Consider the following 51,997-nt stretch of genomic DNA (forward strand, 5'->3'; position numbering starts at 1 on the left):
TTGCCACGTATATGCTCCTGCAGAAATTTGCAAATCAATAGCGTATAAAAGGCAAGTTTGTTGACGCTAACTTGACTAACCACTAGCTATTACTCTATATATAGTAGGCTGCAGTAGTAGTTGAAGACACCAATCCACCCCCATGGTCTCAAAACTATTTTATTCGCATCAGTTAACCAATCTTGAATAACATGCATGTGTTTATAAAACAGCCACTATATAAACCATAAAATTGAAAATCAGTTAGGTGGAAGGTTACATGTATATATATAACATTTCGCATGTAGGAGTGAATTGCAGCTATAGAATAGGCATGTCAACAAAGATGTAGACCCTAAAAGATGTTGTAGTATTATGGTTTTCAAAACCATAAAAATTATTGCATCCAAACATTACATAACGCTCTGAAAATCATACCAAAGTATTTTAGAAAACCAAGGTATCTTTTTAAAAATCTAAAAATGTTTTGCATTCAAACATAGGAAGGTTATTTTTTTTTCTTTTCTTGTATATTGTCTTGTAGTCCATCTATTCTAAATTATAAGTCATTCTAACTTTCTTGTAGAGTCAAAGCATCTTAAGTATGACCAAAATTATAGAGAGAATTACAAAGATTTATGACATCAAATAGATATATTATGAAAATATAATTAATGAAGAATCTAATGAATCATAAATGTTATTATTTTATTTATATAAAATTGGTCAAACTTAAGATGATACTTTGGCTCTTTAAAAAAATTGGAATGACTTATAGTTTTGAATGGATGGAGTAGTAATCAAGACTTCACTTATACACAGAATCTTATCGGGTCAGGTTATCTATAACTCATGGTCTCACACATAGTGGCCGCAAGAGACCGACGACGAGGGACGGTGGTGATTTTTCTTTTGAGGTAATATAGGGCTGATCTTATTTCTGATTCAAATCAATTAAAGTGATTCGAATTATCCAAAGAAGAAAGAGCAAAATTCACCGCCGGTCTTTGAACTTGGCCGGCGGTGTCATCCAGATCCCTGAACTTCTAAAATGATATCTGTGGGCCCCTAAACTTGGCAGATTGTGTCATCCAAGTCTCTGAACTTTCAAAATGATCACCGCAGGTTCCTAAACTTGGTCGACGGTGTCATCTCAACCCCTCAATTTTCAAGGTGGTCACAGCAAGTCCCTAAACTTGCCAAACGGTGTCATCCGTGTCCAAATATAATAATAACCTACCATGTCTGAAAAATGTTGAACCGTGTCTAAAAAATGCTACAACTTACTCTACTGCTAGACACATAGGGAAGAGAGCAGACCTGCAGCTACTTGTGAGGTTGAGACCTCGGGGAAGAAAGCTGCAGAGGGATCTCCAAGCCTCGTGTGGGTCACCGATGCCGACGTCGATCGACGAGCTCGTCCCCATCACACGAGTCGTGTATGTCCGAGCTGCGAGCTGCTATATGCACGAGCCGTGTACGTCCAACCTGCGAGAGCTGCGAGCTGCTATATGCAACGATCCATGTACCTACGAGCTGTGAGATGCACAAGCCATATACGTGACAATACGAGTCCGATCGTAGCCTAAACTGCCAAGCATGCGAGAGATTAGTTTTTTTGACCGACTATGCACCAAGTAATGGGCACAGGATCCCGATCTTCCGTCAGATAGTGATAACTATCGTTGTGGCTGAGAATGACACATCGATCCGGCTTCAGATCGAAAGATCGAACCCTATAATCTTAGCACCACAACTCCTCTGATTATCAACCGAGACACAAATCCGGTTGACCTCGCCAAGAAGACTAACAAAGAACACAAACAAGAACAAGAAAGAAAGCAACCAAATTATAGATGAATGACAATACGTGCGAGAGCTGCAAGCTGCTATATGCACGATCCATGTATCTACGAGCTGCGAGCTGCACAAGCCATATACGTGCTTCCCCTCCTCCTTCCTCGTCGACTCGTTCCGACTTCCATCCACGCCCCCGTCACTCTCGCGCGCCTCGTCGTCCTCCGCCGCCGACGATGCCTCGTAAGGCCTCGTCGACCTCAGGTCCGTGCGTCCAGTCCCCTCTCGAAACCTTTTGAAATCTCTACCGCCGGACCTAACGCTTGCCTCCGCCTCGGTAACCCTAACTCCCAGATTCACGCCTCAAATGGCGCAAGCGGAAGCGCAACGCGGACGCGTCCCCGTCCAAGCCCTCCACCTCGGCCGCCGCCGCTGTGGCCGACCACTCCTCCGACTCCGACTCCGCCGACGAGGACGCCGCCGTCCACGGCGCGGTGGGGGACAGGGCAGCCGGCGACGACGACGATGCTCCCGCGGCGTCCGAAGACCCCGCGCTCGCCCTCCGTGAGGCCGAGGTGCTACCCTCGGCCGAGGCCATCTCTGCGTTCCCCGCCGCCAAGCGTCGCGTGGTCAACCGGCCGCATCCGTCCGTCCTCGCGCTGCTCAAGGCCGAGCGATCCGCTTCTTCCGGCGATGTCCCGACCGTGGCACCGCCGACGCTAGAGAACATCTCGCACGGGCAGCTGCAGGTGCTGTCCGGGGTGCTTCCGGACCACCCGTCCCTTGGTACAGACCCGACAAGCCGTCCTTGTATGTGTGCACGCCGCCTCCCCTCATTGAGGGGCATGGGGTGCCCAAGCAGTTCCAGGGTCGCCTCCATGTGGTGCCCAAGCACTCAGGTTTGTTCTCTACGTAAACACGGATCACTGAGCTGTGCTGGAAAAATGCGCTAATTTAAGTAAACTATGCATTTTGCTTTGTAATTTGTAGATTGGTTCTCCCCGGGGACAGTTCATACACTACCGGAGACGGCTTCTTTGTCGAGTGTCCCAGACTTTGCCGAGTGCTTTTTATGGGTGCTCGGCAAAGAGGCTCATGTCTTCCCATTCCGCCCAGTGATAGAATAAAAAAGACAAACCTTGTTTTTCCAAAAATCCCTAAAAAAAAGAAGAAAGTATCCCTCTTTCTATAAGATTTAATGAAAATTAATAAATCTTTTAATATAATTGCTATGCTTAGTGTGTGACTCGTTAGTTTTTTCTTTAGGGTCAAAAATAAAAAAAAATTGTCTGAACCCTACTAAAAATAGAAAAAAAACGAGTGTCATAAAGAAAGCACTCGGCAAACAAATGACACTCGGCAAAGAGGTGGTTTGCCGAGTGCCGAGCACTCAGCAAACAATAACACTCGGCAAAGACCAGGTTTGCCGAGTGTCCGGCAAAGGACCACCGCCGTTAACGGTCGACAGCCGCCGTTAACCCTTTGCCGAGTGTCTTCTGCTGACACTCGGCAAAGTGATGATTTGCCGAGTGTTATTTTTTGACACTCGGCAAACCATATTTTTTTTACTTTTGACCTCTAAACTTTTTCTGCAGTCCTCATACAATACCTGGTACTACATGTTCCAATGTGGCACATTTCTCAGACTTTTTTCTATATTTCTTTAATTTATTTCATTTAATTGAATTTTCTTGGATAATTCAAATTATAACTGCTAGTTATTCGAATAATGAAAAAAATGAATGGAAAAATGATATTCATGTTATTTAGTATAATGTGAGACCACCAATTTTGAACATCTTGTTCACGAAACATGACCACGAACTCGCGGTCGAGTTGTTTTTAAATTCTATAAAAAGCAAACAAAGTCCGAAAATCATAAAACTTGTCAAGATGTCATGATATCATATGTGGAGGTTGTAATAAAAATTTGAGGAGGTTTTGCGCAATTTGAAGAGACCGCGCCAGCGCCGTCGCTGCCGCCCGCGCTCGCGCCTGCCCGCGCCAGCCCTGCCCCCGCCCGCGCCGCCGCCGCCACCCGCGCCCGCACCGCCGGAGGAGGAGGAGAAAGAGAGGAGGAGGAGGAGAGGAGGAGAGGAGGAAGGAGGAAGAGAAGGAGGAGGAAGAAGGAGGCCGCCGAAGCAACGGCGCCTTCGCCCTCGCGCGCTCCTGCAGTGGCGCCACAGCAACGCCGTCGGGGCACGGCATGGCCCCGCAGCAGCGGCGACCCGCATCCAGCCATCTCGGTCGTGGCAGCGCAGTCCTGCAGCAGCTGCGCTCCCTCGCAGCTTTCTCCGAGCTGAATGGTCACCTTGCTCGTCATGCTCTGCTTCGCCATTCTGCAGTGGTGAGCCCCTATGCCGTCTCCGCCTGATGGATGTGGATGCATATATAGATTAAGATGTCTTGGTTAGGTTTTGTAATTTAGGGATCTAGGGTTAGGGTTACTGTACATTCCTATGCATGTTTGTCTCCTAGAAATAAAGGATAAAAATTAGGGACTTTGATTTCCCTTGTGTATTGAACAATGTATAACTTCCCAAAGGTCACTAAACTAACTCATACATTCTTGCTTATATGTGTTGGGGAAATATTAGACACTACCTCACTCTTTTCAAGATTTCAGTAACATTTGTTACAGTGCTAGGTGTTCCTTCGTGTACATATATTAGTAATGGGATACATATCCTGAATTTGTAATCCCTGATCCTTGCTTATCCTGATTACATTGCTAGGTGTTCCTTACATAATCTTGTGCATGTCGGCCATCGTGCCGTTGGTTTTCTTGCAGGTTTTGGAAACCTCACCGTGCAGGGAAGGTGCTGCCGAAATTTTTTATTGACAGTTTTATGTTTCTTTTTTTTGTAGAGAAGAGCCCGTCGAAGCGGAGCCGGAGTACCTCAGCGACCTTGATCGCCTTCCTCACACGTTTTGTTTATTTTGCATCTCTTTCTAAGTACTTCTTGTTTATCTGTGCATATTAGTTTACTCTTTTTAATTGCAGGTGATTCAACAAAGATGGTGGGCGGTAGGATTAGGAAGCTAACGTCCTTGTATCGAAGAACAACGACCGCTGCACCGGGGGAGAGTAGGAGGAGGAGCAGCCACAGGAGGGAGCAGTCGCCTGCCGCCTCGTCTTGTGAGGAGGGGGGGAGGAGCAGGTGCCCTAGGAGGACACCGAGGAGTCACAGGAGGACGTGCAGGAGGACGAGGAGGAGGCAACAGCATGGGGTTCCGCTTCCTCTAGTTCGTCGAGCGTCTACTTGCGAGGTCCCGCGAGCCTCCCTCAGCGACCGATACCTCATGAGAGACGCCCGCTGATTCGACCCGAGGGGGAAAAGTAAGTAACTTTAGATGTTATCACTACTTTATAAGATATGTTGAAAATCAAAATAGAAACTAATATTTTTTTCTTAATCACTTGGGCAGCAACTGGACGATTGTGGTGAGTGGAGGTGCTCACACATGCCAAGTCAATGGCATCCTCGGTCTTCTATGCAAGGAGCACTTCCCTAGCCTTGTTGAGTACGCCGGAGTGACAGGGCTGGCCTACTCGTTTGACCACTACGCCGCCGCCCCCGATGCTGCAGATCGGACCCGCAGGGTATTCAACAACAAGGCGGAGCGGGTGAAGCAAGAGTTGTGGGTAAGTCTTCCTCGCACTACATTGCTCAATACATCGCATTCATTAGACATTCTTGAAATAATGAATGGATACATCGTGTTTGTATGTAGGATTTCTTTAGATGCTAGGACGGACATGAGGCCAGGGCAGATGCGGTAGCTACCAAATGCTGCAAAAAACTCATCGTGGACATGCATTATGAGGCGCGCATCCAGACCATCGTAACTTACCACGGGACCGTCCTTGGAACAAAGGTCACCAAAAGGGACGCAAGAACCATGACGCTAACCTGGGACCAGTACCGGTAAATACAGAACATTAATACTGATTCCTTTTGAGATTAAGTAGGCTTAATTTCATCTTCTGATATGTCATGTACTTGATGGTTGGTGCCTCCAAAAATTATGGCATGGCTTCAGGGCCCTATAAAGCAAACAGACCCTTAGTTACAAATATTATTAAGTGTCCAATTTTGATGCGAGACTATCTGCTTTTGCTGTGCAGTATAACTCTGTGAACTCCATTGGGTTTGTACCCATCTGAATGTATTATTGTGATTCCTCTGTTTTTATTTTGTGCGACAAACGTTGGCAATAACAAGTATGTTTTAACAGCACTGGCTAATCAAATTTGGAAACGGGTTTCAAATCACACCTGCATTTTGTCGGGGTCATGATACCCCAGGTATCTCAAGGCACCGATTAGTTGGCATGCCAGGGTACGCCAGCCAGTACAAGCCCAAACCATCGAGGCCCAAATATACTGCAAAGGTAAGGCCGAACGCCAGCACCGAGGCCTACCATGACCTCTCCCTCCGCCTTAGCCACGCAACAAGGCAACAGCCATCGACCTCTCCGTCTTTACCTCTGGGAGTCATGAGAAGGGATCGAGTCCCACCAAGCGTGCCCACTCTGACAAGAGCAGGCGCGCCGCACTGATCTCACAAAAACCAAGGAGATAACGGTCACCTCGGTCCGGTCAGACGCCATCCCTACCACGACGCAGAGAAAAGACAACACCGCCCAGTGGTAATGGCCAGTACGGTGATCCATCGTCCACGTACGGCTCAACGGGACACATGAATGTATCCACCCATCACGGGATGGGAACCACAACGGAGAAGGCCATGACCTCAACGCAAGGGATCATGGCCGCCATCTTTACAAAGCAGCAAGGTGAACGATAGCCTAGGAGTGGCTACCAACTCCGGTACGACGACCTCGGGAGATCAGAAGATAATAACGAAGACCACGTTGCACAGGACTGCTAGCGAAACACCATCGTGCCAACAGTGCTGCCATGGACAAGACTATAGGCCATGCCGCACCATGCCGCGATATGGGCACAAGACCATGACGACAGCCATGCCCGAACGTGTGCCTCAAGACAGCGTTACTTGCAAGCCAAGTTAGCTAGGACCTCCTCTGTGTGTGCCCTGGCCCCAAACTCTATATAAGGGCAGCCAGGGCACCCTTCCAAGGTATCTACAGACAATCCTCTACAATCTACACATTCACTCCTCATTCTCCATAGTCGGACTTCTAAAGCTTCCCGTTAGGCAGTTCATCCATAGGCTCTAGTCTCCTACCTCTTTCACTATTCTTGCACCTCCACCACCCCCCCCCCCATTGTAAGAACTTCAGAGCATTCAAGCGAGGAACGTGTACTCGATCATCTCTAAGACTGGACGTAGGGCTCCAGCCTGAACCAGTATAACTCCTCGTGTCATTTGGATGCTACCGTTGTCTTCCTAGAGCAGCGAGACAGTCGTATAAGTTTACTAGCTTGTTTACAAAACACCGACATATTTATTACTATATGGGATGCACCAATTAATTTCAAAAAGAAATGAGGGGGAAAAAGGAGATGAAAGTGCATTTTCCCCGTTGTGGGTTTTGGTGTATTGATGACATCCAAATTAGTGACTAATGAGCATCTATGAGATATACATTGCAGCTTTTGTCCCTTGAAAGATTTAAAGAGATGTTTTGGTTGAAAAGGTGTCCATCAATTCTTGAAGTAAAGCTCTTATGTCCTGCATTTGGAATCTTATAGCCTTAACACTATCAACACGACTCTCCCAACGAGTAGACGACAATGCCTTGAGAGTCAAACCTGATATGTTATCTTTCAAAATTTGCCATCTCTTAGTGGACTTAGCAAATATTGTATAGATACGCTAGATTAAAAAAACTCGGGCTACGAGGGGGCAGACACCCCCGAGCTATTTTGCTTAAGGTAGAGGACTCTCGTCTCGGCCCGAGAAAACCCCCAAACCTCATATCCCACCCGCACACAGGGGCCCGTTACCCGGTGAGTGGGCTGGTCCATTTACCTGTGCTTTGGGAACGTGGAATAGGCGAGGGGATTTTTTTAAACCTCTGACCCCGAGATCGCCCCCGTGGGGGTTCGAACCCAGATCGGCATGGTGGGAGCCGGACATCCTCTCCAACTGGACTAGGAGTCGTTCCCGATGAAAACGGATCAGATACGGACGGATATCACCGATATTACATTTATTTTCATATTTCTGTCCGGATTCGGATTCGAATACGGATAGTGTCAACTATGTCGGATAGGATACGATTGGATATCGACATCATAAATATGCGATTTGAGTATTCGGATATGGATACGGTATCGGATGTTGGATATCCAGACTCGGATACGGACAGATCTCAACCCCTCTAAATGGATTCGGTTTCGAATACGGTCGGAAAATATTCGTACCGTTTTCATCCCTACCTATAGATACGCTGAATTATTCCAAAAAAATCTTTTGCTTTACCACAACTTTTTGACATATCACATAGTGTCAAATTAAGACTCTGACAACCACAAGCAGAATAAAAGGCCCTAGGATTGATATCCAAAAGTTTCTTTTGCACCCTGTTTTCCCCTTTCATAATTGATCCATTATCATATCCTTGTCCTCTCACATTGTCAATATCAAGGTCAAGATCCTTCGGTTCATTCCGTAAAACATCAAACAATCCTTACCCCGTTGTATCATTTATGTCATAAAAACCTAAATGATTCCTCAACGCAGACAGAATCTGAAGAAGTATCAACATATCTAATGATCAAAGACATTTGTTTTTGGTGGCTTATATCTAGAGTACAATCAAGTATGACTGAGAAATACTTTGCTTCCTTTACTTTTCTAATTATGAAATACTTTGCTTCCTTTACTTTTCTAATTATCTCATACCTGATTGCAGCAGCAAGCAGATTGAACTCATTCTGGATGCCGTGACCAAGGAAATGTACATGAGTTTCATCATTTGTTATCCGTTTAACATGCTCCTGGATGACCGGATCAAATTTAGCCATCATTTCAACCATACGGTCCATACCTAAGAAATTCCTATTGCTATCTTGGTACAGCTTGTTATTAGTGCCACGAAATGCTAAGTTATGTTTTGCGAGGAATTTTACAATCAAGATGATTCTGAACAGAACCTCCCTCCAATGATCCTTTTCTTTCTCAAGTTCTCTCAGAGCAACTTTATCAATAGTTTGATTTTTATTAAATCTGAGACGCACTGGTTCAAGCCTTTTTTTTTCTTTTTGCATTTTTTCATGACGGGTTTTTCTTTTTGCGTTTTTCATGACGGGAATCATATTTTCTAATTCTACAAGACATGATATAAAAATAGAGTACCCTATTTCACGAATAAAAATCCAACAAAAAAAAAGACAACATGTGACGGATGTTACTGATCCTATACTTTTATAAAGAAAAATACCAATAGCAATTTATTTGGCCATGTAAAGTGTCCACATCAGTATCTACTAGAACATCCCACTAGCACATGTAACTATCACTCCATGCAAAAATGCCCACTTCAGCATCCACTAACATATCCAACTAACACATGCTATTATATCTTCATTCAAGTTATTGGCAAACCACATTATTTACTAACATATATTAAGTTGTGCACATCAAATGCTAAAAATAATGATATTTATTCATTCATATATTAGTAAATATAAGTAGTATAATTTTACCGGCGATTCCCGCATCAACGCGCGCAGCGTTCTTCTAGTTAACTAAGAAAGTAAAGGGCATGTACCTGGGATGCTGATCGCCTGCTGGATTTTTGAATCGCAGTCTGCATTCGCGAGAAGAACAGGCGGCGGCGGTGCGGCTTCTTGCTTCGATCCCACACTCCCGGCCCTTGTTTAGATTGAAGAAAATTTCAACCCGATGAATAGTAGCACTTTCGTCTTATTTGATAAATATTGTCCAATTGTGGACCAACTAAGCTCAAAAGATTCATCTCGTGATTTCCAACTAAACTGTGTAATTATTTATTTTTTTTTACCTATATTTAATGCTCCATGCAAGCGTCCAAAAATTGATGCGCAAAACTCACGTAAAGCTACCAGGCCGGCGGGCTGCAGCAGGAAAACACGAAAACCAAAAGGCCCATACTAGCCTCTGGAAGCCCAGTCGAAGGGGGGCCTAGTGCTGTCCCCCCACTTGCACTGGGCCAAATATGGGCCCGAGACTATAGGCCCTTTTTCCCAATCAATATAATAATTCCATGATGCCTCGAACTGCGGACTAAGATCAATTCCCAGGCTAGGAGGGCATGCATGTTTTTACCCTGAGGCCTTGTTCAGTTACTTACGATTCCACCAGGAATCAATCCAGATGATTAAAACTTATATAAACTATCAAAGCAAACCGGCTAGGAATGGTTTCAGGCCAGAGTTCCCCTTCAACCGAACGGGCCCCGAAGAAGCCCTTGCCCTTGTTGTCCACGCCGGCAGCGCCCTCCACTGCGCTACGGTCGCACATGTTGCCCGCCCTGAGTCCCGTTTTCTCCGTTCCCTCTCGCTGCCCTGAGCCCTGATCCCCTCGAGGCGGTCACTGCTTCTTGCGACCGGAGCGACGAAAGAGCAATCTGACAGCACCACGGCTCGATCCTCGGTGGAGGTCGACGGCAACGGCACGGCCCAACCAGTAGTACGGCCGGAAGGATGGAGTACTTTAATAAGGGCAAAACAGCACAGTGAGTGATTGCCTCTGTGGACTCACGGGAGGGAATCGCGAATGACGTTGCCGCCTTCGTCATCGAGCTCGTACGGCATTCAGTGTCGTCGGGGTCATCAAGCCCCTCGCCGGCGCGCACTGCAGGCAGCGCCTCCGTGCTGGGCCGCAAGCGATCATTGAACTTGGGCCATGTGCCATCTGAGTCACAGCCCAAAGCGTATGACACAAGGACCATGCCATGCCTAAGATTGATCCGGTCCGAATTTTGGGTTGTGTTTGGCCGGCACAGCATGAAACTAAAATATACTTTTTATATTACTTATCTAATTTTTGAATGGATTATGAAAATCATTTTCGTGAATATGGTACATAATAGATGTGGTTTTTATGTCATGACCGTAGGGGCGAAGCCAGACAAAAGTGGCACCGGATTCAGTCCTATTCACTTTGGGGTCTTTGCCTTTCAAGAACAATGCAGAACAATTATGTTTATTGAATTTTCAAAAATCCATTGGGGTCAGCGGACCCCAACAAGAAAGCATAGCTTCGCCCATTGACCAGACAAAGAAAACTAACAAAAATATTTTGAGGATCGTGTCTGAGCGGGCACGACACGAAGATGAGCTCGCGTGCTATGGTCCGTGCTTGACTTATCGTGTCATACCGGCACACCCAACGTACCTTGCATGCCTAGAGGCCACATCCAAAGCGACATGAAGAACGAGAGGGCCGTCACGTGCTCGCTTTGAAGCACGATAGGGTCGTGCTGTGCTACAAGTCCCGCCTCTACTCGTGCCGCATGAGCATTCTTGTTATATGGATATAATTTGATCTGTCCTTTATTGAACTAGATGATACTTCACGTTTTGCTGCAAAAATTGTATCGCGTTGACTCAAGAATGAAATAATAAAATTATGTAAGAAAATATATTGTTTTTATGAGGTTTTTATTAGTCTTTTCCATCTAGCAAGTGTTGTGCATTAGTCTTTTCCATGCAGCAAGTGCAATGAATTAGTACATGACGTTATACCCATTTAATGTTTACCACGTAGAACTAATTGTTGATGTGACTTATTAGGAATAAAAGAGGAGAGAGAAAAAAACAATGTGCTATATATTGATTTTGGACTTTTCGTAGGACACCGTAATGTTGTGTGATATTACACTTGAGAGGTTATAACAGTGTCATACAAGCACTGAAAAGTTTATTTGATCCCAACTGTATCTGTGTCATACCATGTATGCTACGTGACAGTCTTGGATTTTGGAGTACGACATCATCTATTAGGACTAGCCTGAGCTACAGAGGGCGCCAAGAACCGTCTCCAGTCTTATGACCTCAATGAGTTTTTGGAAAGAAAGTATTTTCTGAGCTGCCAAGTTTAAGGACCTATTTGGTTTTGGGTAAATAAACTTTAGCACCCCACTTTACTCCCTTTTAGACACTTTTTAGCCAAACAACGTGATTAAAAACTGACTAAATGGGTTTAGTCATCTAGTTCCTAAGGAGGTGACTAAAAGGGACTAAAAACCCATTTTGACAGAGGCTGCCCTTCATTATTGCCCTCTGCCCACCCCATGGCCTATATTAGGGGCATTTAATAGGGGTGTTGTGGTCTTTTGTCAACAGCTTTAGTCCCTTTTAGTCACATAAACTAAACATCCTAGGACTAAAGTTTAGCCTCGAAAAACAAAATCCATTTTCGTTTCTCCCAGGCTCGGTTGCCACCATGCTCGTTTGGGCCATTTCAACCCCACGCCGGTTGGCTCTAGTGAGCTCACGCGGCATGGGAAAATAAACCCCCCCCCCCCCCCCCCCCCTCCTCCCCGGTGCGTTAGGGTTTGGCAGCCCTTTGTATTTGGCTGTAGTCTCTTCTCTTTTTCGCTTCCCTCTCACTTCCTCACTCAATCAGCCTCCTCTCTCCCTTCTCTCAAGCAGCAACCGGTCCTTCGTGGTGTTGTGGTTGAAGCAAGTCGTCACCTCCATGGTTGGGGCCTTCTTCGAGCGAGTGGCTTCTTCTTCCCCTTCTCCGAGCTGTTGGTGACTAGAGCACTTGGTCTCTTCGACGCTAGACCTGCTTCCCCATCAGGCTGTCACCAACTTTCGCCTCTTCACTGCCTCCCCGTCCCCCTTCAGCTAAGGCCTTGTTTGGATATACATGTATCTACCTCAATCCACTTCAACACATGTGGATTGAGGCAAATATATGGACATCCAAACAAGCCCTAAAGCAAGGTGAAACAAACCTGCATCCCTCCAGAAACTGCGTTTGGCCTCTAATGTGTAGACATGTTTTAGTAATTTTTGTAAACTCTGTTAGGTGTTAAACATCCTTTGTTCTTCTTCTGTATCTGCATGCACTTATGCTTGAATGAATACTGTTTTGGTGGGAATACACCTGCCAGATCAATGCATTAGCCACCAGGCCCATCTAGAGAAACAAACATGATCTCATATTGATAGTTATGGTAGTTGACACGTGTGCTGCAGCCAAACAAACATGAACTCTGCACAACTAGGGCCAACTGGCCAATGAAACAAACATGCCTCTTTTGCACGAATAAAACCTGGCTCTGGCCACCCTGACGGGCCACAATGGTCCAGGCAACCAAACAGCCACTACAGAGCCACAGTGGTGCACCAATGTGCTGGTATGGTTTGGTCGACAGTTGCTAATTGCTGCATGATCCCACTTGCGTGAAACTTTGGATACAGCAATAGCTCCGCAGAACAAGCCGCTCAAGGCAGTACGATCCTCTTGACCTTGAATGTATTCCAAACAATAGGCTATTTCATCTCAGAATCCTAAAACAGTTGGTCAATGCAACGGAAGACAACATAATAATATTAAAAGGTCTCCTGAGGGCATTCCGAAGATACTTAGTTATTAAGAGTAGCATGCTACAAATAGCTCAGCCTCGACTTAAATGGTTTCTCAGTGCCACTCAAATATGCTTTCTTCCGTGAGATGGCGGCAGGTGTGCACAGGGAAAGAGTCGGCATGCACAGGGAAAGAGTCGGCATGCACAGGTGCGGGCGGCGCTGACGGAGAACCGGTGAATCCGGGCCGTGAACAAGTGGATGAGAAGCATCTGGGAGCCTCCAGGGTCCACATCCAGATAGCCTCCGTTGATTGTTTTTCCTTTTTTTTCTACACAAGTCAGCTTTTTTATTTTCTGTCCCAGCAGGGGCTGCTCAGCCTACGTCGCCCTTTATTTTGAGAATTTTTTTGAAACGCAGACGTGCTGTTATTTCGGGACCGAGGGAGCACCGGCAACAGCTAAGTCTATTACTACTGTTAATACGGAGGCTGTTCCATGAATCTGGACAGCTAACAAGTAAACAACAAATAATTTAGCCTACTCTCTAGCTGGCTGCAAGTGGTGACTGCCTGTGGACAGCCACAAAGACAGCACAAAATATCAGCTCAAATATCTTTATCTTCAACACCAAGGTTCTTTATCTTCAGCACATTGCGATCCCTTCTTGTATAAAATTTGTGAATTGCTGGCCTAGCTTCAGGTGGTGGAATGGGTGGTGGTATAGCTGTAGTTGGTGGGGTTGTATCAAAGCCCTAAGGACAATAAATACACAAGCAGGAACTAGAATCAATCTAGAAACGAAAATATCTAGTACAAATGGTACCATACGGCACAAGATATGGCATTACCTTGAACATCTCCCTTAGCTCAGCTTCCCTAGCTTTCACCTGTAACAGTGGGGGAGAACACGTGTAATTGAAACTGAAGCAACAAAAATGTTGAAAGACTGAAAGGCTTCCCAGGAAATAAATCATCATACATATTTATCATCATCCTCATCCTCATAATCCCTCTTCCACTTTGCAAAGTATCCAAATGGCAAACCCACATTCAAGTGACCAGCACTGTATCCATCAGAACTGTTAGGGTGCTTCATACCAACATCTCCATCTCTGGTGCAACCATAGCAGCGACCTTTATTAACAAAGAAAAAGAGTTAACTGCAAAAGGAACCAACCAAGCACAAACACACAATAATGTTAAAGGTAATAAAAAGTCACTATGCAATAATTGTTGTGCATTAAACAGTTTGACATATTATAAATAATGAAAAGCTCTAGGATAACGAAGGTGGCACACATGGAACAGGGTCAAACAAACAGGTCAACACAGTAAAGATCATATGCTACAGCCAGAGATACATTACAATTACATGCAGATATGTTGAAGGTAGTGCGACCAAATAACTGAATTTGAACAGTACTTAATTTAAGATAAAGAGTATATAATACCATTGTCACTAAGATTAACTGTGCAGAAACAGTTAACCACCTGTTCTTTAAACTTTCCTTGTGTCATACATTTCACTTCCACAAAGAAAAGTTTGTCCATACTACATTCATTAGGACCACCCCCTTTAATCTTTGTAGTGAAATTGAGATGATAGTACAAAGTCAGGTTCTCACAAATTGACTGGTAGTGTAAAACGTCTTTGAGTTCATGTGCAAGATCCTGAAATAAGAAGCATGGTTCAAATCAGCAATTGTTGCATTAACAAGCAATAAGACACAGCGCAACAATGGTAACAAGACACACAATGAGGGCAGAAGGGAGAGCAAACCTCCAAAAGATTATAATCCTCATTATACTTGTCCACTAAAGCTTGAACAAATTGACGCATTTCGGATTTCTCAGTTATAGCTGACGTTGTACGCCTCTTGATTGTGCCATCAGGCCAGTAAAGACATTGTCTTATAGCCTTATCTTGCTCCACACACCTAATTTAGATGAGAACATTCTATCTCATCAGTAGATTGCACTTTCTCAAAAGTGGAGAACACAAAGCAATACCAAGTACTCCCTCCCAGATCCAAAAAAATAAGCAATTCTAGGCTTCTAGCTTTGTCCTAAGTCAAACTCTTAAGTTTGACCAAGTTTATAGAGAAGGGTATCAACATTTATGAAACCAAATAGGTATACCATGAAAAAATATTTCATGATTAATCCAATAGTGCTTACTTGGTATCACAAATATCGGTACTTTTCCATATAAAATGGTCCGACTTAAAATGGTTTGACTTAGGACAAAGCTAGAATGGCATTCTTTTGGGAACAAAGGGAGTTCTAGGTTCACTAGTTTGCAAAGAAGGTTGTTGACTAGGATGTACCTCACATAGCTCATGGTAGCAATTAACAACAGCAACAGCAAAATGATACAAGATTGTTCATATGCAGACATGCCTACAAATGCTCAAGTGCATTATACCTTCTTTTAAGGAAAAAAATGTATCCCACTGCAATTTTCAGATGGCCAACAAAGTGTGCTCTGATCACACTATTTTGACCAGTTAACAGAACATATTGTTTGATCTGTTCACACAATTTTCGTACATGAGGAAACATTGTTGTATGGTACCACCGTTCTTTAGCTGGCTGAAGGTTAAGTACTAATTGTACAGGTTACAATTCAGATAATAGAAATCTACATTTGAACAAAGTTGTATGTGGTACACTGGTACTATAGCATCTATCTTTGCTCTGTCAATTTTAAACAAAGTGGTAGTATGATCTTTTGCACTATTTCAACAGCTTGTCAAATAAAGTTACAAAATGCTCTCGTTAACTTTAGGTGGTTCCAAAAGAGGAATTCTAAGACTAAGAAATATATGCTGATAACTTTCAATCTTAGATTAACTTAGTTTGGCCATAGTTTTTTTTTTTCAAAAAAAAAAAAACTGTGACTATCTTCTGTGACCTGCCATTGAAGAATGTGGCTACATAGCTTTTTTGAACATAATCAACTGCAAGCATGCACACAAATAGGGGAAAATCCAAATCCATAACGCAGGTGAGACAACTTACATCTTTGGATCCCGGCGGTCCTCGAGATAGCGATCAATGGCCTTGTCGGTTTCCTCTAAGTTCTGAAATGGCCCACCCACATCAGGATACGTATGGAAATATCCCTGAAGATCGAGCCTGATATAAAACCGGCGTCCCCAATCACGCCGCAGCCGCTCCCATATGCGTGACACTGGAGGCGAGGAAAGGCAGTGTCCTGATACTGATAGCTGCGACACCTGAGGTAGGCAAGGACGACGACGCCTCTAGCAGCGTTTGTGCAGATGCAAGCTTAGCCTCATGCTCCTTGTCCTCCCGGAACCTGAACACATTATCATCGTGTTCTTGGCAAGTTATAATTGATAGTACAGAAGAAAAAGGCTAATACAGGCCAAAAATCTGACTGAAACATAGTAGTCTATCAAAACGCTGCTATGTGAGGTACATCCTAGTCAACAAGACTCCCTCCCCAAGGATCCATCCAATCCAAGTTAAACAAGAGGAACTATTCGATTTCAATACATACGACGAGCGGGAGCGTTCTTCAGAATCTTCACCAGACTCGTGACCGCGGCGGCGGCGGCGATTGGGAGGCATGGGGGTGCTGGGCAGCGAGAAGGGGGCTAGGCTTTGGCGATTTCTTGGGGACGGGGACGCCGGGAGCCCGGGACGGATCGGGAGAGGCGACCACCTCGGCGCGAGCGGGATCTCCGGCGAGGGAGGCGCGGGGAGCGGGCGCAGACAACCTCCTCCGCTCGGACGCGGACGGCGGACGGGAGCTTCGGCGAGGTAGAGGACTACTCGTGCTCGGCCTGGGATGTGGGTGGCGAACTCGGGTCCGAGTTGCGGGCAGATTGATGAAGGAAAAAAACTAAAATAAAATTTTAATAATAACGTTTATGTTTTTTTTACTGAATCTTTACCTCTATCTATCTATCTATCTACCCCTATAATATACCACTTCAAATTATCCTACAGCCACCAAACAAATCTCACATCTACGGTCACGACCTAAACTACGTCCAACCCACAAAACGCACACAGAAAAAGATCTACCCCTATAATACACCACTTCAAATTATCCTACAGCCACCAAACAAATATCACCTCTACGGTCACGACCTAAACTACGTCCAACCCACAAAACGCACACAGAAAAAGATAACATTAAAAACATGCACACACTACTACAAAAATTTTACTGGAGGCGGGCGTTTTCGGTTTTTCGCGGCGGGCAAAGCCGTCCGCCACGGCCTAGAGGCCACGGTAAATCGTGGCTTAACCGCGGCGGGCGGCCTTGCCCGCCGCGGTTAACCGATTTACCGCGGCGGGCGGTGTAACGTGCCCGCCGCGGTAAATATACTTTTACCACGGCGGGCACGTTACACTGACCGCCTCGGTTCATCATTTGGAAAAAACAAAAAAAACCAAAGCCCACCGGCGAGCCCATTGACTGAGCCCACCGGTGAGCCCAATCCCAAACTGAAACCCTAGCGCCGCCATCGTCATCCCTGGATCTAGCTGCAGCCGCCTCTGCAGCGCCGCTGCCGAAGATGAGGCCGGAAAGGAGGAGGGTGCCGAGCAGCCGCGCATCCGCGTGCGCCGCCACCGCAGCTCCGACGTCCGTGCCGGCTCTAGATCTGGGAAAAGGGAGAGGGCACAGTGAGGGAGACGAAGAGAGAAGAGCGAGGGAGACGAAGAGAGACCTGTACCTGCATTGTGAAAGGATCTAACAATGCCTAGAGGGGGGGTGAATAGGCGTATCTAAAAATTTACTGCAAATGCTAAGTTCAAATCTGTCAGCCACTGTCGGAAGTCCCGACGTTTGGGTCGGAACTCCCGACGTTGTCAGAAGTTCCGGCGCAAACGTCAGCAGTTCCGACGCCTACGTGAACTACAAAAGCAGTGCCAAATTTAACTTTGCAGATAAATAAACTTACAACCTCACTTCCTAGTGGTTTGGTGAAGATGTTGGGTCACTCCCTTGACGCCGTAAAGCCTCCAAACCGTAGATCGAGTCCAAACCCTAAAATGGAGATTTTGGAGACAAGGAGACAAACACATACAAGTAATCTCAAGCAATCACAACAACAACAAGCACGCAGGACACAAGGATTTATCCCGAGGTTCGGCAACCCCACAAAGGAGCTCCTACGTCCTCGTTGTTGAGGTGACCACTAAGGTCGGAGTCTTTTCCACCTCCTTGCCTCTCTCAAAGCGACCACAAAGGTCACTTGAGCTTTCCACTAAGAAATCGAAGGGTGATACAAACTTCCCAAGGCTCTTCCACAAGATGGAAGCTCTAGGGCAACGCCTAGCCGGCTAGGGGCAAAGCCCCAAGAGTAATAGACGCAAAATCAACCGGCTTGACGAAGAAATCAAGTGCTCAAGCTTTCCAAAGTGATGCTCTCACTTAATCCACTCTCCTTTTACTCAAAAACTAAGGGAATCGAAGATTGGAGCAAAGGGGGAAGGAGAGGGGTGCTTTGGTTGCTTGGGAGCTGTTCAGCACGAAGTGAGTCAACTGTGAAATGAGTCCGTAACGGTTAGAAGTGAAGAGAGGAGTATTTATACTCCAAGTGAAAATCCAACCGTTCAGATCTACGTCGGGAGTCCCGACGCAGATCCCGGGACTTCCGACGTTAGCATAAAAACTGTTCCCAAAGGGTCAGAAGTCCACGGGTGAAAGTCAGTGTCGGAACTCCCGGCAAACGTCGGGACTTCCGACGGTCGGAACTCCCGACGATCGTCGGGACTTCCGACGTGCACAGTTAATCAAACAGCCAGCACTGCTGAGGCCGGGACTCCCGGCTTGGGACAGGTCAGTGTCGGAACTCCCGGCGAACGTCGGGACTTCCGACGGTCGGAACTCCCGGAGAACGTCGGGACTTCCGACGTGCACAGATAGCGAGCCAGTCAGAAGCACAGGTGTCGGGACTCCTGGCTTAGGTCGGGACTTCCGACTGTCGGTAGTTCTGACTTACGTCGGGACTTCCGACGTCGACAGTTACAGAAATTTATTCTATGTGCTCGTGAAGTGCTAGAGTGACACATTTTTGATTTTATTTAAATGCTTGAGCACTCTATCTTCCTCAGACCAACTAAACTTGCATCCCTCTTTATAGTGCGGCGGATCCTAAACTCAAAAACAAAATTAAAACCTTTGGAGATCGTTTTGAATTCGTCCGCCTTTACAACTTCAAGAATTGAGGGATACCATTTCATCTTTATCAACTCTTTGAATCTTTCATGGGACTAATAGCTGCAACATATCTCATTAAGATTACATTAGTCCCTAATTTGGATGTCATCAATACACCAAAACCCACATAGGGGGCAAATGCACTTTCAATCTCCCCCTTTTTGGTAATTGATGACAACCAACTTAGGCTTTTATAGGAATGAAAGAATTTAAAGCTTTTTGAACCCCAAAATTTATGGAGAGCTCCCCCTTGATATATGCATGAATTTGAATTTCAATTGGAATCATGTATACATGCTTTGCATACACCAAGACAAAAGCTCCCCCTAAATTTTGTAATCCGTGGGGTGCAACAAGTGTGTGTGAACAAGTATATGGACGTGAAAAGAGATGCAATATGACATGTTATTTCACACAACAAGTAAATATGATGGCCAAGATTTCAAAGTAGAAACTTGAAGCAATACATGGCCATACAAAAACATCCATCATGACAAGTAGAGATAAGCACAAGCAAATAAGATAGATTAAAACATTACTTATCCTACAATCATCCATCACACACATATAAATAGATAGTTGTCCATCACACGGTTGCCACCACACGACAAAGTTCATACACGCTAAAGGTTTTAAAGTTCCCAAACATAAAGCCCAACTAACTTATTACAATAAATCAAAGCCTAACACTCCCCCTTTGTCAACAAGTGCCAAAAGGGGTAGGCCGCATGAGAAATCAACTACTCATCGTCGGAGTCATCATCTTCTCCTTGGTCACTTTCCTCACCATCGTCGTCGTCTTCATCATCTTCTTCCTCTTGATATTCCTCATCCTCTTCAGTTGCTTTCCCCTTGCCATGTGGGCGAGAAGAAGCATCATCTTCGTACGCCGCACAAGCCTCATCATATAAAGCCAACGGATCACGAGGAGGCACAAATGGCGGCGGAGGGGAAGATACAATGCCTGCTTGCTGTTCCAACCGATATAGCCTCTCTTGCATGTCGTTCTCACGCTGAGCACTAGCACAACACTGTCCAAACATGTAGGTCATGAGAAACTTGAACTTGTTGGGCTTCTTTCCGGAGGAGGATGAAGACAGGGGCTCATCGCTGGATGAGCGAGCAGCAGCAGCAGCAGCAGTGGTGGCAGCACCACGGCGAGAGCGAGAAGCCGATGGACCTTTCCCTTTAGCTTGGGCTGCACCAGCTTGTTCTTTGAGTTCTCTAGCGGCAACGATAGAGGTCTTGTTGGATATCTTGAGGAGCTTATGCTGAGAGTCATAGGGAAAACGGATGCCGGATACTTGCTCTATGATATGCATGATGTACGGAGCATAGGGAAGATGTTTTACCGGATCCTCAGTAGCATCATGGATCTTGTTCCAAATGTATCGACTGATGGAGAACTTCTCAAACTCATCTCCAAATCTCTGAAGCACCTTCTGTGAATCATCGCGAAGGAAGGTGGAGTCACCTACCTTCGGATACAATATCTGTCTCAGGATGTTGTTCAGAACATAATAATATGGCTTCAGAAATGTGGTCTGTCCATCAGCCCTGTGGCCCTCAAGATACATGTGTTGATATTCCGCCAAAGCAAGATCCTCATACTCAGTCAACTCATTGGCAGTCCGGTCGCTGTGACCCAAACCTAGAAGGCGAGAGAAATTGACGAAGTCCACCTTATAGTGCTTGCCTTCAGTGGTCCAGTGAATAATGTCCACAGCACCGGTCTGGTCTCTCTCATGATGATAAGAAGCATAAAACTGACAAATCAGCTCGTTGTTCCAATTCTTCCTAAACTGTAGCAGGTAGTACAGCCCCATTGATTTTATATCCCGAACCATCTGCTCCAGCTCGGGTTCCTTGTACTTGCCAAGAGAATATGCATCAATGCACTTCATCTGAAGGACCGGTGGCTCCGTCTTCTTCAAAAACTTCCGATAAAGAATGGAATCATAGAAATCATAATGGAAAGGGTGCCAGAAACGATACTCAAGGCGGAGATCTTTCTCATCCTCTGCATACAGGTTCCTTCCTCTGTTGTACCGGATGTCCCTGACACGGTGCTGATAATCCACTGGAAGGGGAGGAGTCCATCCATCAGCCGGATTTGGAGCCATGGAGGGCTCCCTCATGATCGGCGACACCTCGGTGAATGGAACGAGCTGACAAGTCCCCGACGGACCACGAGACGGGGTGCGAGGCGGTGGAACAGCAAGGGTGCGTCCGGCACGGTCCAGCGCTTCCTCTTCTTCATCAACCATCGGCTCAGCCCCAACAGGAGCAGGAGCAGGAGGGGCAGGAGGAGGAGCGGCAGCCGATGACCCCTGGTCGCCACGGCCACGGCCACGGGAACTACCAGCACCACGCGAGTAAGACGCCTTGGTGCGGCCAGGCGGCTTGGGAACAGCGGCACGATCTTGAGTCTTCTTTGAACGCTTTTCCCGATGGCGCGAGGGACTGCTACCGCCTTCCATGACTGTGAAGAATACAAAGCGGAACTAAGAAACAATACAAGGAGAGGTGAACGAACATCGAGAAGTGAAGAAACAGGAATGGAGTGGTCACCATAGGGTCGGTAGTCCCGGCCAAAGTCGGGACTTCCGACAGCCGGGAGTTCCGGCGGATGTCGGGACTTCCGACGGTCGGAACTCCCGACGGTCACCGGGACTTCCGGCGCACACGGTGACCATCCCATTCATGGGGCTTCAAATCACGACACACATCCAAACAAGGGAGATAGAGGAGTAGAGAGGAAGAAAGAATAGAGGCAAAACAAGAGGTACATTGGAGTTAGGGTTCGACGCCACGGTAGTACCTTTGATCGAGAACGGAGGAGACGCAAAAGAACGAAATCGCAGGCGAGGAACCAATCCACAAGCGCAAACACCTCCACCAAGGGAATCTTCTCCACACCAACTTCAAGTCCACAGCCGATCTGAGGAAACACAAGGGCACAGGGCGGTGGAGAGGGGTAGGGGCGGGTGGAGAGCGGAGCGGGACAGGGGGCGGACGGGACTACCGGCAGGAGGACCGGCAGGGCAGAGCGGGGAGGAGCGAGGGCGATGGAGCGATGGAGCGATGGCGGCGGAGCGAGGAGTGATGGCGGCGGTGAAAGAGGGCGACGGGGTGAATGAGAGGATAAGTGACCGGGCCGGGTAAAAAGGAAACGGGCAACCAACAGGCGTGGTCAAAAACGCAGATCTGCTCGGCGTCGGAACTCCCGGCTTACGTCGGGACTTCCGGAGGTCGGGACTTCCGGAGGTCGGGACTTCCGGCGTTAGCCGGGACTTCCGGCCGTCGGGACTTCCGGCGTATGTCGGGACTTCCGACGCAGGAGAAACAGAAAAACCCTCAGCCTGCACTCACACTGCTATGTGGGGCAAAAATACGATGGACACACACATTTTCATAAGGGACTAGATTTCATTCAACCATCACAAAGCAATAGTCACTTATGAAAATTACAAAAATAGATTTTGAAAATGACACACAATGTTTTCTAAGTCTTTTCGCCTAACTAGATGAAACAAAATGTGTGTGCAAGGAATCAAGCCACGTTACGAGAATCAATGATATTTAGTTCACTCCTCAAAGCACAAAATCTTGACTCATCTAGAGGCTTGGTGAAGATATCGGCTAATTGTTTTTCGGTGCTCACATGATGAATGGCGATATCTCCTTTGGCTTCGTGGTCTCTCAAAAAATGATGACGGATGTCTATGTGCTTTGTTCGAGAGTGGTTTACAGGGTTGTTTGCCAACTTAATGGCACTCTCATTGTCACACAAAAGTGGAATCTTGGTTAACTCACATCCAAAGTCCTTTAGTGTTTGCTTCATCCAAAGTAGTTGGGCACAGCAAGCGCCGGCCGCCACATACTCGGCTTCGGCGGTGGACAAAGCAACGGAATTTTGCTTCTTAGAGCTCCAAGACACCAAGGAACGACCAATAAATTGGCAAGTTCCGGTAGTACTCTTTCGGGTTACTTTGCAACCGGCATAATCCGAATCGGAATAGCCAAGTAACTCAAAAGTGGAGCCCTTAGGATACCACAAGCCAAGATTAGGAGTGTGCACTAAATACCGAAAAATTCTCTTAACGGCCATCAAATGACATTCTTTCGGATTAGCTTGAAATCTTGCACACATGCACACGCTAAGCATAATATCGGGCCTAGATGCACAAAGGTAAAGGAGTGATCCAATCATGGAGCGATATACCTTTTGATCGACGTCCTTTCCTCCTTGATCAAGATCAAGATGTCCATTGGTTGGCATGGGTGTCTTGATGGGCTTGGCCTTGTCCAAGTTAAACTTGTTCAACATGTCATTGGTGTACTTGGTTTGACTTATGAACGTGCCATCCTTGAGTTGCTTGATTTGAAATCCAAGAAAGAACTTCAACTCTCCCATCATGGACATCTCGAACCTATTTGTCATAATCCTACTAAATTCCTCACAAAAAGCCACATTAGTACTACCAAATATTATGTCGTCGACATATATTTGGCAAACAAAGATATCATTATTGACTTTGCGAGTAAACAAAGTAGCATCGGCCTTTCCTATCTCAAAACCTTGTTTGAGTAGGAAATCCTTTAAACAATCATACCAAGCTCTAGGGGCTTGTTTGAGCCCATAGAGCGCCTTGTCGAGCTTGTAGACGTGGTTTGGATACTTGGGGTCTTCAAAGCCCGGTGGTTGCTCTACATACACCAACTCAGATAGGGGGCCATTGAGAAATGCACTCTTCACGTCCATTTGATATAACTTGAAATCATGATGGGCGGCATAGGCAAGTAGAATACGAATTGATTCTAGCCTAGCCACCGGTGCATAGGTCTCCCCAAAATCCAAGCCTTCAATTTGAGTGAATCCTTGAGCCACCAACCTTGCCTTGTTCCTTGTTACCACGCCATGCTCATCTTGCTTGTTGCGGAAAACCCACTTGGTTCCAATCACATTTTGCTTGGGTCTTTCCACCAAGGACCAGACTTCATTCCGAGTGAAGTTATTTAACTCCTCTTGCATGGCTATCATCCAATCCGGATCATCAAGTGCCTCTTCCACCCTACGAGGTTCCAAAGGAGAAACAAACGAGTAATATTCACAAAAACTTGCTAAACGGGAACATGTAGTTACCCCTCGTCGAATGCTCCCCAATATGTTATCAACGGGATGATCCCGTTGAATGGATTGATGCACTCTAGGATGTGGCACTTGAGTTGATCTTTGGATAGGGCCATCATCATCATCAACATCACAGTCATGATTGATTGGTAGATCACAATCATGAGCTTGAGGAGGGTTGACTTCACTTCTTTCTTCATTGTTGAGTTGTGGTTGAGCTCGCTCATTGTTGACACCATCTTTATGAGATTGACCTTGTGCTTCATTTGATTTCCCATCTTGATTATTTCTTGTTGCGGAGGCTTCACCATGTTCATTTGATGAAACATGATGAATGGTTGGATCAAGATCATTACGCACAACATGGTCTTCATCTTCGTCTTCAACGGGCTTCACTTCACCAATGGCAAGCTTCTTGATTGCTTCATGTGGGGCTTCCTCATTACCTACATTCTCAACATTGACTTGCTCTTTTTGAGAGCCGTCGGTTTCATCAAAAGTCACGTCTACCGCAATTTCAATCAAACCGGTGGTTTTATTGAAAACACGATATCCATGTTCGTTAGTACCATAACCAAGCATGAAACCTTCATCAACCTTTGGTGCAAACTTAGAACTTTTGGATTTCTTGTTAAGTATGAAACACTTGGATCCAAAAACTCTAAAGTAGTGCACCTTAGGCTTTTTACCGGTTAGAAGTTCGTAGGCGGTCTTTTCTCTTATCTTGTAAAGATATAAGCGGTTGATGGCATGACATGCCGTGTTGACCGCTTCCGCCCAATAATTGGTTGGAGTCTTGTACTCATCCAACATTGCTCTTGCGGCTTCTATGAGCATTCGGTTCTTCCTCTCCACAACACCATTTTGTTGTGGAGTGTATGGAACCGAAAACTCATGCTTGATTCCTTCTTCATCAAGAAACTCTTCAATGTTGGTGTTCTTGAACTCCGTCCCGTTGTCACTTCTAACTCTTTTGATTTTGACATCAAACTCATTTTGGCCTCTTTTTGCAAACTTCTTGAAGATTCCTTGGACTTCACTCTTTTCACGCAAAAAGAATACCCAAGTGAAACGAGAATAATCATCAACAATTACGAAACCATATTTGTTACCACCAATGCTTATATAAGCGACGGGTCCAAATATGTCCATGTGAAGCAACTCCAATGGCCTTTCGGTTGTCACAACATTCTTGGCGGGATGTTTAGCTCCAACTTGTTTTCCCGCTTGGCATGCGCTACAAATCCTATCTTTCTCAAAAGAAACATTTGTTAGTCCAAGGATGTGTTCGCCTTTTTGAAGTTTGGCCAAGTTCCTCATCCCAACATGGGCAAGTCGGCGATGCCATAACCAACCCATGCTAGATTTTGCCATTAAGCAAGTCTCGGGATTTACTCTATTTGATGAGAAATCAACTAGATAGAGTTTCCCTTTTAAATGACCCGTAAATGCAATAGAGGAATCCTCCCTTCTATAGACTTCCACACCCTTATCCGTAAAGAGACAATTGTAACCCATCTCACAAAGTTGTGAAACGGACAACAAATTGTATCTCAACGAATTCACAAGTAAGACATTGGAAATGGAATTATCATTTGATATTGCAATTTTACCCAAACCGAGTACTTCACCTTTTCCATTGTCACCAAACACAATATTTCCACTTTGATCATGACTTGGTTGGAATGATGTGAACATGTCCTTCTCTCCGGTCATATGATTGGTGCATCCACTATCCAACACCCAACTTGTTCCACCGGAGGAATATTCCTACAAAAACAAATTAAGCTTTTGTTTTAGGTACCCAAAAAGATTTGGGTCCTAGAGGGTTAGTCACATAAAACTTGGGCACCCAAACACTTCTCATAATTTCCTTTCTCTTTTGGGCACCAACATACTTAACCACAATCTTGCCATCCTTGCCCCAACAACACATATAGTCACTAGCATAGCACCGTGGAAGTGGTGCTTGTGGCTTGAGGACAACGGATTGCTTTGTCTTGCTTGTCTTGGTATTTGTAGGTTGGATCTTTGGAATGTATACCTTGTTGTTGGCCTTGCATATAAGCTCATCAAGAGCAACACCCTTGTTGAACTTCACACAAGGCACACCATTTATCATATTCCTTCCATTGGCCTTTCCATCATACCTATTGTAGCCAATGCCTTCCTTGATTGATGGGTGCCTTGATGACTTGTATATAGTCTTGTTAGATTGCTCTTGACACTTACACCCATTTTTCAATATCATCTCCAACCTATGAATCTCCTTGTTTTTCTTCTCTAACTCAACAAGGTTAGTTGCATATGCATTTACATTAATTTTATAGCATCTTTTACAACCATCACTAGTGGAGACATTAGAGACTTCGGTTGCCTTAGGAGAAGTTGAAGTGCTAGCCCAAAGAGTACTATAGTTTAGCTCAAGATTTTGATATTTTTCTTTCAAGCTTGTGAGGCTTTCTTGAGCTATACTCTTTTCATTCTTAAGGCTAGCTATTTGATCATTAACCGAGGAATGTTCCTTAGTCAATTTCCCAATTGAGTCATTGGCTAAAGACAATTCAACGGTTAACTTCTCAACCTTCATCTTTTCCTCGGCGATAGATGCTTCAAGTGCAAGGTTTCTCTCTCTCTCTTGAGTAATTATATCTCCTTGCAACTCTAAGCATCTATCCCTCTTCTCTAGTTTCTTCATTAGCATTTTTATTTTAGTGAAGGCCTTTTTACCAAATTTCTTTATCATGGTTGCTTCAATTTCTTCTATGTTATCATCACAACTATCATACTCATCACTAGAGGAAACGGGTGTAGTATGTACCTTCTCCCCTTTTGCCATGAGACAAGTTGGGGTGTAGTAGTCGTTGTCGATGAGGTTGGAGAAAAGCCTCGGTGGTGAAGATAGGTTGGAGAAGAGTTTTGGTGGTGAAGTTGAGTCGGGGAAGATCATGGTCGGTGAAGAAGAGTGGTGGATGGCGATGTTTGCGGCTCCCTTCTTCTTCTTCTCATCATCACTTGAGTTGCTATCACTTGACTCCCATTCTTCCCCAAGATGAGCTTCACCTCTCTTCTTGCCTTTGTTCTTCTTATCTTCATCCTTGTCATGCTTGTGCTTCTTTTTCTCATTAGGACAATCGGCTATGAAGTGACCAACTTGACCACATCCATAGCAAAATCTCTTTTTGAACCTTCTCTTACCATCACCATAGGTCTTGCGGTTGCTTGTCTTCTTCATAAACTTTCTAAGATTTCTAATCACAAATGCAACCTCCGCATCGGAATCTTCTTCTCCACTTGAGGATTCATCCTTCACTTTCTTCTTCTTTTCTTGACTTGAACCTTCATGTTGTTGGGTTGCTTTAAGGGCGGCACTTTTGTTGAATCCCATTGCATTAGGATTTTGATTGTGAGCATTGATTGCATCTTCATCTAGACACTCATGATGCTTGAGCTTTGAAAGAACTTCTTGAGGTGTCATCTCATCATAACCGGGCCTTTCCATGATCACGGATGCTAGCATGTTGTTCTTGGCTCTATAGGTTCTCAACATCTTTCTAGCAACTTTGTTGTCATCCCATTCGTTGCTACCAAGAGCTCTTATGCGGTTGACCAATGCCATGAGCCTATCAAACATGGATTGTGTTGTTTCATTTTGCAAGAATACAAATCTTTTCAATTCACCATGAAGTAACTCTATGTTGCCTTTTCTCACACTTTTATCTCCTTCAAATGATACTTTCAAAGTATCCCAAATTTGCTTTGCACTTTCCATTCCATTCACTTTTCTAAACTCATCCGGAGCTAGGCTTGACACAAGCAATGCTACGGCTTGTGCATTTTGATGGAGGTTGTGCACTTCTTCCGGAGTTATCTCTCTATCTTCATTGGTAGGAATCATCACACCAACATCCACAACTTCCCAAAGTCTTGCGGCTATTAGATGCATCTTCATCTTGTAAGACCAATCGGTGTATCTTGTTCCATCAAAGTGAGGTGGCTTGCCAATATTGACGGACGGAGTATGTAGTGTTGAACCTTTCATGATTTGTCCATAGTCAAAACTCATGTGTGAATATATTCCTTTTCCATGAGCATGCTCACCGGCTCCAACATCACTAGCGGCATCTTTGTTTGCTTCATTCTTGTCACTAACATCATTCTTGCCACTTATTGCATCATCAACCTTCTTGCTCAATTCGTCCTTCAACTTGCTCATCTCTTCTTGCATCTTTTTCATTTCATCTTGAAAGAGCTTGACTTGAGCACTCATCAACTCTTCAGCTATTTTCTTGGCCATTTCAACGGCAACGTCTTGCATCTTGTCGGTCTCCGACATTGTTTCTTCTCACGTGGTGAAACGCAAAGAGAAGACCTTGCTTTGATACCAATTGAAAGGATCTAACAATGCCTAGAGGGGGGGTGAATAGGCGTATCTAAAAATTTACTGCAAATGCTAAGTTCAAATCTGTCAGCCACTGTCGGAAGTCCCGACGTTTGGGTCGGAACTCCCGACGTTGTCAGAAGTTCCGGCGCAAACGTCAGCAGTTCCGACGCCTACGTGAACTACAAAAGCAGTGCCAAATTTAACTTTGCGGATAAATAAACTTACAACCTCACTTCCTAGTGGTTTGGTGAAGATGTTGGGTCACTCCCTTGATGCCGTAAAGCCTCCAAACCGTAGATCGAGTCCAAACCCTAAAATGGAGATTTTGGAGACAAGGAGACAAACACATACAAGTAATCTCAAGCAATCACAACAACAACAAGCACGCAGGACACAAGGATTTATCCCGAGGTTCGGCAACCCCACAAAGGAGCTCCTACGTCCTCGTTGTTGAGGTGACCACTAAGGTCGGAGTCTTTTCCACCTCCTTGCCTCTCTCAAAGCGACCACAAAGGTCACTTGAGCTTTCCACTAAGAAATCGAAGGGTGATACAAACTTCCCAAGGCTCTTCCACAAGATGGAAGCTCTAGGGCAACGCCTAGCCGGCTAGGGGCAAAGCCCCAAGAGTAATAGACGCAAAATCAACCGGCTTGACGAAGAAATCAAGTGCTCAAGCTTTCCAAAGTGATGCTCTCACTTAATCCACTCTCCTTTTACTCAAAAACTAAGGGAATCGAAGATTGGAGCAAAGGGGGAAGGAGAGGGGTGCTTTGGTTGCTTGGGAGCTGTTCAGCACGAAGTGAGTCAACTGTGAAATGAGTCCGTAACGGTTAGAAGTGAAGAGAGGAGTATTTATACTCCAAGTGAAAATCCAACCGTTCAGATCTACGTCGGGAGTCCCGACGCAGATCCCGGGACTTCCGACGTTAGCATAAAAACTGTTCCCAAAGGGTCAGAAGTCCACGGGTGAAAGTCAGTGTCGGAACTCCCGGCAAACGTCGGGACTTCCGACGGTCGGAACTCCCGACGATCGTCGGGACTTCCGACGTGCACAGTTAATCAAACAGCCAGCACTGCTGAGGCCGGGACTCCCGGCTTGGGACAGGTCAGTGTCGGAACTCCCGGCGAACGTCGGGACTTCCGACGGTCGGAACTCCCGGAGAACGTCGGGACTTCCGACGTGCACAGACAGCGAGCCAGTCAGAAGCACAGGTGTCGGGACTCCTGGCTTAGGTCGGGACTTCCGACTGTCGGTAGTTCCGACTTACGTCGGGACTTCCGACGTCGACAGTTACAGAAATTTATTCTATGTGCTCGTGAAGTGCTAGAGTGACACATTTTTGATTTTATTTAAATGCTTGAGCACTCTATCTTCCTCAGACCAACTAAACTTGCATCCCTCTTTATAGTGCGGCGGATCCTAAACTCAAAAACAAAATTAAAACCTTTGGAGATCGTTTTGAATTCGTCCGCCTTTACAACTTCAAGAATTGAGGGATACCATTTCATCTTTATCAACTCTTTGAATCTTTCATGGGACTAATAGCTGCAACATATCTCATTAAGATCACATTAGTCCCTAATTTGGATGTCATCAATACACCAAAACCCACATAGGGGGCAAATGCACTTTCACATTGGCAGCGCCACCGTCGCGGCATTCACCGGATCCGGCCGGGATCCGTCGGATCCAGCCGCCCTCCTATAGGATCCGGCAGCCCTCCACCTAGAACCGCCCGCCGCCGTCGTCAGGGAGGGATGGGGAGGCCGCCTCCCACCAGATCCAGCCAGGGAGGAAGAAGGGGGCCAGATCCGCACGAGGGAGAGAGAGGAGACCAGGGCGCGCCGCCGGTGGATGTCGTGCCGCCGCGCGGGGAAGGGGGCTAGGTCCCGCGCGCAGAAGCCGACGCGCGCCCCATGTCCCCAGCGCCGCCGGTGGATGTCGCGTCGGGAGAGGAGTGGAGAGGTGGTGACGACGGAGTGGAGAGGAGACTACCTCGGCCTCAGCCTGGCCGCCAGAGATAGAGGAGGGAGGCGCGCCACTGCGGATCCCGCGGATCCGGCCCCCCACGCGCCTGGCCGTCGGAGACAGAGGAGGGAGGCGCGCCGCCGCGGATCCGACCGCCCCCGCGCGCCTGGCCGCCGGAGACAGAGGATGGAGGCGCGCCGCCGCGGATCCCGCAGATCCGGCCGCCCCCGCGCGCCTGGCCACCGGAGACAGAGGAGGGAGGCGCACCGCCGTGGATCCGGCCGCCCCCGCGCGCCTGGCCACCGGAGACAGAGGAGGGAGGTGTGCCGCCGTGGATCCGGCCACCCCCACGCGCCTGGCCACCGGAGATAGAGGGAGAGAGCGGAGTCGGGGCTGTGAGGGAGAGGCCGGGGCTATGTGAGAGAGAAGTGAGGGGTGGCGTCTGGTGGGTGTGAGTGACAGAAACCCTAGCTTGTGTATATATATGACGGGCTGAGCTGGGCCGCGAGCTGGGCCTGCTTTTTCTAGAAGCGGGCCTTATATGGTGCCCGCCACGATAAATCGATTTACCGTGGCGGATATCTTAAAACGTCCGCCGTGGTAAATAGCCTATTTTCTGTGGCGGGCATTTTAAGACGTCCGCCACGGTAAATCAATTTACCGTAGCGGGCAAAAGTGACCGCTACGGTAAATAAAAAATGCCCGCCGCAGTAAATCGTGGGATTTACCGCAGCGAGCAAAATAGACGTCCGCCATGGAGTGCAAAAGTGCAACGCTGTGCATAATCGTTTCTGTAGTAGTGACACCAAATTAACTCTCACTCATTCTCTCTCCTTAATCAACCACATCCGACGACCGATATTCTTTGGATCTCCCACCCTCGATCTCCCCACTTCACCGCTCCACCCCACCCACGCGCGCAGACGCCGGTGCCTTCTCTTGCTTTTTCGTTCCCCCCTTCAACCCTCCGGTCCCGATCCACGCCGCCGCCCCAACCCAGGCCCCCGAGCTCGCCCTCTGCTTCACCACGCAACTCGCACCCATCGTCGCCGGGGAGGGCACCCCCTGCTCCGCCGTTGAACTCTCCTACCACCACATCGACCACGACCGGAACCCGCTCCCCCACGGCAAGCACCGCGTCGCCATCTAAGCCGACATCTCCGTCGGTGACCCTGCCAGCCCCGAGCAGGTGCACCTCGCGTTCGCGGATGGCATTGATGAGATGTGGGTCCTGTTCGTGTGCGGTGACCGCGGGGAGAGGGTCATCAGGTACGGGCTACAGAAGGAGGACGAGAAGGAGTGGAAGGAGGTGGGCACGTATGTGAGCACGTACAAGCAGAAGCACATGTGCGATTGGCCAGCGAACAGCAGCGTCACCGGGATTCGTCTTTGACGGCCTCATGAAGGGATTGGAGCAAGGAAGAGGTACTTTTACAAGGTACCGTGAATTATCCCCTGCTGGAACATCATTCTCTTCCCTCAACCAACCGCGGAAAGGAAAAAACGCCGCAACTTCCGCCGCCTCCTGGTTCCCGGCGACGGCAACCTCTCCAGCTCCGGCGGCCTACTTCGGCGACGGACGCGGAATGGCGTGGCAACCGGTGGCAGGCACTCGCGAGCAGGCACCCGCCGGTGCTTTGACCAAGCCGAAGGCGGCGACGACGAAGCTTGCAACTCGGGGGCGGGCAAAGCGGGTCAAGGCGTCGCCCAAGCCTAAGCCCGAGATGGATTACTTCCTCGAGAAACGAGAAAAGGAATCTGGTGAGTTGGTTTTCTAGGATGACCTGGCTCGGGTTAGGTTTTGGTATTCCCAATCGAGTAGTCGTTTGGTCCTAATCTGATTAGCCCGCAAGCGGCGATTGTTGCTCTAGCGGCAAGATTTGCCTTGTCGTGCTTTGATTGGTGGAAAAAACTGGCGATGATGGCTCCATTCTGCCGCGAGTAATCTGGACTGGACTGGACAGGCAAGTATCACCGCCCCGTCCAAGTTCTAATCTGGTGTGTGATAATCAGATATATGCATGCTTTGACAATTGTGTCGATTAATTATTGGTTTTGTTAAATAGAGCATAGAGTGATGCCAGTCTGCCACTCAATGGATCAGCAGCTGATCGCTTGCTATAGTTATGGTGATTGGTAATGCCAGGTCCCATGCGTAGTATGTCTGTGCCATCATAGTTTTTTCTTTTCATGTGTCCTACGAAATGCGTCTCTGGCCAGGCGAGTAGTTGCATCATCTCTTGTAATTTGATAAATTTCTACACTCTATTTGCATCCTTTCCTATTATTTAGTTACTAATTGCAAGATTGAAATTATTTTGTTTGACACTTCAACATAGATTTTCCTTAGTCTGTTGATTTTCTTTGTTGTTTGCAGTTGCTAATATCTTGACTATTAAGCAAGTAGTTGCATCATCTCTTGTAATTTGATAAATTTCTACACTCTATTTGCGTCCTTTCTTTTGATGGAAGGGGTCTCTATTCTGTACATATGCATAGGTCCAGATGTCGATTCCTAGAACAATATATATAGTAGACATTTTTAACTGGTTGTCCCTCAGGGGTGGACGCCGCGTGACATCGTCGGCAAGTCCGTCTGGGCAATCCTCACCTCGTCGTCGTCATCTTTACTTGGTTTCAATTCAAGGTGTCATCTTTGCTTTAGTCCCTCTGCTGTTCAGTCATGATTGAAGTTCCTTCGTTTGTCTAATCTCTTGCGTGCCTTCATCTTCTGTTGGGATCTTTGTGCTGTCCTTGTCTCTATTCCGAAACATCAGTTCTTGGAGCATGGCCATATATATAGGGGATTTTGAGGGCACAACCATGTTGGGTGAATCAAGTAATGTGAGTGTCTTATAATCCCTTCAAGTACTTATTAGCCCTCTAATTATTTTGACACTGCTTTGGAGAAAGGGTTTGTTTTTTATCATATCGATGCAGCCAAACAATGCAACCAAAAAGGAGGGAATGACAGTGGAATTTTCTGCAAGTAAATGACTGATGATGGCTTCTGAATTGACTGCAACTATATGGTGTGTAGTTAGGCATACCTGCAAAAGTGACTGAAAATTCACTCTTCTTGTTCGTGAGGGTCTTCTGATCTTTTGATTGATTGAGGAAGCGGGCTGCGAGAAAGTGGAAGGCGGGAGCGGGCCTACGGAGGGAACTGGGCTAGCGGGCCAAAAAGAGAGGGAGGGGAAAAGTTTTCCTTTTTTTCTTTTTATTTTCTGGAATCTATTTTCAAATCCATTTCAAAAGCAATTTTGAATCCGTTTGAATTTGGATCAAAACCACTCAGTACAAATGCATCATAGTGTATGCAAAACAATGTTGCTACATCCTATGATGAATTTTAATTTAATAAAAAATATTATTTTCCTATGTTTTTGTGAGTACAAAATAAATAATTAAATTATTTTCGCTCTATTTCAAAATATGCAAATTTTCGGGTGTTACAATGAAGCTTGTATTAGTATTGTCAGTTGCTATTGTTGCAGTTGAGAGGATTTTCTTAGGCATGGAGATTGTGAAAAGAAATTTACGCAACCACATCAACGATCAATTTATGAGCAATTATTGCCTTATGTATTATCTGGAGAAGGAAGAAATGATGAAAGTCACGAATGAGACCGTGATTAGCCGCTTCATGAAAATGTAAGAGCACAGATTTGATGGTGACATTAAATTAAAGGTGTATTTATTTTAAATTTGATTTTTTTTTGTTGGAAAATTGAAACTAATCATGTCATTTGTTTGCTTTTTTAGGCCATCGAATTGTGAGGATGATCAAGATGTGAAATCAATTGATGTATTTTGTCTATGGTAACATTTTTCGACCATCCTAATAGTATTTATTTTGTAATTTTTTTGTCGCTTCTTTATAGTCGCACTACCCTCTATTACACTATAGCTTCACCACTGAATATGAGTGGTGCAATGCTAATAAAATTTTACAACTCCAAACTAAGAGCAACTCCCGCAGACTAACTGAACACACTATATATACTAAATTTGGATAGTGGAGAACAAAAACACAATCCAGCTGGCTACATATTAGACTATCCAAATTTGTTGGTCGAACAAAATCCTCTTCCCACTATCTACTTCTGTTGGGCCAATAGATGGCTACCTATTTTTTTCCCTTCGGTCTCTTTCCTCCACTACTACAGAAATCCGGCGAGCAAAAACAATTAATGAAGGCGGACATTGTCCATGCCCGCCTCGGTTAATCGATTAACAGAGGCGGGAGCGCCCGCCTCCGTTAATCGATTTAAAAAATAAAAAGGCATAGCTAGCCCAATCGAGCTCGCCGCCGCGCTCCGCATCCGCGCCGCCGCTAGCCCGCCACCGCGTGCGTTTTCGCCGCTATGGGCCAGATCTGTAGCTCCGATGACCGGATCCGGGCACCATCGCCGTTGCACGCCGGATCCAAGCCCTACAGCCACATCCTTCGCAAATCCTAGCGCCATTGACACTACTTGCTCGCTACCGCTGGATCCACCGCCGGTGGGGCTTGAGCAGCACCCGCTGCAGCTGGCCGGACCGTCGTTCGTCCTAGGAGAAAGAGAGTGAGTGAGAGGAGCTAGGAGAGATGGAGAAAGAGAGGACCGCCGTTACCTGGAAGAGATGCTTGCTCGTTGGATCTCGACCGCCGTCGCCCGCAAGCCGCCAGATCCGCACGCGGTGTGGCCGCCACGAGCGCCGCCAGGGCATGTGGTGGCCGCCATGAGCGCCGCCGCCGCTAGTGCGGACCACCCCGCACGCTGCCGCCGCGGATGGTGGAGGCCTCCGCACCGCCGCCACTTGCTGCTGAGGGTGAGGGAGAGAGAGAGAGAGGAGGGCGAGTGAGGGAGACAGAGAGGAGGAGGGCGAGTAAGGAAGTGGGCGTCGGATGCAGCGTCAGGTGCGGAGGTGGCGTCGGGTGCGGCTGGAGGCAGGGAGAGGGTGGGAGTTGGATTGGAGTGGGGAGAGGAATGAAGAAAACCCTAAGTTTGCTCTTATATATGAGCTTAGTATGGGCTATGCCTGGGCTCCAAAGTGGGCCAATATTTTCGGAGGTGGGCCTTATAGTGTGCCCGCCTCCGAAAATAGGATTTTTGGAGGTGGTTGTCTTAAGATGCTCATCTCCGTAAATAGATTTTTGCGAGGCGGGCAAATGTGACCGTGCCTGCCTCCGTTAATGTTTGATCACCGCATCCTAAAATCATTTGTGTAGTAGTGCTCCCCACACGCTCGGAACCGCCCGCCACCACAACCCGCAGGCCTTCTTCCCCGCATGCATCGGCGCCTCCTCCTTCGCCGAACCTTCCCCAACGAACATTGGCCCGCACGGTGCCTTGCCCCGGTGGCGTGGCCTGCCCCAGCGGTCGGCGCTGCCATTCCTGACGCGGCCTTCCCCGGTGGCGCAACCTCCCTCATGCGGGCTTCCCCGTTGGCACGGCTCCTCTGGTGCGGGCGCACGACCATCCCCCGCATGGGAGGCGGTGGCCATATCAGGCGCGGCCACGCCTCCTAGCACAAGCGCACAGCAGCCGTCCCTAGCGTGGGCCTGGTGGGCTCCCACAGCGCGGGCACGCGTGCAAGGTGGCCATCTCCTCCTCGCCGCCGTAGAGAACAAGAGAGAGGATGATATCATGGCCCCACATGTCATTCACTACTAGAATGCATTTAGGTGTCTATTTTAGATAGTGTTGTTGGGGTTTCAGGTAGAAAATAAGTACATGTCTCTAAATAAATAGATTCCTAAAGTTGTCTTAAGTCAAACTTTTTAAACTTTGACTGAATTTCTAGAAAAAAAATGTTAAGATTTATGGTATGAAATTAGTATCATTAGATTTACCAAATAATTTTTTTCATAAGGTGTTCGTTTTACTTCATAGATGTTGTTATTTTTTCTATAAAGTTAGTCAAACTTAAAAAAAAGTTTGACCGGCACAGATTCTAGGAATTGATTTATTTGGGACCGGGAGTAGTATAAAAATAGGTGGCTATCCAAATAGACATTTAGGTAGTTTGTTTTTGGTAATAATACTGTTGAAGATGCTTGAGTAGTTAGGACACGGTGGACAAAAAAATAGAGATGGAAATTTTAGGTCTCCAATATGAGTAGATAATGTTCATGCGTTGCAACAAGAAAAGAAATAATGTCACGACAATGAAAATACAACATGTATTGTACTGTTACTCAGAAAAGACATTTCGAGCGTGATGTTCAAAACGTCACTGTTACTCATGATCTGAGGACTTGTTTGGCCGGGCTCCCAGAGGCTTCGGCTCCCACACTGTTCACGCTGTAGCGTGTCAGAACCGGAGCCGGAGGAACCAGGAAGTAGAGCTTCACTGGCTCCGTGAACAGTAACCGCGCTACAGTGAGAGGAAAAAGGTGGAGAGTGAAAAAAGCTCCGCTGCTACAGTGGTGCTACAGTGGCTCCGTGACAGGAAGGGAGATCTTTCAAATTTTGAAAGAAAAGCATGGCAATGAGTTTGAAGGTTTCATCAAGGAAAAATATGCCCTTTGCCAGGAGACGTCATGTATGAGAACTTGGGCCTAGCCCCTGCCAAACTGAGAGAAGTATGTAAAGAAATAGACATCATTGTCAATGGAGCTGCCACTACAAATTTCTACGAAAGGTCAGAGCCTATTTCTGTTAACAAATTGTTTCAGATGGCATATCGTGGAAGTATTTGGTTAATTATTTGGCGAAACTACAGGTATGATGTGGCTTTCGACACAAATGTCATGGGAGCCAAGCACATATGCGAGTTTGCAAAGAGGTGCAGTAAACTCAAGATGCTGCTACATGTTTCAACAGGTAGGAAGCAACAATCTTGTGTTCCTGTGTGGCCAAATCTGGACCGTCCATTTTGCTCAATCAAGGGGTACTCCCTCCATCCCACAAATAAATTCGTTTTGGACATGATTTAGTATGCCAAGGAGTGATTAATTAGAGTCTATTTTTTCCTGTTTACCCCCGTTAAACAGACCGTTAGGCTTTGCTGCGAGCACTGCGTTCTTTTTTGTGAATTTGTGGGTTTTTTTTTTTTTTTTGCTGCGAGCACTGCGTTCTTTTTTGTGATTTTGTGTGTGTGTGTGTGTGTGTTTTTTTGCTGTTTTCCATGCATGGACGCGTACAAAGGCTTGCATGCAGCGCTTTTGTGATTTTGTGTGTTTTTTTTATTTTGCTGTTTTGCATGCATGGACGCGTACAAAGGCTTGCATGCAGCGCTTTTTGTGATTTTGTGTGTGTGTGTGTGCGCTTTGCTGTTTTGCATGCATGCACGCGTACAAAGTCTTGCATGCAGCGCACCCAGTCCCAGCGACGTGTTGGCGCGTACACGTAGCCTCGCCCGCGTCTATTTACGTGTTGGCGCGTCCCAGCGAGCGACGATTGGGAGTAAAATACACAAGCGGCCTCTAAACTTGGCAGACGTATCATCTATGTCTCCACACTTCTAAAATGCATATATAGGTCTTTAAACTTGGCAGAGTATGTCATCTAAGTCCCTAAACTTGATAGGGGTGTCATCTAGGTCCTCAAACTCCCAAAATACACATCTAGATCATTTAACTTGGCAGAGTGTGTCATCTATGTCCCTAAACTTAGCAGAGTATGTCATCTAGGTCCCTAAACATTCTTATTCCAAAAAAATTTCAATACCGACATTATCCATATTCGCAAATAACAAAGTGCCCTGTAAAATCATCTAAAACTTGTATTTATGACTAATTAGTAATATAAATAATATCAACTTTAATATAATAGAAAATATTCCTCATTTAAACTATTTAAAACTTATCTCTATGACTAGTAATATTATTATTAATAATATATAAAGGTTAGTTTTAATATGGCTAATCATATTAATGTTATGCACTTTAATTATTTATATATTGGTGATATATTTTAACTCTCATATTAAAGTATATATAAAAACTAACCTTTAAAGTACATATTGGTAATTATTTTAAAGTATATATTTATATATTGGTAATTATTTTAAAGTATATATTTTAAAATACCGGGCCGAGAAATTCTTGTTGACGTGGCCCAATGGATGGCCCGAGCTTGGCCCTCATTTCGTCTTATAGAGCTAGGCTCGGTTTCTGTTTAAAATTTAGTTCATTTATTTTATTATCTTTTTTTGTTTTCAAATTTATTTTTCTTTTTTACTTTGTTTATTTTTTCCTATTATTTGTTTAATAAACTATTTTTCTTCTTTTTGTTTAGTTTCTTTATTATTTATCTTTATCACTATTTTATTTAAAATTTAGTTTCCACTTTATTTCCCTTTGTCTCTTTATAACTTCTATTTCAAATTTTAATGGCTTTTTAAACTAACCTATTAAAGTATATATTTTAAAGTATATAATTATTTATGAATTTTATGTACTTTAAAGGTTAGTTTTTATATATACTTTAATTTGAGAGTTAAAATATATCACCAATATATAAATAATTAAAGTACATAAAATTAATATGACTAGCCATATTAAAACTAACCTTTATATATCATTAATAATAATATTACTAGTCACAGAGATAAGTTTAAACAGTTTAAATGAGGAATATTTACATTTTTTTGGAATACAAATGTGTAGGGACCTAGATGACACACTCTGCTAAGTTTAGGGACCTAGATGACACACTCTGCCAAGTTAAATGATCTAGATGTGTATTTTGGGAGTTTTGGGACCTAGATGGCACCCCTGCCAAGTTCAGGGACCTAGATGACACACTCTGCCAAATTCAAGGACCTAGATGGGCATTTTGAGAGTTTGTGGACCGAGATGATACCTCCTGCCAAGTTTAGGGGCCACTGGTGCATTTTACTCGACGTTTGGGATACTGCATCTTCCTGTCTGGCGCGAGCGGCTGCGGCGTTAATGTCACGTTAATGACTGCGCTCGAAACGAAGAGACCACAGGGGCAAACTCATCTAATCTGATGCTTGTCCACCTAAAACGAGCTGTTTTGTGAAAACTCTCCATCACGCTAGAACGAACTTATTTTAGGGATGGAGGGAGTATAATGTAAGTACAACCAATGCAAAAGGATTCTTAGCAATCTGAATGTATAAAATGATAACATTTTCATGAGCAGCTTATGTAGCCTGTGAACAAGAAGGGATAGTGCTAGAGAAGCCATTCCATTTGGGTGAAACCCTGAGGCAAGGCACACACCTGGACATCGAATCTGAACTAAATCTGATAAAAGAGACCAGGAGATAGAGAACCGAAAGCCAACCCTTCTTCGGAAAAGGCTGAGAGAAGAACCATGAAGGAGCTTGGCCTCAAGAGGTCAGTGAGAACTAACTCATTACTACAGTACACAAGTACATTTGTCCTGTTTATGCATCTTAATTTGCTGCTACCTACTAATACTGTCCAAATAATCACAAGCACATGACATGTCTCTGTCAATGAATTGAAGGGCAAGGGAGTTTGGGTGGCCAAACACCTATGTGTTCACCAAAGCAATGGGGGAGATGCGGCTGGGGCACCTTCGAGGAGATCTCCCAGTCGTCGTCATCCGGCCTAGCATCATAACCAGCATCCTGAACGAGCCGTTGCCTGGATGGATGGAAGGGATCAGGTACGTACGTGAACCAAAAAGACAGCAAATTCACCAGTTGCAGACATCCCAATAGCTCTCTATCGGCAGTATGCAGTATGCACAGTTGCATAGTGAAAATGGTTTCCTTTTGCAGGACAATTGACTCGTTCATCGTCGGCTACGCCAAGCAGGCTTTGTCAATCTTAGTTGATCTTGAATTGATAATGGACGTTGTGAGTTTCCAAACACAGTTCAACTTTAGAGAAGGCTTTTTTTTTTGCTATGACACCGGCATGATTGATCCATTTATTTAGGCTCTTTTTGGATCACATGGTTTAAAGTTTAGTGGGTGGCTAAACTTCATATCACTTTAGCTCTTGAGGCTCCAAACAGAAGGTCTAAAGCGATGTTAAAAGTTTAGCCAACCTCACAAAAACTTTAGACCACATAAGTGAGGTATAGTGGTCTAAAGTTTTGGTTCCAACTAAAATTTAGACCATGGGATTCAAATAGACCCTTAAGTGGTTATGATCACGTATTACCTTCTTAAAGATAATAGATGAAATATAATATATATTTAATTGTTAATTTATAAAATAGAACAAATAAGGGAAGTTTTAGATTATTTTTCCTTCTAGATCTGATAACGATGTTAAAAGTTTAGCCAACCTCACAAAAACTTTAGACCACATAAGTGAGGTATAGTGGTCTAAAGTTTTGGTTCCAACTAAAATTTAGACCATGGGATTCAAATAGACCCTTAAGTGGTTATGATCACGTATTACCTTCTTAAAGATAATAGATGAAATATAATATCTATTTAATTGTTAATTTATAAAATAGAACAAATAAGGGAAGTTTTAGATTATTTTTCCTTCTAGATCTGATAACGTGATTTTTTTTAATTGGGCATGTAAGGTGTTTTGGCCCTGCAATTGTTATTAGGAAACGTTAGAGTAGGTCACAATTGATAATGTGTCATGTACATGTATTCCACTAGCCACGATTGATAAAGCTAGCCAATTCGTCTTGAAACATGTATAATACAAAGTCATATTATATAGTCATAACGTGACATGTTCAATACATGGCTTGTTTAGCGGTTTTAATTTGATAGTTAGCATGACGTGTTACTCACATGACTTTTTTCTGTATTTTTTTTACTACTTTTAAGACAAAGATATGTATGTTATGGTAACATTGTATACCTGATGAACCTGTTGACGAACTTTTTTGTGTTACTAACTGGTGTATAACTTTAACCTGAATATCAAGGTCAAGATCCTTCATGGCCGCGAAATGATTCCTAACCTGATGTTCTTTCATCCAAAACATCATGGATGGCACTAAGAGCAATGTCATTATTTTGGAGAAGCATTTCTTTGACGGCGGTGGGAGCCTCTTCATCATCAATCTCAATCTTGATCTCCACCACCTTCCAAACCTTCCTATTGATCGACTTGATATAAGCTGTCATTTTAGCCTTCCAATAGGGATAGTTTGAGCCATCAAATTGGGGTGGCTTCTTGGTGTTGTTGATTTGAGCCATTTTTACACCGAAGGTTGTTAAGCCTCAAATGACGGTGACCACGGCTCCGATACCACTTGAAATATCCTAATGGCTAGAGGGGTGAATAGCCTATTAAAATTTTCTACAACAACACTTAGCAAACCGGTTAGACAAATATGAGGCGAAGCAAGTGTTGCGCTAGCCTACTAAAATGCAATCCATCTACCACAATTCTAGTTTATATAGTCTCTATCCACACAATGGCTATGTCTCTACACTAAGTTAGTGTGCTCTCAAAGGCTAACTAAAGAGCCACATTAACCAAACTAACAAGCTCTCATGACTAGCTACACTAAAGAGCTTGACAACTAGTTTGCGGTAATGTAAAGAGAGAGTGAGCAAGATGGTTATACCGCCTAGTCGAAGAATGAACCAATCAATCACAAGAATGAAAACTAATGAAGAACAATCACCTCGGAATCAAATGATGACACAATGATTTTTTACCGAGGTTCACTTGCTTGCTGGCAAGCTAGTCCTCATTGTGGCGATTCACTCACTTGAAGGTTCACACGCTAATTGGCATCACACGCCAAACCCTCAATAAGGTGCCGCACAACCAACATAAGATGAGGATCACACAAGCCACGAGCAATTTACTAGAGTACATTTTGGCTCTCCACCGAAAAAAGGTCAAGAACCCCTCACAATCACCACGATCGGAGCCGGAGATAATCACCAACCTCCGCTCGACGATCCTCGCTGCTCCAAGCCGTCTAGGTGGCAGCAACCACCAAGAGTAACAAGCGAATCCCACAGCAAAACACGAACACCAAGTGCCTCTAGATGTAAACACTCAAGCAATGCACTTGAATTCACTCCCAATCTCATAAAGATGTTGAATCAATGATGGAGATGAGTGGAAGGGTTTTGGCTAAGCTCACAAGGTTGCTATGTTAATGTAAATGGCCAAGGGAGTGAGCTAGAGCCGACCAAATGGTATTTCTAGACACCCCCAAACAATAGAGTCGTTGGCTCGATTATTGGGCTGACTACGTGTCGACCGAACGCGCAGGTCGTGTGCACCGGACACACCGGTCGTGTATACCGGACGCGTCTGGTGTGGCAACCGGACACGTTCGGTCGCTACCTGACCGCCATGTGTCCAATTCAAAATGAAGTAGTCGTTGCTGCCATGAGGACCACACTCACCTGTGACCGGACGCGTCCGGTGTGGACGACCGGATGCAGGAGACTCAGCCTCCGGTCGAGTCCAGAGAGCTCCAGAGCCGCACTGGGCTGACCGGACACATCCGGTCACACCGGACCGGACATAGGAGACTCAGCATCCGGTCGAGTCCAAAGAGCTCCTAGAGCAGCTATGGGCCGACCGGACGCGTCCAGTCACACTGGACTGGACGCTCCCAGAGTCCGATCAATTATAGCGCTGAAACCCGAGACTCGCTGATTCACACCGGACGCGTCCGGTCTCTCTCTGCAATTCAGTACCGAGTTACATCACTTTGACCAGACGCTGAACAATAACACTTCAGCGTCCGATCGCTCCACTAAGCCAGAGTCCGGTCGTTAATACCGGACGCGTTCGGTCGCCATACCGGACGTGTCCGGTCACTCCGTGACCAGCGGGACTAACTCCTTTTCAACTCTATCTTCTTTACCCTTGCTCAAATGTGCCAACCACCAAGTGTATCACCTTGTGCACATGTGTTAGCATATTTTCACAAATGTTTTCAAGGGTGTTAGCACTCCACTAGATCCTAAATGCATATGCAATGAGTTAGAGCATCTAGTGACACTTTGATAACCGTATTTCGATACAAGTTTCACCCCTCTTAATAGTACGGCTATCGAACCTAAATGTGATCACACTCGCTAAGTGTCTTGATCACCGAAATGAAATGGCTCCTACCACTTATACCTTTGCCTTGAGCCCTTTCATTTTTCTCTTTCTTCTTTTCAAGTCCAAGCACTTGATCATCACCATGGCATCACCATCATCATGTCATGATCTTCATTTGCTTCACCACTTGGAATGTGCTACCTAGCTCATGATCACTTTGATAAACTAGGTTAGCACTTAGGGTTTCATCAATTCACTAAAACCAAACTAGAGCTTTCAGCAATACATTTATATTCCATAAAATCAAGGCACAAAGGAAGAAAAGGATGAGACAAAGATTCTTCAAGCAAAACCGTGGGCAACTTCTACAACAATTGGTATCTCAAAGGGCCGACATAGCAGAAAGAATGATTGTTACTTTGGAAGAACTAGAGAAAGCCACCAACAACTTCGATAAAGCTCGTGAGCTCGGTGGCGGAGGGCATGGAACAATTTACAAGGGGATGTTATCAAATCTACATGTTGTCGCAATTAAGAAGTCCAAGATAGTGATACAAAGAGAAATCGATGATTTCATAAACGAGGTTGCTATTCTTTCTCAAATAAACCACATAAACATTGTGAAGCTTCTCGGGTGTTGCCTTGAGACTGAAGTTCCTCTACTTGTTTATGAGTTCATTTCTAATGGAACCCTACACAATCATATTCACGTTGAAGCTTTAGTGTCACTATCATGGAGAGGCAGATTGAGGATTGCTGTTGAAATTTCCAAGGCTCTCACATGTCTTCACTCACTTGTTTCGACACCAATAATCCATAGGGACGTCAAGTCTTCTAACATACTTTTGGATGATAGTTTAACCGTAAAGTTGTCAGACTTTGGAGCTTCAAGATATGTTCCGGTTGATCAAACTGGCCTAGACACAATAGTGCAAGGAACATTCGGGTACCTAGACCCTATGTACCATAGCACAGGGCACCTTACTGAGAAAAGTGATGTCTATAGTTTTGGTGTTATTTTGATTGAATTGCTTACTAGAAAGAAGCCTAATTCATTTAGATCTCCCCAAGGTCATGGTCTTGTATATCATTTTGTCACTCAACTTTCAGAAGGTAACTTATATCATATATTGGACCAACAAGTTGTTAGGGAGGGAGGTGGAGAGGTGGTTGATGTTGCTTTGTTGGCAAAGATGTGTGTGAAATTTATTAGCACGGATCGCCCAACGATGAGGCAACTAGAGATGACACTCGAAAGCATACATACGGCAAGGGAGTATGCTTCGAGTCCAAGTGACATGACGGATGAGTCTGAGGAGGATTACATCCAAGTAAATGGCACGTTAATTGGAGGTACAAACATGGTTGTTGCAAATGAAGATTGATCAACATGAAGAATTTAATGTGCTTGTTAATCTACTACTTATCTTAGGCACACTGTACTCAATGAAACACATATTGTTTATCACACTTGAAATATTGATACAAGCAAGCTGAGCAATGGGGTAGGGTAGTTGGTGGCAAACAGAGCAATAAGGATTTTATTCTGGACAAAAGCATCATTTTATTGTTTATCAGACTTGAAATATTGACACAAGCAAACTGAGGATGTGGTAGGGTAATTAGTGGAAGACAGAGCAACTATCAATGGATCAGAGAGGTCCACCCTTGTGATACTCGTGACAGATCCTTGTAGCAGGTAGTGGTGTTGTTTTGAAATTATTATATTGTAAATTGTCATTCTATTTAGAAATTGTTACATTGTAATGATGTGTTAAAATTTAAATAGTCTCCATATGGGGATCAAGGATGACCCTTGGTTTATTGGTGCACATGTCAATGTATGGTGCCTCGTCATTTTTTCCTTTGCATGAACAATGTGTGCATATTACTTCTATTATGATGGGTTAATACTGAAGCTATGTTGTGTTATTATTACAGATACAAATGTATGGTATGATGTATTTGGTTGGGTATATCATTGGTAGAGTACTACTTGTGACTAGCTTGGCTAGTTAGTTTTGGAAGTATATCTTCTGGTTATTGTAATCTTTGCTTGTAAGCCACCATGTTGTTCTCCTCCCTATGTACACATCACATGTGGGGTTGTTCCTCATTCAAACTAACACACAACCACATGATCTTGTACCTTCCACCCGTACTGCCCTCTGATTCACATTTCATGGTAATCAGAGTCACAAAGAGCTCGGGTACGATGATGTCAACTAGTTCATCCACCACCTCCTCAAACCCAGTATCTAGTGTCATCATTTTGAGAAGCTCATGAGATAGAAACAGAAGTATATATGGGTAGTGCAGAATCTTACTGTGATGTGTGGTGCCCTGTTTGAGGGGTACATCTTTGGCAAGCGTTGCTCCTAAAGCTGAGATCACGGAAAATTTCAATGATAAGGACATTGAAAGGATCAAACGGTACCAAGAGGGTGGGGCTGAATTGGGGCTCTAAAAAATTTAAGCAAGAACCTTATCCTAGCAATAACTACTTCGCCAACTTGTGCGTTTGGACCCTAGAACTAATCAAGATCACACTAAAAGATTCATTGAAAGAGCATCTAGGCCCCTAAGTGGGTTTTGGTGTATTGATGACCATGCAATTATGGGTGCAATGAGCTTTGCAAAGTGATGATAGATTATTAGAAATTGTGGGTACATGTCGACACAAGGAGACCCCTCAAATACTTCATTAGGTGCGCATTGCCTCAAGTCTCTTAGTTAATTCAAGCCCGAAGATGAGCTGCGACCACACGAGCACCGCTGACGGCACGTTGTTCTTCCAACATTGATAGGTGCACATTGCCTCAACTCTCTTAATTAATTCCTCCACTCTCTTTCGGTGGCCTAGATAGATGGTCGATGTTGTTATTGCTATAAGGCTACTAATAATGCCACCAGCATCAGTGGCTGCAAATGCATATATATATATGCGATGTAGGTACACCAATTCACGTCTTCACGTCTAACGACGGTCAGACAGAGACACGTATGTTCCATCTTTCAAACTAACTGATGGGCAAAAAGCACGGACGGCGTGCTAAACAAAAACAAAATCGTTCCATGCATTGATGCTGCTGCTGATCCTCCAAATAAAACAACACAGCCATTATTCCAAAATCCAAACCGCTGGCGAGTACCACGAGTGCAAACTATATGCTTCTAACTTCAGTGCTGATGTAATAATAACAATTAGTCCTCATTGATAACCCATCACAACACAAACACTAACACACATCACAACCACAACCACAACCACAACCACAACGGCACCCCTAATATGCAAGGAGGGTCATTCATGATCCTCCACCAGATTACACAACCATGCATGCCATAACCATGATCCATTCAGTTTCGTCTCTGATCAGAATGACACCTCCAACATGAAGATAATGTACAGACCCTACGGCTATCAACTGCACTAGATGGATATCCTGGACAGGAGTCAACTGTTCAATGAATAACGCTCCTCATCACCAGCTTGAAATTTGCAGAAACCTAGATAATTCCAACGAAAAACAAGTTCAGATCCACAGTGCGTGTCAGTGCTTGCAGCCATGCCAAAAATATAACCGAGAAGAACAATGTATATTTTGACCAGACTTTAGAGACCTTGTTAAAAAAAAACCTTTGGCATCAATCAGGGTCATGTTAAACTGCAAAAGGTGGAAGCGGACAGGTATGACTTTGGGTAACAACCAGCAGTCACAAGTCATTCGAAGTGTGTGGGCTGTCTGGCTCCCGGGATGGCAGAAAAATAAGCATACAGAAACAGACTAAAAGGCGATTCGTGGGCTTCCAAGGAAAAGAAAAAGGAGAACTGGTACCTCAGAGGCATACACAAACCTACTGCCGCCAAAGATCAATGGACGAACCAAATTAACTAGTATTCTGGTGATAAATCAGCCTTCATTGCAGCGACTATGATTTTCTACTTCGAAATACAGCATGGTGCAGACAAGGCAAAAGCAAAATAGTTTTCCTCGCCTGAAGCCAGGCTCCAACAAAGTGAAGCTCCGACCTGCGACAACTACGATTACTGAAAGCCGAAAAGGCAGTTATAAGGAGAATAATGTAACTCAGGTTTAACTAGCAAATGAGATTGGGTTACCACAAGTGACCGATGAATGGTGAGACATTTAAACATTACCATAGCTTACTACTACTTACTACAAGCGAGCTATGAATGGTGAGACATTTAAGCATCACCCTAGTACCGACATCAAATTCGCAATGTGCAACACACTTTATAATGCTGGTAGTCCAAATAATGCAAAGCCAAGGGAACAACATTTTGGCCAGATGCTTCTGGTTAGATCCTAAGGTCAGTCACGTGATGCAAAAGAACAAAGAACATCATTAGCATCAATCGACATCATGTTGAATTGCAAAGGTATAGTGGGTTATTAAGGTCTGACTTCTGGAACAGGTCCACAAGGTTGCTTTAAGGGGTGGCAGAAAATATAAGGTAAGGCTAGGAACAGTAGCCATTGGACAAGGGGGGTTAGTATGCGAATCTTATCTCTCTATTAGACTAGATAAAAGAAGTTGAACTAAAACTTGATATAAACTGTTGCAGTTCAAACACATCTTACTGAAGTGCAGGATGCAAGGACAGCAAATCCCTCAACCTACAAAACACTTTGAATGTTGCTCCACTATCGCAACTACTTCCATGATGTGTAGCATCATATGAGAGAAAGCACCTGATGTATTTAGTTTCATTGGCCTATGGTCATGCATGGGTTTGACAAAGTCAATTCAACATATATGCCTATCAGTCAAACATCATAAATAAATCATAAATTTGTAACAACTATACATGACATAGGTAGTGGAAATTGAGGTACAGAAGATTTCGTTATTATGTACTCCTTCAATGGAACATGAAATTGAATTGCACAACCTGCCATAAAGTAAGCAATAAAGGGAGCCAGAGGTGTGTGCCTGCATTATCGCAGATATACTGTTCTATGAAATTTTTCACACGACAACAAACAGTAGGAAAAGGAAATGATTAATAACCACATTCATATACCAATTTTCTTCTTTACTACTTTCTTTGTTGTAAACAATCAGTAAAGAATGTGATTATCGCTCGAACAAAATAATCAGAGAGTCTAGAGTTGGGGTTATAAGACAGGCCAGCCAATAGTACCTATTTCGCGATAACTTCCTTGTGAGCTTTAAATGACAAAATCACATTCCATGCAAGGGATACAAAATTAGCAGCAAGAACCTGGAAAACAAATGGTAGTAAGTCGGCAAGGGCAACACACGCAGCATGCTAGTATAACTTTTGAAAATGAGCGTCTTCAAAGACCTGAAACTTCTGAGGGACAAAGTAAAAATTGAAAAACTGAAATGGTATCCATAATTGCCAATTTGCCAACACTGATGATAACCACTCCTGTAGATGTTAGAAACAAAAATTAAACGGCAAGAAAAGAGCAAATGCATGTCATAGCAGGGATGAAAGAGTACAGAAGGGTTCATCTCACCTGCTTAAGCTTTGGCACTACAAGAGAGGGTTTTCCCTCCAAGGTGACCAGTAAGCTCATAAAAACACCGATGAAAATGGGAGCGAAAATAAACTGAGGAGAAGATAAAACAAAATAGTCAAAAGAAAATATGACAATTGTAGACACAAAGAAAGTACAGGACATGGAAGCAAAATTCAAGACTATAAATCTGTCCTTGGGGTTGCAAGGGAGAGAAAGAAAATGCAAACCTGATCAAGTATAAGGCGAACAATGGCGCCTGATGCCCCACTGATTGTCACTAATTTACTCAAATACAAGTACCTGCAAATGGAGACTAATTATCAAACAAACAGCAGTGGCAGAAAAAAGCTAGCTACACTACATGGTACTGATAATTACTTTTGAAGCTCAGAAGAGATTACCAGACATGTAAAGTTGGCGCCACAAGGGCAAGGCCCAAAAATGTGAATACAAATGTTCTCCTCAAATCAAGCTCTGGAACTCGATCAATAACAAGCTGGAACAGAAAGAAAATTAAAATTAGGACTACACATGCAGGTGTTTAAGTAGCAAGCAGCAGCAATAGCCATAAATATAGGACCAAAACACTTCAATGAGCCAGCAAGGCCAGTTATCAACATATGGAAAAAAATAATATTAAGCACGTTTTCAAATCACTACTGCAATCCCCTATGCAGTCAATGGATTGAACTTCTTAGGTTATTTTTCCTTTGCGTGCTTGTTTGTGTGTTTATCTTCCATTTTCGGCATGGCAGCATACATAAAATTCACTAATTGGTAACAACATCATTGTTATTACATAGTAGATTAGGAGTCTATAATACTTTGCTTGTCTGAGAATTCATCAAAGGCCAACTATAACTATGTAGTACTATTGTTACAAAAAAATAACTTCGCATACTTCAGGGCATGTCATGCCTGGGAACAAATCAATTTCAGTGCCAACTCAGATTTATTTAGGATTGACACAACTGATTTGCGCTGGAAAATAAATCTGAGCTAATTAGGTTGAACAAAGCGATTGGATTCCAGTCCTTCAATCGCATGAACCATACACTTTGGCAATAGTTTCATGGTCTACAAACCAAACAGTGACATAGTAGTACTAGACTGCCTGAAAGTCATTACTGACTACGAAATCCATGCTGCATTGCACAAAGACTGAAGCCAAATGCTTGCTACATTGCATAAAGACTGGAGCCAAACGCTGCAAGTATTACCTGGCAGATGAGGTCCCCGGCCAGAGTTAGGACAGCAGACGTGACCGCCTTAGTCGCAATCGGGTTCTTATCCAGAGCCACCAGGTACCTGTCACGATGCACAAGCGCAATTTGAATATTTGAACACTTGGATTCTGAATTGCGTGTCAGGGAGCAGCACCCACGGGCCACGGCAGAGCAGAAGCACCGAGCGCGGAATCGAATTACCATGCCAGGAAGACGCGCCAGTCCTTGGCGCCTCCTCCGGTGGGTCCTGCGGCCGGAGCGGGACCGCTGCAGAAGGAGGCGGCGCGGAGCGGCTGGACGCGCCCAGCCTCGCGCGGCCGCACGGCTGATGGGGCGGAGAGGGCGGCGGGTCGCGGGGGGTGAGGAGGAAGGCGCATCGCGAGGCGGCGGGAGAGGAGATGACGCGAGGCTTGCCCCGCGGAGGCGGAGACGGCGACGGCGACAGCGCGCGGCGCGAGGAGGGACAGCCGGAGCGCGGACGCCATGGCCATGGCTGCTGCTGCTGCAATGGAGGATGACGGTGACAGAGGGTTGGGGACTTGTTGGGGTTTTGCGGAGGCGTTTCCTCGCTAGGTTTAGAATACAGATTTACGTCTCCCTTGTAGCGAAATCGGAAATCTGAGATACGTAATAGAAGTGGTAGTAGTTCACTGGGTCTGGGCTCATTTGAGCACTTCTTCCTTTTTGGCCCATTTGTGTGCACCTGGCCGACCCTAAGGAGAGGAGGAGTTCACTGGGCCATCTGCAGTGCTGATGTCAATTTACTGCAGTCCTTTTTTTTTTTATCTTGTTCAGTGTCACTACTCACTACCGCATCGCTCATGGACATCCTTTGGTCTGCTGAATCACCACCCAGCTCAAATATTGGCAAAAGAGAGTCGTTGAGGTCACCACGTGCACAAATATTCGCAGAAACTGGCCGTCAAGAATAGAGGCAAGATCAGTTGGAAATACCTGACGAACCCACTGCCTAATGTCGAGTTCTCCGACAAACATAGGACCTGTAAAGACTTCAAGGAGCATGATTATGTAGCTGAACACGTCTTCTCCCAGTAAAGACTTCAAGGAGCATGATTATGTAGCTGAACACGTCGCTCTGACGCGATGCCTTTCCTAGAGCTCCATACTCTACTCAGGCAATCCAAAAAACAATGAAAACATCGTTAATTTTTCAAAGGCAGTAATCAATGGCTAAGGGACAAAAAACTTAACTGGGAAATGTCTTAGCCGTATTAGGTCTTGTTGGATGTAGTCGGATTCGTATGAATCCACATGTGTCGGGGTGGATTTAAGTGGAACTTGAACTAAATTCCATCTCAATCCACCTCAACACAAGTGGATTGAGATGAATCTGACAATATCCAAACATTCATAATCAACAATTTCAGTTGACATCATTTCTCCAAATAT

At 45.0% G+C, this 51,997-nt stretch overlaps 2 protein-coding genes, 1 long non-coding RNA gene and 2 pseudogenes across 3 annotated transcripts; 3 read left to right on the forward strand and 2 right to left on the reverse strand.

Moving 5' to 3' along the window:
- Positions 1–1,927: 1,927 nt before the first annotated feature.
- On the forward strand, positions 1,928–4,150 carry LOC136487981 (uncharacterized). Its single transcript, XM_066485053.1, has 4 exons — positions 1,928–2,040; positions 2,131–2,675; positions 2,767–2,891; positions 3,733–4,150. The coding sequence occupies exons 1-4, from the start codon at positions 2,013–2,015 to the stop codon at positions 4,148–4,150; spliced, it is 1,116 nt and encodes a 371-aa protein (XP_066341150.1). The 5' UTR covers positions 1,928–2,012.
- Positions 4,151–4,980: 830 nt separating this feature from the next.
- LOC136487427 (uncharacterized) lies at positions 4,981–5,749 on the forward strand. Its single transcript, XR_010767253.1, has 3 exons — positions 4,981–5,116; positions 5,206–5,422; positions 5,512–5,749. It is a non-coding gene; the product is annotated as an uncharacterized lncRNA (long non-coding RNA).
- Positions 5,750–13,222: 7,473 nt separating this feature from the next.
- On the reverse strand, positions 13,223–21,912 carry LOC136487982 (uncharacterized; annotated as a pseudogene).
- A 10,408-nt stretch (positions 21,913–32,320) lies between these two features.
- Positions 32,321–40,848, forward strand: LOC136487983 (alcohol-forming fatty acyl-CoA reductase-like; annotated as a pseudogene).
- A 6,084-nt stretch (positions 40,849–46,932) lies between these two features.
- LOC136486210 (protein sym-1-like) lies at positions 46,933–51,158 on the reverse strand. Its single transcript, XM_066483078.1, has 8 exons — positions 50,789–51,158; positions 50,582–50,669; positions 49,763–49,857; positions 49,589–49,661; positions 49,359–49,451; positions 49,181–49,267; positions 49,016–49,096; positions 46,933–47,355 (listed from the first exon to the last, which is right to left on the reverse strand). Exons 1-7 carry the CDS (start codon positions 51,076–51,078, stop codon positions 49,016–49,018), a joined length of 807 nt encoding a protein of 268 aa, XP_066339175.1. The 5' UTR covers positions 51,079–51,158; the 3' UTR covers positions 46,933–47,355.
- Positions 51,159–51,997: the final 839 nt, after the last annotated feature.

Source organism: Miscanthus floridulus, chromosome 10, assembly GCF_019320115.1.
Source record: "Miscanthus floridulus cultivar M001 chromosome 10, ASM1932011v1, whole genome shotgun sequence".
In the NCBI taxonomy this organism is placed as follows: Eukaryota; Viridiplantae; Streptophyta; class Magnoliopsida; order Poales; family Poaceae; genus Miscanthus; species Miscanthus floridulus.

What these genes read in the sequence shown, in the direction of transcription:
- LOC136487981 (XM_066485053.1), top strand. Translation starts at nt 2,013, where the DNA reads ATGCCTCGTAAGGCCTCGTCGACCTCAG. An exon ending in TAAGGCCTCGTCGACCTCAG is followed by an intron (nt 2,041 to 2,130) that starts GTCCGTGCGTCC and finishes CCTAACTCCCAG; the next exon opens with ATTCACGCCTCAAATGGCGC. An exon ending in ATGTCTTCCCATTCCGCCCA is followed by an intron (nt 2,892 to 3,732) that starts GTGATAGAATAA and finishes CGCAATTTGAAG; the next exon opens with AGACCGCGCCAGCGCCGTCG.
- LOC136486210 (XM_066483078.1), bottom strand. Translation starts at nt 51,078, where the DNA reads ATGGCCATGGCGTCCGCGCTCCGGCTGTCCCTCCTCGCGCCGCGCGCT. An exon ending in CCGGGGACCTCATCTGCCAG is followed by an intron (nt 49,858 to 50,581) that starts GTAATACTTGCA and finishes TTTCTGTTCCAG; the next exon opens with CTTGTTATTGATCGAGTTCC. An exon ending in GCGCCAACTTTACATGTCTG is followed by an intron (nt 49,662 to 49,762) that starts GTAATCTCTTCT and finishes CTCCATTTGCAG; the next exon opens with GTACTTGTATTTGAGTAAAT.